The following is a 70,943-nucleotide window of genomic DNA, read 5'->3' as shown; positions in this document are numbered from 1 at the left end:
CATGATTAGTGAAACATTTTGGAAAACCTTGCACAAACGTCGTCAGCAGACATTGATTTGGTTGCTTTAGGTGCGAATTATATACATCATTTGGGTGTAACAAAGCTGTATTTGTGCTTGGGAAATAATAGGATAAAAACGTCTATGATAGTAGTACAAAATCAGGAATATGATGTTGTTTTAGGAGCAGAAATGAGCAACAATAGACTTTAAAAATTGTATTTTAAAATTAATGTCTGATCACATCGCTACCACTATCGTCCACTATCCGCCACACTAGAGTTGACAGCTCTTTACACTGGGTTTACATAATTATATGGTAATTTTTATTTTTAATGAAACTTATATTCATGAACTTGCCTTGTTTGACACCCAATAACCGATGTGTATTTTTGTGCTGGGGTTTCGTTAAACATTCATTCATTCATTCAATTTGTGTTGGGGCTAATGTTCAGTGCATATTTCAATCAAATATTTAAAGATAAATTTAGACAAACGGTCAAAATGGCTACATTCTTTGCCTGAGCACTTCTAATTATCTGCGTGCGTAGGATTTGTTTATTTTGTTTTATGTCTGGCTTGGATACATTAAACCAGAGTACTTCATAGGAAGGTGTGTTTAAAACAGACGTGCTAGAACTGTCAGAACACGTGTAAATTCATTGTGTTTTTTTTTTTTTTACTTTCAGCACCACCCAGTGCCAGTGCTGTCATGCCGACTTGTTCTTAGACTCATGAGGATTCAAAGCTGTTTTCTGATGCAGTGACTTTTGAAACGACTATCCGTCTTGATATTCCACTGTGTATGGGCATGCTGTCTACCTCATACTAAATGTATTGTGGCCGGTGATAAAGATAACGGTTTTTTTCTGCTACAAAATCAGTAGCAAATTCCTCTACCCACAGATAATAGCTGATCACCTGAAGACGTGTGGCATCATATATTTAATCAAAACAAAATGTCTGTCTTGACTATCTATTATAACAGAATAACATTATATAAAATTACTTTTTAATTTTGGTTTTTTTAATCCAGTCTCAAAATTGCCTAATGTCAAGAATGTTGTGTTGTTGTTTTTCTTGGTGAAATGTAAAGATTCTACCTGAAATTACATGTCTACAACAATCACATTCACATAATTTAATTCAATACTATTTTATACTTTGACATCATTGCCAACTCTAATAAGGGTGTCCGATAGGATAATAGGTGATGTCAATATTGTTTGCTAATTATTCTCTAGGCAACCGCTGTTTACGCTGATTGTCAGCACATTCTTGAGCTAATAATGCAAACACTACGTGTAATATGGATTGTTCTAATTATTTGTCACAAATACAGCGAAATATGAACCTAACCAATTTAAGAATGTGCCTTAGTGTTGTATATTGGACAGCGGAATAGTATCGTGACGGGCATAAATAACGCAATGGGTTTTTATTCCAAATTTGAATGTTGGGGGGGGGGGGGGGGGGGGGGGGGGGGGGGGGTGAATTTGAAGGGAGAAAAAAATAGCTTGGTGTTTATTGCAACAGCCCAGCATTGTATATGATCTCTTTTATACATGCGTGTTACCTGCACTTTTCTCCCTATAAAAGCAATATCGTTTTTTCTTGTAATTTTGTGATTGTGAAAAACTGTTTTAACTGCAAAGAAAAAAACAAAAGAAAAAAAGCAAGTCGTGTTTGTTTTAAATGCATTTTATTCCATTTGTTTTTCCAATTTGAACAATGTTTTGTTTTTATTTTGCTTTCTCTTACAGCTTTTACCTATATATGTTCTTTCTTCAAATCAGGATCTAGACACGTTTTTAATAACAAAATTAGTTTTAATAATGGTTTTTGACGTTCAATCTGTAGTATACTCGTGCTTTATTTAATATGTTCCAAAGGCATAAGGGTCTTTAAGTTCGATTTCAGTCCTCTGTGCTTTATTAAGTAATTTATATGATAGTGTGCATGCTACGTGTTTTATTTAGGCGGTTTTGCTTCTATATTTTAATATGAATTTTAGATATATAATAACATTGTATATTTTTTCCTATTATTCTTGTTCAATGGTATCTTCAATAAATACGTAATTATTATTATTATTATTATTATTATTATTATTGGAAGTATTAATGTGATATGTAAACTGTATCTATTGTTCTGCAAACCTATCTCCTATAGTTGGCCAGTTTTCACGGACAAGTTTAATGGGCAGGATGTAGTACTGATCTCTCGGACAAATGATTTAACATCAACTATTCAAGCCTGCTAATTAACATGATTGATGTATATGCTGGTTTAAATTTTTGTTTTTTTTGTTTTTTTTATGTTTTTGGGGGGGCACTGACGTACTATTATGTTCTATATCTAATTTTCATTACTGTTTATCTTTGACCAAAATTAATTTTCATATGTACATCTTCCTCATGGACTTGTAAAATGTCCTTCCGTAAAGAACAAATTAATTATAATCCCGATTAATATCAAAATGTATCTATATAAATTATAATTACTATGTGCTCCTTGCATTATTTTTTAATATTATTTAGGCCCATATTTAACTGTAATATCATTGTTATATTTTGTTCATTCATGAATTAATAGACCACAGAACGTGGCACAACTCATGTATACTGTTCGTAAATTTATGAATAAAGTGATTTGATTTGAAACATGCTTAATGATTTCTCTCAATCTCTATATGCTCTGTGTGTATGCGTGCGTGTGTGCTCTTCTGCCAGTAGGATGGGTTTAAGTGGTGGGGTCTCTCTCTCTCTCTCCCTCCCCCCCCCCCCCCACCCCTCTCTCTGTTTGTCTGTCTCTTTGTCTGTCTGTCTATGTGTGTGTCTGTGTTTGTGCGTGTGCGCGTGTAAGTGTGTTAGACAGTCAACTTTACTTTATATCTAACACTCCGTTTTCTGAAACATCACACTATCACACTATCTCGAAGCAAGAAGTGCGTCCAAAACATTTCTCCATGTCATCGTGTAAGCTTTTATATGTTTACCTGAACCGTCAACAAAAATATGCATACGTTATATCAAATTATTGATATGGTACCAAGTATTTACCATTTTTGTTTCGAAGTTTAAACATGTTTTCCAATTTTAAAAAAAATAAGTGACAAATTAAATACAATTATTTCGAAAAACAATAGACAAGGCCGCATATTTACGTTTATTATTTTGTGTTTGATCATTAGATTCCAATTCATTAATTTACATTAAAATATTAAATAATATATTGTATTGTTACAACTTACATTAATTAATTGTTATAACTGGTTAATTAACAATTTAACCCGCTTGAAAGTGATGGCGTCCGGAATTATGTCTCTTGTCAAAAGCAGATGAATAACATTTGTTTTGGGGAAAACAGCTAACAGCTTATAGTGATTAACAGATGAATAACTTACGCTGGGGGTCAAGGTTGTGAATTGTCATGACAGTAAACTGGACAAAGAACAATTATTAACCTCTTTTAGTTTGCTGTAAACGACCAACACAGATAACCTGACGCCACTAAAGTTCTTTTGAAAATAGAATAAAAATTATTTTCGTCGATTATTTCTTACATACTAAACTGACAAGTAAATATTTTGTAATATCTATTTAATGATAGTCTACTTAATTTAGCATTTACTTGTTTGGGCTCTCATTCATGTACAAGATGGTGTTTATATTTTTCTTTCGATATTTATTTTATTAGAAGCTTATTACTGTTGCATTTACAATGTCCAAATTCAACGCCCACGCACGCATTATTACATTTTATTGAGGCAGAAAATATAATTTTTTAGGCTATTGTCTGTTTGCGTCAAAAGGGAACCGATGAATTGGCATGTAACTTTATAATGAACAAAGATAAAATTCATATTAAAGTATATTAATTTATGAAGTTTTAAACCCATGCCATCTCAAATAACATTTGTTTGGGGGAAAACAGTTTAGTGTAAATTAAAAAAAATTTTTTTTTTTTTTTACAAATTACCATCACACAGCATAGGTTAAATCTTCTTTCTGATATAGGTTTTAAAGCACTAGATGGAATATCCAAGGTAATAAGAAAGACAAAACCGTAATACTTAACCAGGGCCCCGTTCCACGAAACTATCTTAGCATTACTATCGCCGTAAATACTTACCATCGCAACCTTAATTTTTGTCTACGATCGACAGCCCCGTTCCACGACGCAACTTGGCTTACTATCGTAAATTACTGAACATTTACAATAGGTACGATGCAGATGTAAGCCACTAACGTAGATGTCAAATGGCAGTTAGATGATGATTTGATCATTTTCTAATAAGGATACTAACTTATTATGTAAAAGTAGATGTAACACATGCCAAATACCTTTTTATGAAACTCGGCGTTCCATGAAACACATTCTAGGCCATACGACATTCACACGAAAATACGGGAGATAACTCTCATGTCTTGTGCATTCGGCAATTTTCGCTTAGCACATAAACTGACAGTCATTTCATGAATGTTCGATACCAATGAATACATCCAAGATGTAACGAAAATTCCGTAACCAATTTATTATTTAACTAATTCGCACTTTGCAAAGAATATATTAACCATTAAAGGGGCACTTACGACTACCGTAAGGTTGCTTTGTGGACCGGCTGTAAAATTTACGGTGCCAATTGTAAAACTCACCTTAAGTCACTACAATTAACCTTAGCTACAAACCGGGCCCACAGCCATATCTCTTCATAATGCAGTATCGAATTAGCATTTCGCAAAATAGTGGACGATTACACGGATCATTATGTGGAATATTGAAGTGACTTATCTTAGACTGGAGATGTAACACGGACAAGAATTGAAAATAATGCTTACTTTGAGCTACTGGTGTAGTTTTAGAAAATAATTAACTAATGTATTGTTAGTATTACCATTGTATTATGCTAATCAAATATTCCTCATGGGGCTAATTTCGGCCTGTATATAGTTTCAAAGTTCCTGTAGTTAGCATATATATATTATTATTATTTTATGTATTGATTTGACAAATATGGATTGACAAAGTTTCTGCGGTGCTCCGAAGACGATAGCTGAGGAATCTACAACCAACCAACCAATAACGGAAAGAAAGAAATGTTTTATTTAACGACGCACTCAACACATTTTAATTACGGTTATATGGCGTCAGGCATATGGTTCAAGACCACACAGATATTGAGAGGAAACCCGCTGTCGCCACTTCATGTGCTACTCTTTCCGATTAGCAGCAAGGGATCTTTTATATGCACCATCCCACAGACAGGATAGCACATACCACGGCCTTTGATATACCAGTCGTGGTGCACTGGCTACCAATAACGGTTACCGTTGATCACTTCATAGTATTTTAACAACTCAAATAAACAACATAGTCATGCTTTGTTACTAGTTGACAATACAATGGATACACTAATAATAATGTCGTTGAATGTATGAGATGACTACAGTTAATACGCGTAGTAGCTTCTCTCTTTTTTTCTTTTTCTTTTTTGCTAATGGTTCGGTTTTCGATAGGTCGAGGATATTCGTTCTACTACAAACGTTTAATTTTCTACATGTATGTATGTATGTATGCCCACAAATGACTGTCAGGTCAGATGTCGGGAATTAACGTGCTTATATCAATTTAATGTTCAAGCACGCTCGTTGCGAGCACGATTTCTGACTAGGGCCAGAAACTGTGCTCACAACGAGAGGGGTGGGAGAGTGTTAGTAAAAAAAATTTAATTTTTTTTTTTAAAAACGTTTATACATTTGATTTTCTACATACCTACACCGAAATTAAATATAAAATGTCTCCTTTTTGTTACATTTAGAACCGGGTTTTTTTTAGTCATAAGGAATGTAGTTTAGCTATAGTCCTTCCCACAGGAGCGCCGTTTTCTTACTATGGCATTTGTACTACAAGTTATTTATTTCAAAGCAAATTATTTAATTGCACAATTTTACTTTTCTCCTTACGTCAAATACAAACCGAAATTATTTACAAAATTCATTGTTCATGGAGGCTGGGACGGACTATAGTTCTAAATGTATGCCCAGTTGTCGTGTCGCGAGTTATACCTTGTCATAAGGCGCGCGTGCCGTTTTGCTACACTCAATGAGTTAAATGGGTAAGTTTGTGGTATTAGTATTACAAACTGTTTAACTGTAAGTGGTAAGTTTTATTATGTAAAATTACCCCAATTTATTTTGGTAAAACAATATTGAAAATAAGACAGTCACCGCTATGCTATTTTATATAAGCAGGAAATAGTATATGCATAAACAACAACAGTTTGTTACATTTTACAGTGAAAATAAGTTGTATACTCACTTTTCCAAAAATATAATGTCAAAAATACCTGATTTCTGTCAGTGTAGACAATACCAAACGTCTGGCCAAACTTAAGTCAGTTAGGAAAAACTTAAGTCTGGTAGGCAGGTGGCTAAAACGTTAAGTCAAAAACGGACCAAACTTAAGTCTTGGTAGGTTTGTAAATATGACTTAAGTTTGTTTATGGAACTCAAGTCAAAATCGTAAAAACTTAAGTATTTTTAGCTGACTGAAGTTTTTTTTCATGACTTATTTCCTTGATAAATACTGGTCCAGGAAGTTCCATATTACAATTTGATATCGCAATGAAAGGCTACTGACCTCTATCCTCCACCTCCGTGTGTGCACTGTCAGTGTATTCTGACGATAAGCCACATGTTGGTGGAGTGTAAGTATCTGACAAAAATTCGAAAACATATATTCGGTTTTAACTTGAACAGTGTGTAGGACATACCTGTTTTCACAGATCTTGTTCACATTTAGAGTAAAAATACTCATATTATTAAGCATAGTTTGCATACTAGTGTGACATGCAAACACATACAGATGTGTCTAAATAGATAATGGAATTAATTGCACAGTGGTTGTAGACAACGAGTCTTCACTTCACATAAAAAGTTCCCATTACATCCCTTACAGCCTCAAAGTTGTTCGACTTTAACTGTATCGTTAAGATGACCCCAATGAACATTATATCCAAAACCTACCACATTGTATCCAAAATCTACCAAAATCTGATACCGGGAAAGGTGCTGGTTAACATAGCTCCAGTATGGCTGCCAACACCAACTTGGAGGCCCTATATTTCCTAAACGGTTTATTTTAGACCCCATAAATATGTATACATACATGTAGATAGAAATATGATACCAACGAATCGAAATAACTTGCTAAAAATATACTATGACTTCATGACTCAAATATGGCGGCATAATGCGTCATCAAAACTCACATATAAGGTGGAAACGTGTAGTTTCCAGCAGATACAACAGTTTCCTCATAAATGTACACACTAATTTCCTAATAATGCTTAATCCTTAATAATCTAATATTACAAAATGGACGGCAGGATGATAACAATTACTGTCAGGTTACGGAATATATTCTCTGAAAGTAAAGTTAATGTCTATAATAATGCCACTAATTTCACAAATATGTGACACACAATATAATATCAGATAGTGCATGTTTTATTTATCGAAACTTCGAAAGCAAATCAAATCATAATCAAACCACAACAAGGCCATCTAGTTATGTGGTATCAGCAAAACATATTTTGGGCAACTGACGATCACCACATGAGCTTGAGCTGAATTGTACTACAGTCACAATCTATTTTACACTGACACCTTATGATAATGAATTCCAAAAGTGAATTACTATACGTGTTGGGACTGCACGGCAAATCATAATCAAACCACAACAAGGCCATCTAGTTATGTGGTATCAGCAAAACATATTTTGGGCAACTGACGATCACTACATGAGCTTGAGCTGAAATGTACTACAGTCACAATCTATTTTACACTGACACCTTATGATAATGAATTCCAAAAGTGAATTACTATACGTGTTGGGACTGCACAGCAAATGCAACGCATATCACAATTAATGTTTTATAAGTCAAAGAAGAATTGTTTCCACGCCGTAAAATGTGGTTTAATCATTAGAAATACTAAATTAGTTATTTATTGAGTAATTGTTATGACTTGAGTATAATTAATCACACCAATCTTAGCATTGACCGTCTTGGCAACGCCATTCAAGTTACATGTAGCCAAAACGTTAATGTTTGCTTTGTTTAACGACACCACTAAAGCACATTGATTTATTAATCATCGGCTATTGGATTTCAAATATTTGGTAATGTTCACATATAATCTTATAGAGGAAACCCGCTACAGTTTTTTTTATTAATAACAAGGGATCTTTTATATGCACTATCCCACAGACAGGATTACACACACCACGGCCTTTGATTTACCACTTGTGTTGCCCTCGCTAGAACGAGAAATATCCCAAAAGGCCCACCGACATAGTTCGATCCTACACTGACCTGACACTGATCTACATCCCGCCCTTACCCGTAACAGTACAACACGGAGCAGGTATCGCATTTAATATACGTCTGCCAGCGAAACACGTAATGACTGCTGATTCCTTCCTGCGCCATACAACAGATGGAAGTAGAAACTCATGCAGACCCACTCGACCATGTTTTAGTTCATCACTCTTAATGACAGTCAAAATAGTCGTTATTTAGTTTCCTGTCTTCCAAAAATTCTGAATGGCCATCGGAATTTCACTTTCCATTGATCATATATGTCGATCAATCTTCAACCGCCATTAAACAACGAGATCATAATGGCTGTAACTAGAGACATATCACAGTGATGTAAAGCTGATATAATGTATATACTATTACCTCTGAATAGTTGGCAATACTAGTTATTGATTACTGAAAAATAAATCTGGGTTCTCGCCAGGACAGGAAGTACGAACAATATGCACCATCGTGAAATCCCCCAGAAGGTTATTAAACGAGTTTAGCACTGGTGTCTCGTGGTCTGCTACACGCGGCATTTCCTGTCCACAGAATCAGTAATACACTGGTTTGAGGGACGCTAATTGCGACTTCGCGATTCGGATGCAGAGTCGATGTCTGGGAAAGGAAATGACAAGTAAATTGAATATTATCCTGGCAATGGTAGCCGTATTTTATTTCACACATTAAATGAATTATCTTTAATCTCTAAATCTACTATTTCACATTAGTGTTCAGTGGCTGTCATTAAATACGTGTATATCTCGAACTTTCTTTCTTAATAAAATTACAGAAAAGTAGTGCATGGCGGATTTTTGTCATGTTTGTATTGATTTATAAGAATCCCTTATATGGGAGATAAAAACAGTATACCCGAGGTGGTAGAAACGTAGATCTGAATCCGATTAGCTCACTCTCAAGACAGTACTGGAATAACATGAATACGTTCCGCAAACTAAACAACAACTATATATTATAGATACTCTTCAACAAAATAGGGGAACCTGAAATATTAATGTTAATATCAACTATTAGACCGAAGATAGGTTTTGACCACAAACATCCTAGTAAAGAACGCACAGGTCTGTTTATCAACACACCGAAACACATTCCATAGTTTGCACATGCATCACGCAGTTGCCCCGTACACGTCCGTGGGGTGTCATTCTCGATTTTGACAATTTCCAGGAAGGTCCATTAGTCACTGTGGAACATTATTTCTGTCAATCTTGTTTCATGCTGTTGATCATACAAGTTGTTATTGTTTGGTTTTCAGTCATTTTTATTGTTTGAATTACATATACAAAAAACGTCAGCTTTCAAATTTCACTTCTGACCCCAATCGTCCTTCAAGATCTTGGTGGTAATAAAACCTACTGTAATACTGAACTACCGGTTGTAATGTTTGCCCAATTAATTCACTATTGTCATATAACCATTCCCCACAGCTAATATACCTTACAATTTTGGCAATTGTAAATTCTTATTAGAGTTCCCCTACTTTTTTGAAGAGTATATATACGTACATATAGTTGTTAATTTAAAGGAATATATATTTATTTATTTTAGGTGGGAATTTGCGCACTTTTCCGTGTACTGCATAACAAAATTGAAATCAAGTAGTTTCAATGAGAGGGTTATCGTTATTATTCTTTTGTTTGTTCTTGTTTGTTTGGGGGATTTTTGTTGGTTGTTTGTTTTTGGGGGGGTTGGGGGGGGGGATTTATTGTTTGAGTGTTGTTGTTTTGTTTGGGGTTTTTGTGGAGGGGGAGTGAGTGAGCTTGTGATATAACCACAGGATTCCTATCATAAGGTATTTAAGTAAGTATGATGCATTTGTTTTCTATTGTGGGTTTTTTTTTTTTTTTGAGGGGGGTGGGGGTTGTTAAAGTCTTTTTTAAAGATTGTTTTTTTTTAAATTTGTTCTCGTTATATTTATCGCAAATCTGTTAAAAATGTACTCCATCGTTTGGAAATTTTCACGCAATTTCACTTTTCTTAAACATTTTGGATACAAATTCGCATCTTAAAGGAACTTTGTCTGTATAGTTAATTTGCCTCGTCATAAGAAGGCTTGGATTATCAAGATGGTCTTATGGTAAAACACTATTAGTAACAAATATTTCAGCACCCATGTCATCAATTTGTCGGGCTAATCTGATATTTTGGGGGCAAGGAATGCAATTATATCATTCAAAATATCACTATATGCATTTTTACCAAAAAAGAGAGAAGAAATTACGGCGACGAGTGATTCAAGAAAAAAGCTACAGCGCCTAGTTTTAGGTTTACCAGCTTCTTTCTTCTACATAGTATTTTAGAAGACATATTACAAGGCAATCAAAATATTCATGAGAACTTCAATGTAGCTTAAATCGATTACGAACTGCAAAATGAAGGGGTATATATCATTCAAAGAAAGTTTGTTTTATTTAACGACGCCACTAGAGCACATTGATTTTTAATCTTATGATCGGCTATTGGACGTCAAACATATGGTCATTCTGACACTGTTGTTTTTAGAGGAAACCCTCTGACGCCACATAGGCTACTCTTTTACGATAGGCAGCAAGGGATCTTTTATTTGCACTTCCTACAGGCAGGATAGCACAAACCATGGCCTTTGATGAACCAGTTATGGATCACTGGTCGGTGCAAGTGGTTTACACCTACTCATTGAGCCTTGCGGAGCACTCACTCTGGGTTTGGAATGGGATCCAAACCCACTACCTACCAACCTGTAGTCCGATGGCTTAACCACTGCACCACCGAGGCCGGTCATATATATCATTCAAGACACTTTCCATCGAGTGTATATTCTTAATTATTTATACAATTACATACATTTTTATTTTTCCGTTTTTATTTGATATTTTAATGAAAGCTTTTAATTGTCGAAGCAACCTTTTGAATACACTTGTAACTTACTTTTATGTTATGTCTATTGAAGACATTTACCATAGTTTGACACCCAATAGCCGATGCATTTGTCGTGCTGGGATGTCGTTAAACATTCTTTCATTCATTCGTTTATTTAAGACTTTGTAATATATATGGTAGCGTGGAATATTAATTTAAGGAATACATGTCCAGCATTTGTTTTCATGGTATTTCATGGTATGTGTGTGAGTTGAACCAGATGATTTGGGGGGTTGTTGGTTTAGGGTTTTTATGTCGGTTTTTTTTTCAAATGTAATCCCGCGGTCCCCAGCTTCTATGTATGGAATAGTTTCCCCATAATTTCTAGTGTGCTAGTTCTAGAAAGACCTCGTAGCCGGACAATAAGGATGATATTATTTGCTGGTGGATGATGGTTGATGGCTGATTTGAATAAGAGCTTATATACATTGGGTAGTCGTTGAACTTTGTATATGGCTTGTATGCTCCAAATGATAGGTTGAGGGTGACACCTAGGACACAGATTTTGCAGATATTAGGTTGGCTTGTATGTTTATGTTTAGCCCAAAGTTTTCAAAGATGTTTATGAGCTATTTTTGTACACTTACTGTGAGATGTTTGAGGACTGCCAGACCGATATCTCTGTAAAGACCGATCGACGTCGGTGTTTAACTTTGTATTTTATGAAGGCTGTGTAGTGCCACTAGTTGACACATTGTATCATCGTATACGCCCATTGTGACGTAGAAAGCATTCGGATTATTGGTTTTCAACATGTTTTACCTTCGTTGTGGAGGAAGAATGACTTCCTGACATGTATAATGGTTTTGTGTTTAGTGGTATTGGTATATTGTTCAGCCCATTTTGTTAATGGATAAGGAGGGCTACTGATATGATGGGGTAGAAATCCACAATGTCGAATACCTGGAAAGATAGGTTTGCGTTGTTCGATAGTGTCAAGAACAATTCCAGAACAGAAGAGATGTTTTTCAACCTGTTTACTTGGATCTGGAGTCTTAGAGTTTTGTTATCCGGTCTACCATTACTCTGCTTACTTTTACTATCTCGCTTTTTGCAGGGTTCATTAGCCTACATGTTGATTTTGTGCTGAAATTGTCTGTGCGGTCGTTTAGTGTTTTAAAGGCTTGTTTGACTGCCTGCCATAGTGTCTATTCTGTCAAGCTTCCCTGCGAAGTTATGGAATTCAGAGTAAATTTCCTTGATAACTGCTGTATCTGCATGCGTGAAACCCTGAGTTGTGGCTGTTTAAGGATATAACCTTGGTACTATCCATGTGCGAGCCACTTTTATGGTGCTGAGCACTATTATGTCCTTATTCACATTGAGAGAGAGAGAGAGAGAGAGAGAGAGAGAGAGAGAGAGAGAGAGAGAGAGAGAGAGAGAGAGAGAGAGAGAGAGAGAGAGAGAGAGAGAGAGAGAGAGAGAGGGGGGCAGACAGACATACAGACAGAGAGAGCGAGAGACAAACAGACAGACAGACACACACACACACAGAGAGAGAGAGAGAGAGAGAGAGAGAGAGAGAGAGAGAGAGAGAGAGAGAGAGAGAGAGAGAGAGAGAGAGAGAGAGAGAGAGAGACAGACAGACAGAGAGAGACAGAGAGAGAGAGAGACAGAGACAGAGAGAGATTCTATTTCATATTGTTGTTGGTGGTTTTTTTAATACGATTTTCATGTCAAAAAATGATGTGTTAAATGTATATAAGCACTGAATAAACATGGGGTTTTTTACATATCACTAGTTGGCATACAACTCGTATTAAAAAAACACCTAAAGGTCCACAGAGCCGGAGTGCTATATAGCGCTTATATCAAAACCAGAATATAACATAATTTGTGGGTGTATAATATGGACCGTCCTGTGGTGCGCCGATAACAGTCGGGAAGTTGCTTAACAATCTAGCAATTTAGCAAAATGCTTAACCTTTGTTTGTAAACCTGTTCTATTATCTGGAATCGAACCCCGCCGATGGGCCTCTTAAAACTATTTCGCGTTCCCAGCCAGTATACTACGATTGGTATATCAAATATACCGTGGTGTGTGCTATCCTTTCTATGGAGTGGTGCATATAAAATACCCCTTGTTACTAATGGAAAAAAATGTACCGGGTTTTCTCTCTTAGGATATATGTCAAAATTATCAAATATTTGACATCTAATAGCCGATGATTAATAAATCAATATGCTCAAGTGAATTTTTTAAACAAAACGAACTTTAAATATTTTAGTATCAGTAGGCCATATGCATCAACTAACCGCCGTGGGTTTTCTCGGGGTTTTTTTTTAATTCCAGCGGCTAATTTGAAGAAAGGAGGTAATGTGGTGATACATAACAATTGAATATCAGCATGTTGTTCATACATTAATGTCCTATTTTGCCGTAATCATAAAGACTAAGAACCAAAATACATATATATTCTGTTTTAAAGGGACATACCCTAGTTTTTAAACACTAAGGCATATTTTTCACCTAAGCTCTAGTTTCAACCTGTAAAACATTTGGCTAATTTACAAATCTGTAACAAATTTGGATACAATAGAATGAAACAAGAATCTGTGACGTTGAAATATTCTCACAAATAGAGAAAAACGCAACTCATAACAGTTACGTTTCAGAAGCACATGCGGGTTTTTTTAAAAATATGAAACAAATATATTTTGTGGTATTAGAAACACCAGGATGACCAGAAACACTTCGGTTGTACGGAAATTAATAATCTAAACAATAAAATATAAGTAATGTTTGATTTCAGTGATCATAAACGACTTTAATAGTGAAAAATATGCTGTAGTGTTTAAAAACTAGGGTATGTCCCTTCAATGTTTTTGAGCAGTGTTAGGGGTGTGATAGTTGTTTCCTTCTATGTAAACAAGGGAGAGTGCTTATGTAAACGCGTATACATTTCACTATTACTGATTATCTCCCTTTATTCAAATTGTTTCCACACATAATTCTAAAAATTACTTATGATGATTTTTTGTGCACCTGAAGCCAATAACAAACAACATATTTGGCAACAGAAATATTTTGGAATCATTTAAATTCCACCCAGAATTAATTTTGAAAATTTTAAAACATTTGCACGTCTTTTCAACACATCTCAGAGTACAATATCTAGGCTTTGGCACCGTTATCAGCAAACTGGAGTGTCACGTGACCGCCCCAGATCCGGTCGTCCCAGAGTTACCACACCGGCGCAAGACAGATACGTAGATACGACATTTACGTGACAGATTCCTAACTGCTTCATCATCAACTTCTGCCATACCTGGGATGCGAAGAATTTCGGATCAGACCATAAGAAACCGTTTACGTGAAGCCAATATCCGAGCTAGAAGACCAGCTAGACGGATAATTTTAACCGCGCAACATAGGAGTCTACGGCTTACATGGTGCAGACGTTGTCTGATATGGCGTCGACAGCAGTGGCGAAGAGTGGCTTTCAGCGACGAGTCGCGTTTTTTGCTTCAACGCGCCGACGGCAGAGCTAGAGTTTACCGACGACGTAACGAGCGTTATGCCAATAATTGTGTGCGGCAGGTGGACAGATATGGAGGGGGGAGTGTTATGGTATGGGCGGCCATCACTTACACTGGCAGAACAGACCTTGTACATGTCCCAGGTCATCTAACAGCCCAATGTTACTGCAACGAAATTCTCCAGCGTCACGCCATACTTTTCATCAACGCAGAAAATGTCATCTTCCAGCACGACAATGCACGACAATGCACGACCACATAGCGCACGTATAACAACAGACTTCCTGAATCAACACAATGTCGGAGTGGTGGCATGGCCTTCAAGATCACCTGATCTTAACTCCATCGAGCACCTGTGGGATCAACTAGATCGACGTTTACGGCAACGTAACCCTGCGCCACAAACGCTACCCCAGCTGCTCCAGGCTTTGCAACAAACATGGGCTACAATTCCCCAGCCTGTGATTCAAGCATTATTTGATATTAGTGTCCATGACCGTGACCATGATACGGTGGCCTAATCCTGTTGATTTGATAGACGATTTCATTCCAAGTGATGATCTGATCATGTTTAACAAGTTTCAATTTTACTGCTCTGGTATTGAGCAAAGATATGATGCTATAAATTTGCAATCCAATCCTAACATATACCAGTTATGCGTTTCTGTATATATATATATAAATTCTCTCTCTCTTTCTCTCTCTCTCTCTCTCTCTCTCTCTCTCTCTCTCTCTCTCTCTCTCTCTCTCTCTCTCTCTCTCTCTCTCTCTCTCTCTCAAACTCTATATATATATATAAATTCTCTCCTCTCTCTCTCTCTCTCTCTCTCTCTCTCTCTCTCTCTCTCTCTCTCTCTCTCTCTCTCTCTCTCTCTCTCTCTCTCTCTCTCTCTCTCTCTCTATATATATATATATATATATATATATATATATATATATATCTCAAACTCTCTCTCTATATATATATATATAAACTCTCTCTCTCTGTCTCTCTCTGTCTGTCTATGTCTGTCTGTCTGTCTCTCTCTCTCTCTCTCTCTCTCTCTCTCTCTCTCTCTCTCTCTCTCTCTCTATATATATATATATATATATATATATATATATATATATATATATATATATATATATATATATGTATGTATATATATATCATAATACAGTAGTGAGTGGTAGGTAACCTAGATATATATTTTGACTTCTCTAGTATTACTGAATTATCACTATCAAATTATGAAAAAACAGTGTGACGGAAAAGAAATATACAGGAAACCACTAAATCACGTCACATGGTATGTGTTTGTTGTTTGTGTGTATGTGTGTATGTATATGTGTGTGTGTGTGTGTATATATATATATATATATATATATATATTGGGGGTTTTTGGGGGAGGGTGGGGGGGGGGTTGGGGGTTCCAACAATATACCATTGTGACAGTGCTCCAACTTTAAGCGATTTCGTTTCGAGCGATAATATTAAACTTAATTTACCAATAAGCCTAATAATATGCATTTTTTCTTTAGATGTTTTAAGAGAGAAAAATACTATATAACTCCATTTCGTTCTGTTGATGCAAATTGAAATATATTTAGTTAAATAGTTTGTTATACTATCAAGTCATTTATGTTGTTTTACAAGTCTAGTTGATTAACGCGAAGCGCCGTGTCGTAAATTACTGCTTTTGTTTACATTGTGCATACAGGAGTTGGTCGGAGCCGACGTCACTTCGCCCCAAGCTATAGTACCGGACGCCACGAAAACCCAAACAAAATGGCTGCCCCCAGTTAGCAGGAATAATCACGGGTTTTTTATTAACTCTAAAATTACGCGTTTTTCATTTCTTACAGTGTCAGTATGTGTTGGTGGTCCGGGTATGCATCTTTGCAACGCATAAGGCTTGGAGTTTAGTCTCCCTTTAACATTGTCTTGTGCTACCCTACGTCTGCCATATATACATAAGACATACACTATATTATGTATATGGAGACTTTCATACATTTTATATATTTGGTTTCAGAACCGTGTGTTTGTTAACGAGTGTAGTGTAGTTATACTGTGTACCAGTATGTGTTTAATTTCGCAAGTGTGGCTAAATTGATTTGACACTAGTACTGTGTACTATATGCATGGTTGGGAAACGAGAAGGTATCAACACAATGTTGAGCACATCAAAAGTCTGCTGTTGTTTCCAATGTAGACCTCCTGACTTGAATATGGCCTCTTGAATGCGAGGTAAATGTCAGAAATGTTTTGTTACAGAAACTAAAAATTCGAGGTATGCTACCTGTGGCCGAAAGTGGGTGAATTTAACTGATTTATCGCTGAATTGCTTTGATTCTGATGGCACACTGCTAAGCTTCATGTGTGGCCTTCTGTAATTAAATTTGATACTTGACCAACAATTTACAGTGAAGTACAGTTTAAATATTGATATGATAATAGCCCCCTGGATGTTCAATTTCCATAGTCTTTTTAAGAGTCGTGTCGAATGTTATACGTTATAATCGAATTTCGCTGTACAATATGTCTGTTTAAGACATTCTGACTAAAGCTGAGGTCCTCGGATTTTAGGTCTGGTTAGGTGCAGTTTATCATATATGGTTTCTACTTCAGAGTCAAAACAAATAGACGTAAGCATGCATGTCCTGGTGATAAATATGACAAAGCGTACTCGGAATGTCCCAACAAATGGCCGGGTGCCTCAACCAGACATATGTGGAGATCTATATTCAGAGCCATCTCATATTATGTTATATCCTAAGATTTGTCATAGTTGCATACACTTTAAATTGAATTATAGATTTAAAGGTGTCAGTACACAATTCGATACTGAATGTAAAATGTTGGTTTATCAGAGCAATATTTAATACTGAATGTTGAATATTGAACTAACTTTCGCTTCCCACACTTGCTGTCAATTGAGCTATCTCGGTATCACCCAAGCCCAGGCTACATGACACTTGCTATGCTTGACGGGCAGTAATTCCCGATTGGGCGAAACTCGGTGTATTTGGCCTTACCGGTGCACTCACTCTGTGTGGGAGTTAGTACTGGGATGAAAACTCCACCACTAGCTCAGGCTGGACACGAACCCTATACCTACCAACCTACTGTCGAATGGCTTAACTACTACACAGATACCATGTTAACCCAGTACTTCCCAGCCTTTCATCACCAATAGCCGATGATGAATAATTCAGTGTGCTCTAGTGTTGTCGTTAAACCAAATAAAACTTTCATGGGTTTTTTATTATACCACCAACAATGTGCTCTAGTGGTGTCGTTAAACAAAACAAACGTTTTACACCACCAATCCAATTTATCCATAATCAAACCGGTATCCACCAGGCGTCACGTTACATACCGTAACGATAGTGTCAGCATGAGATCGTATTCGTTCGAGTCTCTGTGTTCTGACGCAGGTGTGGTTTTTCAGCTCGACTGAGGATGAATGGTCAGGTTTCGTTTTTATCACTCATGGAGGACTATGTAAAAGATGACAAGTGAAACTGGATATACCTGTTGGCGACGTGTCTGTGCATTCTTCTTTGTAACATGTATTCTGTTTGGTGAGTAATGTTTCTTATACACCCGTTTGTGAGAACACCATGCGTTATTTTTGGTTACACATGGTTGTTAACACATGCACGTGTGTCGACAATTTCAAGACATACGACTGGCTAATCCTAGGTGATGACCAGGTTACCAGTGGCATACATCCAATGAAAAACTACCCGATGAAAATCGATTAGACTGTGGCGTATAGTTAACCTGACATACAAGTGCAACGGCTGTAAATAACTTTTTAGTCGAATAAAAGATGTTACAATTTGCTTAAAACCTGGTTTTTGAGGATATGTAAGAAATAGAATAATACATTCGTGTCCGCTAGATACCATTATATCACAATTCGTTGTCTAAAAACGTATCAAACTAGCTTTTGCTCGTTAGATACATTTTAAAACAACTCGTGAGATAAATGGTATCTAAACCAGTTATCAAATTGTGTCTGAAACCAGATGACTGCAGTTTACTGATGCGAATCACAAACAAAACGTTGGTTTTAATAACCGCGGGTGTTTTCGTTATATGTGAATATTTTCATCTCGTCCGTTTCACAATACCCCGAGAAATTCGTCCATTTACTAAATGATCTTCATGGCATGGATAAAAAAAACTTTGCATGTAAAATTGATGCTCAGATTTAATCAAACTTACTGTGCAAATTGTACAATAGAAAATTATGTATCTTTTGCTATACTTGTTTAGCCCAAAACTACGGTGTACTGAAAATCGAGATCGATCGTAGCGATGTGACAAATATTCAGTCTAGTTCAAATTATTCCATTTGATTACCACTAAATAAGGATAACTTATTCTGTTATCGTTAGTAATAGAATCTGAACATTAAACAATGGTAATTGACAATAAAGCTTTGATTTATTTTAACAATTAAAACAAAAAACATCTTGATTCTACGTATGATTGCAAGATTTCTGTTTTATGTCTTTTCGGAACAATTGACTATACTGTAAAACATATAATAAAACGTTTCTGAAGTACACTAGTCAATCTTTAGTCACAGACAAAATGTTTCAGAGATGGGTAAGACATCAAAGTGTTGACGAAACTATTTAAAAATAATTGTCAAATTTGTTCACACAATGTGGAAAATACATCGGTTGAACACCATTATATCACTTATCCACACACACACGCGCGCGCGCGCGCATGCACACTTCGCCAGACTACACCACATCACACCACAAAGAGACACTTGCACACATAAAGGTAACACGTTTTTGAACGACACCAATAGAGCACATCGAATTATCCTTTATTAATCGTCAGCTATTGGATGTCAAATATTTGGTAATTCTGGCATATAATATCAGAGGAAAAACCCGCTACATGTTTTAATTACTAACAAGGGGTCGTTTATATGCACCATCCCAAAGGCAGAATAGCATATATTACGGCGTTTGATGTATCAGTCCGACCGACCGCGTATCAGGCGTACGCATATGCACACATAAATTGATATTAGTTCAGCCTATGTCTGATATTTATTGTGTACAAAGCTGATGGGGTTTTTTTAAAATACTTTTTTCTTTACAGTAGACGCATACTAATGCTAGTCACATACTAATGCGCTGAACCCAAATGGGATTTTGCCTTGGCAGCACAGCCGTACTCTTCGAAGGTTCCTGAAAGGTTTCGAAGTCAAAATTTGTTTTGCATAATGTACAATACTGGCCCCTAGAAGAGATTGTAACATTCGAAAAACCACACATGTGTATGCAAGGACATATCAGGTGCACCCCCCGCATGTGTATGAAAACCTGTCCTTACTGGCCCAGTCCATTCACGTATTTTCCCAGCGTGAATGTATTGATACACAATCCCTTCCAAGTGTCCACTAGCAGAAGATTGTGTGTGTTTTGCGACCTAAACACTGCTGAGTACAATCTAGCTAACTGGATTATCTGCACAATTTAAAATAATTATCTTGGGAACCAAATGGATGCGAGACTTGCATGTTGCTTCAATGAATACAATTAACGGAACATTCCTGAGTTTGCTGCATTGTAAGATGTTTCCGACTAACAAAGTATTTCTACGATTAATTACATACATGTATTACATATATTTTCTTGTTTAGAATATCAGTGTCTGTATATTCAATGTGTTTCTGGTCGTCTTAATATTTGTAAGAAGCCCAAACTGGATTTTGTCTTCAAATAATTTCGTACGTACGAAACAAATTATATTTTTGGAAACAAAATGGAATTTAACTAGTACAAATATTAGAACGATCAGAAATACGTTTAATATACAGCCACTAATATTTTATGCAGAAAAATATATTTGATATGTAATTACAATCGTTAAAAAATCTTTGTTAGTCGATAACATCTTAAAAAGTGCAGCAAACTCAGGAATGTCCCTTTAACGATACCCGTTCGTAACGAAACCACACAAGTGTATTATTGAAATGTGTTATATGATGGGGGAGGGGGAGGGGGAGTGATACTGTAAAATAAGGACTTTAATGTGACTGCATGGAAAGAGATTAGGCTGAGCGCTGGGGATATGTATAATATGTTGACTAAATTAAGAAACTTTCAAACATTATCTGAATCTTGCTCTTAAATGTATCTGCTGAAAGATCCGGTCTGAAAAATAGCACCGTTTCGACAAACTATGTTGTTGAAAAAAACAGTTATATTTTTCATCTAACCTTTCTTAAAATTTCAAAAACTCTTAAAGGGACATTCCCGAGTTTGCTGCATTGTAAGATGTTTCTGACTAATAAAATGTTTCTACGATTAAACTTAAATATTAAATATATTTTCTTGTTTAGAATATCAGCGTCTGTATACTCAGTGTGTTTGTGGTCGTCTTAATATTTGTAAGAAGCCAAAACTGGATTTTGTCTTCAAATAATTTCGTACGTACGAAACAAATTATATTTTTGGAAACAAAATGAAATTTAAGTAGTACAAATATTAGAACGATCAGAAACACGTTTAATATACAGCCACTAATATTTTATGCAGAAAAATATATTTGATATGTAATTACAATCGTTAAAAAATCTTTGTTAGTCGATAACATCTTAAAAAGTGCAGCAAACTCAGGAATGTCCCTTTAACGATACCCGTTGGTAACGAAACCACACAAGTGTATTATTGAAATGTGTTATATGATGGGGGAGGGGGAGAGATACTGTAACATAAGGACTTTAATGTGACTGCATGGAAAGAGATTAGGCTGAGCGCTGGGGATATGTCTAATATGTTGACTAAACCAATAAACTTTCAAGCATTATCGGAATCTTGCTCTTAAATGTATCTGCTGAAAGATCCGGTCTGAACAATAGCACTGTTTCGACAAACTGTGTTGTTGAAAAAAACAGTTATATTTTTCATCTAACCTTTTATAACATTTCAAAAACTCTCAACATGGTAATTCAATCTTGTTGTTAGTAATGTGACAACAGAAACTCACTGCAATATTGAACGAGGACCAATCATCTTCATAGACCAATGTAACATAGCAATTGTATTACCAGTTTTTAAACTTTTGTCTTTAAGAAAGAAAGAAAGAAATGTTTTATTTAACGACGCACTCAACACATTTTATTTACGGTTATATGGCATCAGACATATGGTTAAGGACCACACAGATTTTGAGAGGAAACCCGCTGTCGACACATAGGCTACTCTTTTACGACAGGCAGCAAGGGGTATTTTATTTGCGCTTCCCACAGACAGGATAGCACAAACCATGGCCTTTGTTGAACCAGCTATGGATCACTGGTCGGTGCAAGTGGTTTACACCTACCCATTGAGCCTTGCGGAGCACTCACTCAGGGTTTGGAGTCGGTATCTGGATTAAAAGTCCCATGTCTCGACTGGGATCCGAACCCAGTACCTACCAGCCTGTAGACCGATGGCCTAACCACTACGCCACCGAGGCCGGTCTTGTCTTTAAGAAGGCATATATGTATACAGACTGCACGATATATTGTTTAATTGACAGTTACGTGGTGTCTACAATGTTGTTGTTGAGTCACCTGGTTTACCAGAGAACACAAGGTAGTTGTCTCTGACACATAGCCTACCCCATTTATTAAAGGGACTTTGTCCTCAAAACGAAGGTATTTTTTCGAGAAGACTGACGATAATGTGTGTATTTCTGCTTGCTAGTAATACACTTAGACAATATGGAATTTTAAAAGTGCATAACAGGAGCGGTTTCTTTCATGATTATCACATTTGAATATTTGTTGTCACATCTCTGCACAAGATCAAATGAAGATACGAGTCAGTCACGATGGTGTCTATAGAAGGAGATCTGGTCTTGACCATGATACAGTGTTTCCAATGCGCTTGTAGGAGAACTGCGGGTTTACCTGGCGCGAGAGTACATGCTCCAAAAGCCTGCGTGTAGCTTCCGTAAAGAATGGCACGTACAAGTGGACGTGCATAAAATAATATTTAAAGCAAGTAAATAAAGTAAATAAGTATTTGGCCAAAAAAACTGTACAATGTTTGATTTGTTTAACGACACCACTAGAGAACATTGATTCATTAATCATCGGCTATTGGATGCCAAACATTTGATAATTTTTACATATAGTCATCAGAGGAAACCCGCTACATTTTTTTTCTAATGCAGCAAGGGATCTTTTATATGCACTTTCCCACAGACAGGATAGCACATACCACCGCCTTTGATATATCAGTCGTGGTGCACTGGCAGGAATGAGTCATAGTCCAATGGGTCCACCGACGGGGATCGATCCCAAACCGACCGCGCATCAAGCGAGCGCTTTACCACTGGGCTACGCCGTTCTGAAAATAATAAGCGCATTGAAACATGTACACGTGCCAAATGTGGTGCGGTGTTGTTGTTTCATGGTGTTTTGGTGGGGGTTTTGTTATTTTTTCAAAATGTGAACATTGTTTGAATATCTACTAAACTATTAAAAATACGCTCCACTGAGCTTGTTTCTACTTAATGTGACATCACCATGAACCGGCTTTGGTGGCGCAGTGGCTAATCCACCAGATTTAAGGTTGGTAGATGCTGGGTTCGAATCCCATTACAGACTCTAATCCACTAACACTGACTGCTCGCTTACTACTAACTGGTAACCTGTGTCGTGGGTAGACCGCCTAATATCTGAGGTGTGTGTCTTGCACAGCGTGCTTGAACCTCAGCTAGATATAAACACGAAGTTCAAGAATGAACAACGAGCCTGAGGTGGTTAACTGATACTTTTAGAATTAGTGTGGTAACGACATATTGTTTTCAATACATATACTATTATTATAGTACTATAACAAATCCAAAATAATTTATTAATTCTCCTTTCCTAATTTCCGTCTAATATCAACAGAATAGCAGCTTAGAAGTGCACAAATTGCATATAGCAGGATACAATAGGGCTTTTTTGCTATAACAAATTAAAGTAATACGGTTTTATGTTACAAATTGACAGCTATTTGTCGTTTTAAGAATTATAATGGTCTGTATCTTTGTATAAAACACAATAAGAATGATAGGCGCGTCTGAAATGAATCTCTAAGGACTTGTTTACGATTAATATTATATATCGGGTTTTAGTAGAGCTACAGAGACGGGACATAGCCCAGTGGTAATGCGCTCGCTCGATGCGTGGTTTGTCTGGGATCGATCGATCCCCCGTCGGTGGGCTATTTGGGCTATTTCTTGTCCCAGTCAGTGCATCACAACTGGAATATCAAAGACCGTAGTATATGCTATCCTTTTTGTGGGACGGTGCATATAAAAGATCCTTTTCTGCTAATCGAAAAAGAGTAGCCCATGAAATTAAAATTAGCTCTACTGGTCTACCAGCATTGCGTGGACTCCCATGTCCAGGTGACATTTCATCTATAAATACCAATATAAATATTGACCACTTACACTTCGCCTTTTATAGCGTTATTCGGGAGCATACAAATTTTAAAAATATCGGGCAAGACTATTTATGCAATACGCGAACTTGTTGGTATATTTCAACATTACAAACAGGGGGAAAAGTGCAGTAATAAACTATGGATTGTATACTAGTATAAACAGATTTTATGGCTATACCATTTTTTTCGTTTTGAAACGAATTTTATATTGAAATTAGTTTCCGGCATACTTCGTAATTCACACGAATCATTTCTTATACCCTCGGCATAATCCCGAATGTGTTCAAATTCTTTTTAAATCACTGGCATCATTTTTCAAGTAAGGTTTTGATTGGTCGAATAAAAGGTCAACTGGACATGAGCTCCAACTGGGTGCTGTTAGATCCACAGGTCATAGTAATTAACCAGTGAAGCTAATTGTAATTAGATTGGTGTCGACTGCGGATTTCCTCTTTCAGTGTATGTGTGGTTCTTAACTATATGTCTGACGCCATATAACCGTAAATAAAATATGTTGAGTGCGTCGTTAAATAACACATTTCTTTCTTAGTACAGCTACATACAGCTGCATACGGTTCCAAGTCCAGTTGGAGATCCAGAGAAGGGAGGTGCGGTGCTCGCCACCACTCACCACTCCCGAAATACGACGTGCCTCGGCAATCTAATGGTGAACGCATCAATAACAAATATAACTAATTTCCTTTTTTATAAGATGTATTATAGCTTGATACTTTGGATAGGCCTATTTTAGAGAAAATGCTAATATATATATAATACGTAAATATACTTTGGAATATTGTGGGTGCCTTTTCATTCAAATAACACCCTCTCCCTGGAAAACAACCTGCACCTACATTTGAATATTGCTTGGAAAATATACACTTATTTCATCATTCATCATGTTTTCTATTGAGGTGATTGAATCTGTCCAAACTGCAATTCTTTTTATTGTCAAGCGGTAATGGAGGACACTAATGGTCTTCCAGTGAGTTACTGTCATTAAAACATTAATGAATTTTGTCTTGCTGTCGGTCCAAGATTAGGATTGTCACAACTCGACTTACCATTGATTAATATCTTATTCAAGAAAAATGTTTCTATTTTCTGCTCTCTGTCTGCATCTGTATCTGTCTCTTTTCGTGCTGGGGTGTCGTTAAACATCTATTCTATTCTCTCTCTCTCTCTCTCTCTCTCTCTCTCTCTCTCTCTCTCTCTCTCTCTCTCTCTCTCTCTCTCTCTCTCTCTCTCTCTCTCTCTCTCTCTCTCTCTCTCTCTCAGTTTTGCACTGCGAGATACTATACTGAGAGGTATAAATAACGCAATGAGTATTTACCTAAATATTTTCTTATAGAATTGTTAAATCATATATATTGAGTATGTGGACAAATGACATATTGGTAACAACTGTAAGTGAAAGAGGATTTTGTTCAAATCAGAAAACAATCGAATAAAATGAGTTTTCAGTAAAAAGCATAACTTGGGTGTTTATTGCAATAACACAGCATTGCATATGAAAATCTTTTTGAATGTGCATTGCCTGCTCTCGTCTCCCTATAAAAGCAACAATATTTTGTGTCTTCTGTCTTTTTTTTATATTGTACGGTAAGTAATGTTAAAAAGTTGCTGTTTTATTGCCGAAAAACCAAGCTTTTTGTTTAAAACTACATTTTATTTTTAAAAATTTCCAATTTGAATAACATCTTCTTTCATTTACAGTTGTTACCAATATGTCACTTGTTTGCAACCTTAATATAGATAAAATAACATTTCTATAAGACCAAATTCAGCGAAATACCTATTGCGTTATTTATGCCTATGAGTATACTTTGCAGCAAATAATATGGCTTTGAAACATAACTTAGTCTGAAACAACTTATGTCCATCTTCCGAATGCATAGGTCAGTGATTTAATGTCATATGTACTTTCGAGTTTCAGTTTCAGTTAGAACTGAGTGGATCCATTCAACTGATTGGATTGTTTTCTCGTTCCAACCAATGAGCCACAACTGGTCAAATGCCGTGACATGTGCTTTCCTGTAGGAAAGTGCATACAAAAGAGGCCTTGCTGGTAATGGAAAAAATTGGCGTGTTTCCTCTCATGATTACTAGTCAGAATTACCAAATGTTTGACATCCAATAGCCGATGATTAATTAATCAATACACTCTAATGGTGTCGTTAAACAAAAACAAACAAACTCATTTATATATACATGTATATATATATATTCGTTCGTTCACACGGATTAACTTCATGGTTCACTTTTCTTTTAAACTAGTCAGATAGATTTTTAAATCTAAAATTGTTAAAATCCTTTACCAATATTTTTTTTTAAATAAATAGTTCAGATAGTTTTGTTTTTTTTGTTTGTTTTTTTGTTTAACGACACCAATAGAGCACATGGATTTATTAATCACCGGCTATTGGATGTCAAACATTTGGGTAATTTTGACATATAGTCTTAGCGAGGGAACCCGCTACATTTTTCCATTAGTAGCAAGGCATCTTTTATATGCACTATGCCGCAGATAGGCTAGCTCATACCACGGCCGTTGATATACCAGTCATGGTGCACTGGCTGGAACGAGAAATAGCTCAATGGGCCCATCAACGGGGATCGATCCCAGCCCTAGCACTTGAGATAGTGTTCACGTATGAAAGTGTAGATGTCATTGAATACTCAGAGAATACTTAACAAGCTGTGTGGAGTTATTATATCTTCCCTAGCGAATGAATGTTATAAACCTGATACTTTGATTAATGTTACTTCTGATATAAAAATAGGTATTTTGACGAATCAAGTGTGTAGTTACATTTGTAAGTGGTTGGTCACTAAGATGTTTCCAATTGCAAATATATGGGGGGGTTTTTCACTCAGTACTTTCATGTTATATTTGTGCTGGTGGGATTTTTATCTGTTTCGTTTTTTTCTTTTCTTTTTTTCTTGTGCAGTATTGAATCTGTACTTATATGAAATAAAATTTTCGTTTTAGCATTATCAGGTTTTCTTTCATCGACTTATTTCTTTTCTTCATTATTGGCTTGTTCCTCGAAGAAGCTGAAACAAATCTGCTAATTCAACTGCTGCATAGATAGATTGCGTATCGCTGTATGTGCCAACAGTTCAATAATTTACGATCCTGAGTTGCTCGTGGTGCAAGCTGGTGATTGTAGGCTGTAACATGTTTACAATTCAATCTTCGCCTTATTGATGTTCGAGAGCACAAATGGTGTAACAAGCTCTCGCTAGACTGAAACCAGTTTGAAAAGGTGTTCAAATCATGCAGGAACATTGTTATGTCTTCCTTGTTCTATTAAGTGGGGCGGGACGTAGCCAAGTTGTAAAATGCACGCCTGATGCGAGATCGGTCTATGATCAATCCCCGTCGGTGGAAAAAATTGGGCTATTTCTCGTTCCAGCCAGTGCTCCTCGACTGGTCTATCAAAGGCCGTGGTATGTGCTATCCTGTCTGCAGCATGGTATAAAATATCCCTTGCTACTGATGGAAAAAATATATAGCGGGTATCCTCTCTATGACTGTCAAAATGACAATATGTTTGACATCCAATAGCCGATGATTAATAAATCAATGTACTCTAGTGGTGTCGTTAAACAAAACAAATTTCAACTTTGTTCTAATAAGTGTTCCACGACTTTTATATCAAATAGTATATGTATTGTTATCTCTATGGCAAAGTGCATACAATCTTAAAACAGACATAGTTTTGCTCTTGGCTTGTAGTTTCCCCACCACCTTCTGGTCATTGATACACAATTAGTATATTGTTTGTTGTAAAATATATATTAAAGATAGACTGATGCACGGTAAGTTTATGAGCATACTTTCATTTTGTCTCCCGGGTCGCAGTGACAGCTGGACTGAATGTGTATTACCTAGCAGAGTAACCGCATATCTTATTACAGTATGTGTTTATGCAACATGGATCTTTAAGTGTGATATTACCAAATAAATGCATTGTTATTTCAAAATGCAGTATAGTAGATGCATGTGACATAGTTTTCTATTTGTACCTTTAAGCTTTGATAAATAATTACAACTAAAACTTTCTCGTACATAATCCTTAAATAATTAAATCTAGAATGTCGAAATGGTAAAGTGCTGTCATTCAGCGTAAATAGCGAATCTCTTATCAATCCTGGCTAATAGAAAACATGTCACTTAGTCTCCAAAATCGTCGGCAGTTCGTCGTAATCAAAGAATTATGTGTGGAAAAAATATAAGTGAATGAATGAATGAATGAATGTTTAACGACACCCCAGCACGAAAAGTACATCGGTTAGTGTGTGTCAAACTATGGTAATGCAAACAAATATAGTGATGATCAACATCAATATAAAAATTCAAGATTTAAACAAAAACACAGTGTAAAGAACTATGCAAAAATACAAATATCACAGATAGATACTGACTTTTACTCAAAACTTAAATTTTGTGCTGTATTGGCCATTCTCAAGGAGAATATTACACCCCTGCACCACGGTGAGGTTACAGCACGCGCAGGGGAAATATAAGCGATTAAATATGACGTCTCGTGTTAACCTGTTCTAAACATTTTTAAAATAAGATTAAATATTTTTGGGGGTAGTAAATTATATTATTTGGCTGTATTTGTATGGTCATTGTGTACACGGTAATAATATTTCCGTTTCGAAATAACAGTTAATTAATACTTTGGGCAGGAAACTTTCATTAAGACCGTCTATATATAGGATTTTTATGCAAGGTTCTTTGTAAGTTGAAATCAGTATTGAGTATAACGAAATGAAAACAACTGATGCCCGTTTTCTTACAAGAAGATATTTCAAAGTACTAATCTCTTCATTAAGCTGAATATATGTGTTATGCTTGAGTATTAATATTCTCTTTATCCCTGTTTCATTCTTAAACGTGTTAACGTTATAACCAATGAAACATTATTTGGTGTTAAGCAACCCTTATAGCACAGTGAAATGAAGCTGAGAAATATCTACGCTCAACAGACGCCAAAGATTCGGCCAACACAGCGTGAACAAGCACGTGATTGGTGACTCTTCTCGGAGTCTGGTAATGAAGTCTTGCCCTGTGCGGGATGCAGATAAATAAATCAACCAATCAGCTTTCGGTTACCAGTGATTTCCTTCTGAGTCTAAAATTCACGTCACGTTTCGAATTATTCCCTTGATTACGTAAATACTCCGTCATCAGTGATAGCTAACTGTGTACACTAGAGGCGTCTGTTTGTAACGCCTAGAAAATCCAGTCTGAAACTGGCTGTAATGGTTTCCCTATCGTAGAATTACGTCCATAATATTCTCCTATAGTGTTGTACTGTCAACAAGAATAATTGTAGCAGCCTACCACAGCAGTTCTCAAACAAACTACTGATAAAACGGTTAGATGAACAGTAAGTATAAATCAACAAACGTGCTTTGTCACTCTGTATTAGGCCCCTACTGGTCCAACTGGAGGAGACTGTAGGTTTCATCTACGTCCTTCTGTCTGTAAAGTAAACTTTGTTTTATTTAACGACGCCGCTAGAGCACGTTGATTTTTTATCTTATCATCGGCTATTGGACGTCAAACATATGGTCATTCTGACACTGTTTTTAGAGGAAACCCGCTGTCGCCACATAGGCTACTCGTTTTACGACAGGCAGTAAGGGATCTTTTATTTGCGCTTCCCACAGGTAGGATAGCACAAACCATGGCCTTTGTTGAACCAGTTATGGATCACTAGTCGGTGCAAGTGGTTTACACCTACCCATTGAGCCACTCACTCAGGATTTGGAGTCGGTATCTTGATTAAAAATCCCATGCCTCGACTGGGATCCGAACCCAGTACCTACCAGCCTGTAGACCGATGGCCTGCCACGACGCCACCGAGGCCGGTTTCTGTCTGTATGTCTGTCAGTCTGTCTATCTGTCCCACATATGGTTTTCCGGATGTTGTTTTTCACAATGCCTTGAGATATTGAGCTGGCATTTGTATATAGCTTTATAATGTACTGTTACAGATCAGGTTTGACTTCCATGGCGATTTACGCATTTGTGACAGAGTTATGGCCCTTGAACGTATGAGATAAGAAAAATGTGTTTTCCTAATGATTTAGATTTTTCACAATATTTTGAGACATTGAACTGAAATATCACTTTAGTCATATTATATGGTATGCATTGCCTACAGACTTCATGTCAAACGATATATTGTTTTTAACGTTTCCGATTTGATCTCGCATCCATGTCTCGGTGTAATGTAATGTTGACAATCGTTGTGTGATTATTAAACTGGTCGTGTTATTGATGCCGAATATTTCTCATGAAGATACCATGTCATTTGAAACTTTTAGCTCAGTCGGTTGAGTGCTCGCTTCAGGTGCTTGCGTCGCAGGATCGAACCACCTCGATGGGTCCATTCAACTGATTGAGTTTTTTCTCGTTCCATCCAATGCACCACAACTGAACAAAGGCCGGGGTATGTGCTTTCCTGCCTGTGGGAAAATGCATATAAAAGATCCTTTACTGCATTAAGAAACATATAGCGGGTTTCTTCTGATGACTACGAGTCAGAAATACCAAATGATCGCATCCAATAGCCGATGATTAATTAATCAATGTGCTCTAGCGGTGTCGTTATACAAAACAAATTTTAAAACTTTTAATTAACAAGGTTGTTGATGGTTTAGTACTGCGGATGGTTACCAAATTAGCCCTATTTGACCTATCACATTGTGAAAACAGAGATAAAGTCGGTGCTATTCCAAGGATGTCTTTCGCTAATAAAGTTGCATCTAGCTCATGAAACCGTGGTTCGCGAAGTATACCGTCTAATATAGCGTTATCCCTGGCATCACGATTCTCAGTGGATCGTGGAACTGGAAATTACATGAACACGACCCCTTGCTGCTCTATTGTAACGGAAACTAGTGCCACAAACGTTTAAGATTAAATATTTATTATTAAATACAGAGCGAAAAGGGAAGCTTTATGGTGAAAGGTTTTACTGATGAATAGAATGTTGAAAGTTTTAAAGGAAACTCGTTCTTTATAAAACAAAATTAGAAACTCATTTATCTGTAATTTGTATACCCTGTTTTAATTTTACCCATGGACATTTTTGTCAGCTTAGTATATTCACCGACTTATACGTAATTTTACATTTTTAAAATAATAAAACACACAATTTACTGCGCCGGTTTGCATGGCGTTTGATCAGACCGTGACGTCGACCAGATGACTAGTCGGTACGTAATCAAAAGTGAATACACAACCAATCGTTGTTAACGTATGGGCCCCTAAGATAACCTTAAGTGCATAAGGTAGCTATGTACTTAAGGTGATCACAGTGCTAAGATCGTTTCGTAAAACGGGGCGCAGAACAGTATGCCAAACACCATTCCCAGTGACCGCTATCTTTGTTTTTACCTGGATGTCGTTAAACGTCTATTCATTCATTCATTCATTTATTCAATTCATTCATTCATTCAATTCATTCATTCAGTTTCTGACCTTCTGCTACCATAATTATTTTTCTGGTATAGCAATATTTCATAAAGAAACTGTGCGACGGAATGGAATTAATATTCCGATTAATGGTTAACCCAACTGTTGGGTAGTCTAAAAGAACTGTAGCACTGTGAAAGAGCTGCTGCAGAACTTAATTAATTTCTTATTATCTTTCGATGATAATACTAATCTCCATCGAAACACGAACAGATCAATACACCGGTGAACCTCGCCATGGTTACAGTCGCTAATGTGTCTTAATAATTACTCACATTAACACACGAGTCATGATTTTTTTTTTTTTTTTTTTTTTTTTTTTTTTTGTGACAATTATATGAAAGGACTTTGTCTTCTTACATTATTGCGTGATATTCATGAACAAAACTGAATCATCTGTTTGAAATAGTAGTTTATTCACACCTAGTCACGTGATATTTGTTTCTGAGTGCATTCATCCGGCAATCCACCACGCAAATGCAGTTTTCAATTCTAATTTAAAGACGAGTAAATACTTACAACTGTTCTTAGTAAGTGGAAGTGCTCTGAATGTTCTCCCACCCAAACATTAATATTGTACCACGATGAACCAGAGGAACGGTACAGTGTTTTGCGGGGGCCTACCTAACGGGCGTGTGGGGTGTAAGAGGACTGGTGGGCAATGGGACTTATAGGTAGTCCAAAACAAAATCAATTTCAAGGTTCACCGAACTTTTGACAGAGAAGTTAACACCACTAGTCCTGTGTTGGTTGTACAAAAAGGTAGTTTTATCTGAGCAAAAAAATGTATGCAATTTTATTTCATCTAGTACCACTGTTAAGTAGCCTTTTCCTTGAAAAATGTATGGGGTATCTGTAAAATCAAAATTACTCAATTTTTGTGCGGAACTAAGGTAGTCATAGACACTACCCGTTATCTCTGAAATGAGCAGCTTGACCCCCTATTTTTCTGATTCACTTTAAGGGTGAGCGGTGGAAATATTTATATCCGTGGTGTTACACATGTTACTATTGTCGTCTATGAGATTTGGTTTGGTAATATACACCCTAAAAGTATACCCGTGATACAAGGAAGGAAAGAAGGAAATGTTTTATTTAACGACACACTCAACACATTTTATTTACGGTTATATGGCGTTAGACGTATGGTTAAGGACCACACAGATATTGAGAGAGGAAAACCGCTGTCGCCACTTCATGGGCTACTCTTTTTTATTAGCAGCAATGGATCTTTTATATGCACCATCCCACAGACAGGGGAATACATACCACGGCCTTTGATATACCAGTCGTGGTGCACTGTCTGGAACGAGAAATAGCTCAATGGGTCCACTGACGGGGATCAATCCCAGACCGACAGCGCATCGAGCGAGCGCTTTAACACTGGGCTACTTCCCCCCCCCCCCCCCCCCCCCCCCCCCCCACCTTGTTACAAGTGCTCTTGGGTATGAGCAGACGTTGTCCATACACGAAGTACTGATAAAGTACTAACACAAATGAGTGTCAAGATCAGATGTTGTCGATACACGAATTACATCAATACGGGATGCCGTTTCTGACAATCAAAAGGGTAAATTTTGTTTTGCTTAACGATACCACTAGTGCACACTGATTTATTAAATATCTGCTATTTGATGTCAAACATTTGGTAATGCTTACATATAGTCTTAGAGAGGAAACCTGCTAAACTGGTCAGTTAGTAGCAAGGCACATTTTATATGCACCATATCATAGATAGGATAGCTCATACCACGGCCTTTGATATACCAGTCGTGGTGAACTGACTGGATGGCTTACCGACGGGTATCGAGACTAGACCGACCGCGCATCAGACGAGCGCTATACCACAGGGCTACGTCCTGCTCCGTTTCGGACAATGACGTCAGGAAGTAATATTGCCACAGTCTGGGATAATGTGCGTTCTGATAAACCATTGTTGGTGTTCGCGGCTGTACTTGAAATCACCAGAGGATAATGATATCATGGCAGTAAACGACACTATCGTTTGTAAGCGCGTGATGCAGGCCAGTCTGAGATATTTATGCAGTGGTTGTGCTCCGCGCCAATACATATAAATATCCATTCTTACTGGCACTTTAAACGAATGGTAACACTTATTAGCTGTTCACTTTTGTAATTAGAATGATGCTAATATAAAAGTGCAGATTTGCCGCGGAATCTATTGCTGGGTCAAAAATATATCCCGGATGGATATGCCTGAATCTTAATTCCATTTATTTATTTTTTAATCGTCTTGTGGTTAATAATTGGACAGGTTGAATATAAGAGTAGATTATCTTTGAAACATTTCCAATTGCAATTAAGTGTTTCATTGTAAGACAATACTCTGCATCAGTTGGCGTATATTAATGACTGCATGTCGTCTGTGGCTAAATGCAAACATATTAAGTATATTTGAGATGATTAACCGTGTTTTATTGAAACATCCATCTAATGATTAGGGCTGGTACACTGTAGACCGATATATTTTAGTTTTATTATTCCACAGAACCAGTCAATGATTAAATATATTAAAGACTAATCATTGCCTGTACAATACACGGTGCTTTTCGTTGGAACTGTACAGTCTTTTGCTTAGAAAATCTATTTGTGTACATTCGGCGTGCTTTTGATTGTCTAATTGTTTAAATTACCTTAAGACAGTGCACTTTGTGACTCTTTGGCATGCGCCAGAATTTGAATTTTTGTTTTTTTAACTAGCTTTTTTGTAAATACATTCCATCATTAGGAGGGATCAGAACTTAGCCCAGTGGTGAAGCGCTCGCCTGATGTGCGGTCGAATTTGGATAGATCCCCGTTTGTGGGCCTGTCGGGCTATTTTAGCTTTAGCCAATGCGCTACAAATGGTATAACAAAAGCCGTGATATGTACTATCCTGTGGGCTGTTGCATACACAAGATCCCTTGCTGCTAATCGGTAATAGTAGCACATTGCGTGGTGGTAGTGGGTTACCTCCCTCATTATCCGAGTGATCCTTAACCATATAATCGTGATCAAAATGTGTTCAGTGTGCATCGTTAATTAAAAACATTTATTTATTGTCTTCATCGAGGAGAACAAGTCTACTGTTTAAAATCAATTATGAATGTATTGACTGAAATCTTTGTAATACATTTCAGAATTTTTTTTAATTTCGAAATGATTTCCACAACTACACGAGTAATCAACATTACGTCCAACTCGGTATAAGTCTTCTTTCAATTAACTACATCTTAAATCATTAAGATTTGAATATATTAGGTTTAGAAATGTCTGATTAGTTTATAGTTGATTGCGAATAAACTTTACACGAGCAGAGTTGAAACAAAAAAATATTATCTCAAACAAAACTAAATTTATTTAGAAATATGGTATAATGCTGTAAGGGGATCGTGTAATTAAGTAATTTTACTACACACATATATACATTTCGTTTCGATATTTTACTTAAATTTGCGGTCATCGGAAAACTATATTAAAACAAATGCAGATGTAAATTGAATAATACATGACACACGCTTGATAACTCTTTACTAAAACAATATGTAGGGGCATTACTAATCTAACATTCCTTTTACCACCTTACATGAGACAGGATAGAGAGGCATTTGGGGTCAAGGCCAAATTCACACGCTAAGTGCCTTCTCTTTCAATATAAATGTTCTTCGTTGATGAACATAGAAACCGTAACAGGTTTCTTAAGCCTCTTTATATCCACTAATGACATTTACTTGAGCCACCCATCTAAGTAAAGACCTACCAAGTCTTCCGCGTTTCGCGGGAGATTCGCGCATTTTGGGATTCTTTCTCTCGCAGCAACTTGACCTCAGCATATGCATTCTCATTAAAAAACATGTTTCCAAAATCTCAGATTTCCCGAACAGGATTTGATCTTCAGCAATCTTATAATAAACATCTTGCAAGGAAGTGAAAGTCTGTATTTACTGGTCGGGTTCATTGTTGTTTCATTTTGGTATCGATGAGTATCGATATGTTAGCATGGTAGATATGCACGTTTAGAAGGAATGTTTTCATGGTAGACATGTACGTTTAGAAGAAATGTTAACATGGTAGACATGGATGTTTGGAATTAATGTTAACATGGTAAACATGTTTGTTTAGAAGGAATGTATCATGGTAGACACGTGCGTTTAGAAGGGTTGTTAACATGGTAGAGTTGTACGTTTAGAAGGGTTGTTAACATGGTAGAGATGTACGTTTGCAAGGAATGCTAACATGGTAGATATGTTCGTTTGGAAGGGATGTTAATATACCGCTGGGCTACGTCCCTCCCATTGGTCGAGAGAAAGACACTGAGCGGCGATGGGTCTTTTTTTATGACGTCTCCTATATAACTGATTTCTTTATGATCAGTTATCCACTATTGCTGTTTCAACTTCTATCAGTTATGTGTAAGATATTAATGTCCGTCATTTTGTTTATATGAATGTATCTGTTTTAATATTTTGGGAAAAGGTCCTATTATAATCTTAGGCCCGTCGACCAATTCTACCGCCAAAAATAAAAGTATTTCATACAGACAGAACAGTGCTACGCTGATCTTTTATGTAGCAAACGTGTGAGACATTCCGCATCATAACTTTAAAATGATGACGAAAGTAAGGTCTTATTTTGAGTTTTCGTCACTTTGTTGAAAACTACAAGTTTGACTCTGAAATGTATCCATAATGGAAGAGATCGAGGGAAAACCCAACCAACAACATAGATGTGTTGTTAAGTTGTTAGCTAATGGGTTCGTACCTCTTTTTCTTTTCTTTTTTATAACCCAGAGTGAATGTATCGCTGGGCTCAATAGGGAGGTGTGAGGCCACATAACCAAAGTTTCGTCCACGTCACAGCAGCAATTATTGATGTGCCTACCGAGTGTATAGCCCCACATTGGGGATGATTAAAATATGTGAATGAAGATGTAAATGATGACACGTGTTTATTGAACTGTTCAGCCCATAAAAATAGGTAAAAGCTTTATTCAGTTGTAAATATGTATATGCTTATGATAAGTGGAGCTGTTTACTGTTTTCATATATATATATATATATATATATATATATATATATATATACCGGGTATATATATATATATTATCGCTTAAGTAGTTGAACCCTGTTTAACTAGATGCATTTATAAGACTCCTCTATCTTTAATTGGTGCTCTAAGAGAACAAATATGTCATTAATCGAAATCGATAAGCTTGAAGAAATGGTAAAAATAAAATAACACAAGACATCCATTAGATTCTTTGACCTTCTACGTTTCATGTAGCCTCGGGCGTTTCAAAACACTATTTGCCCCACTTGCCTGACGTATGTCCGTGATTAAGTATTAGGAAATGACGTTAACGACAAATCTAAACTATGAAAACATAATCAGTGTTCATCGTAGCGCCTGGGGTATTTTGGGTAATGAACATCAAAGAGATATAAACGATAGCTCCGTACTTTTAGCATGAATCTGAATGGTTTTCATATAGGTGATTTTTTCCTATTCTGCAGTTTTAAATAGCACTCCAACGAATGCAAATGCAAATGTTGACATCTGTGGCATTTGTGGCATATAATTCTATGATATTTGTTAAATGCTTTAAGTAAATGTATCTTTGAATAGACTTGAAGCCTTAGGCCGCGAAAGCCATACTACCATGTTTTTAAAGTTAGTTTTTATTTTGTTGTTACATTTGTGTATGCAATTTAAGCCACACTCGGACTTACCCAAATAAGGGACACCCACGTCCAACGCCTTGAGAATCCAATATTCTATTGGTTTCTAATTCATTTTGTTTCAGTGGTTTTAATTTGGTTCCATTTTGTTATCGCATCTCCCCCGTGAATCTTATATATTGCATCAAAAGTAGATATTTCGTCTATCTTGGGATCCTATTTTGGTTATAACTGGATTTATTTAGCACCTCACCCTCTCTTTTAGCACCTAAACCACTTAGTGCAGTTGCCATATATTAAGTAGACCACCTTGTCTAAACCGTAACGTGATTGGCCGTTTCGTTAATAACCCAAGAACCAAGCCTTGAATTTATGTGTCAGATCACGGCTAAGAAAAGACTTTGAAATGTTCATTTATTTATTAGACTAATTCTAGTCAGACCGTATGTTAGGCTGCAGCACTAAGCGAATTAAGGTATCGTTAGACAGAATCGATAAACTTGGAGAGACAGCGAACACAGAGTTAATTCTGTTATTTCTCTGACCTTTTTATTATTTTACTGCTGCCACTTATATTTTTCTTTCCAATTTATTTTCGCAATCGGAAAGACTAAACTAAACAAATCATAAAAGTAAATGACGAGGGATTGAAGACGGTATTTTGAAACAAATAGAGCTGACAGCGAAACGATGTGCTCGCGGTTTAAAAAACATATTTAGTCCAAAGTGACGTCAGCACCAAATTTAAACTGCTGGAGATAAAGTCCAACAGATATCATGAAGACAATATCTTTTTCTTGATATGAACGTTTTAGTGGGAAGTGACGTCATTACAAAATTTAAAAATCACCGATTGAAGGAACCAAGGAAAATATGAGGGTTTCTAAATTATTGTTATAACTTTCTATACATGTTATTTGGTAGGAAGAGTCGTCGTCAGTACTAAATCTAAACAACACCAATGAAGACATGTAGACTTAAGAATATTTTGAAGGAAACGAAGACGATATAAAAGCATTTTCGTCGAATGGATATGTCTTATATAATATGTTATAGTTTTGGCGTACAACCTCGTGGAATTCTGTCTGCAGACAAACGGTATATACTCGTAAAATACCCCATGTTGCTCACTGATTAAATAAATATTGGATCCATATTTATTTTTCTTGCTTGGAGCAATACTGCGCGTATTGTGTGAATGGCAAATTAATGAGAAACTTAGAATGCGTAACATATGGCAGTAATTACATACTAGCACTTCTTTCGTCGCAGCCAGTCAATATGTTTAAGAAAGATTTCATCTGCTCCCTACGTGTATGGTAATAAAGATATGGTCAATATATGGATGTAGCCAACGCTATAATAACCGGAGAATGTCCACAGGACCATACAACTGATACAATCAATACCAGTTATGAAGATCGGCGACCTCTAACTGCTGGGGAATTCTAACCTGACTAACAATACCTTCGATAGAGGGGTATGACCGGGCCAATAGATATGACAAGTGGTGTTACACACCCAAGGAGAGAGAGAGACAGAGAGACAGAGAGAGAGAGAGAGAGAGAGAGAGAGAGAGAGAGAGAGAGAGAGAGAGAGAGAGAGAGAGAGAGAGAGAATTAATTACCTATAATGTTAAGTTTAAGTGAATATAAAATTAATTTGTACCAAATAAATGACATGTGTTGTCAAATTAACTATGACTACTATTTTGTCTCACTATTTGAGCCTTGATTATAAACTTACTTTAGTTAATACAATCTTGTATATTTAAGGGGTTCAGCATTCATTAATTTAAAGCTTTCCATCGTAGTATAATGGATAAGTGTACGATTCTCTTAAGACTATTGTGGGTTCAAATCTCTATGTCACAAAAACATTTGGGGCGGGACGTAGCCCAGTGGTAAAGCGTTCGCTTGATGCGGTCGGTCTGGGATCGATCCTCGTCGGTGGACCCATTGGGCTATTTCTCGCTCCAGCCATTGGGATGGTGCATATAAAGATCCCTTGCTGCTAATCGAAAAGAGCAGCTCATGAAGTGGCGACAGCGGGTTTCCTCTCTTAATATCTGTGTGGTCCTTAACCATATGTCCGACGCCATATAACCGTAAATAAAATGTGTTGAGTGTGACATTAAATAAAACATGTCTTTTTTTTTTTTTTTTTTTTTTTTTTTTTTGCTTAATTTAAATTCCTCTTGTATGGTTATTTGTAATGATTAAATACTTTAAATATATGTTTCTTAATACATGAAAGTTATCAGAATTTACTAAAAAGTAGATTTCTGTCTTAATCTTGTTTTCTTTTCTTTTTCGTTTTTGGTTTGTTGAGTACATAATACATATTGTAGTAGGAAATTATTACATTGGTAATACTGTGTAACTGTATATATTAGTAGAGTATAATGGCTATATTTAGTTGACATGTTTAACAAACCCCTTAATTAAACTGTTCAAGGTCACGAAATATTGTACTGTAAAAATGAAATATTCTGGAATGTGTCATGCACTGATTAGTAAGTGTTAAATGAATAGAATATTCTAGGCATTTTGATTGGTTATAGACCTTTATATAGTTTTATTGTACTGTATATAAAACAAAACGTTGTTTGCTCAGTAAATTTGGTGTCATTATAAATTTTACTAAGTCAAATAAATGTTAGCAATTTCTTAAATGCACTTAAATAAAATAGATCTCGTGACTTTCAAAGTGAAATCAAACAATGAATGAATCATTTGTTAGTATAATTACAGTAGATTTTTAATACAAAATGAAATAACTTTCACATCATAGACTGTAGCTTGTATTTTAATGTACAGAGTGGCAGTGCCAAACATCTAAACGTTTTTTGTTAGTATATACCTAGAAGCAGACTGCAGATGATTTATCTAAGTTTGTGAAAACATTTTTTGTGACGTCTCAAGCTGTATTTGTTGTTGAAGATTCCACGTGTATCCTCACACTGGCAACATCTATACTCAGGATAGAAGATTAGAGATATTAAAAAGTCCTAGAAGTAGTGCACTTTCTGTAGAGATAATTAATATGACTTTTAAGATCTGATTATGTGTTGGTTTAACGTTTAAACGCCATTTCTACCATAGCAGTATGCTTACATTTAATGTTATTGTGTGTATTAACAGACTGGACTGGAGCTCTGACGTGTTGGCACTGCATAGCGGGGGACTGCGATATTAACCCGTCAGATAACTACAAAGCTATCAAGAAACCGTGCCTTCCACAACAACACTGTCAAGTAAGTATTCTGGTGCTCGTCTCAAAGATGTTTATATATATGTAGCTCATTGCCTTGATAGAGAGAGGCACTACCAAGTATGTAAGTTTTCCGGTTCTCATTGTCAATCTTGGGTGTAGTCCATTCATCATGGTATTGTGGTGCGGACGGGCTGTGACAGGCAGGAACCAAACGCAAACAAACTTCGTGTTCTGCGGAGTGGCCGTCATACGAGTCACCGTACAAATTAACTAAAATCAGCCGCAAGGAATCATGCTAACCATTAATCCACCCAGTTTATTTTATTGTACGAGTATTTTACTTTTACGTTGTCACAACCCTCACATCGTGGGTCGAGTAGCCTGATAATCACAGAATTCGTCCTGGTTGTTCTACAGATGGACTTGAATCATTCAGCTATAAACTTGGATGAACCCTATGCCACGATGTCGTGGGGCGGGACGTAGCCTAGTGGTGAAGGACCAATTCTCGCCGGTGGGTCCATTGGGCTAGTTCTCGCTCCAGCCAGTTCACCACGACTGGTATATCTAAGGACTTGGTATCTGCAATCCTATCTGTTGGACGGAGGGGCGGGACGTAGCCCGGTGGTAAAGCGTTCGCTTGATGGGCGATCGGTTTGGGATCGGTCCCCGTCAGTGGGCCTATTTGGCTATGTTTCGCTCCATACAGTGCACCATGACTGGTATTTCAAAGGCCGTGGTATGTGATATCCTGTCTGTGGGATGGTGCATATAAAATATCCATTGCTACTAATAGAAAACTGTAGCGGGTTTCCTGTCTAAGACAAAATGTCAAAATTACCAAATGTTTGACGTCGCTTAGCCTATGATTAATACATCAATGTGCTCTAGTGGTGTCGTTAAAGAAAACAAACTTTAACTGTTGGATGGTGCTTATAAATTATTCCTTGTTACTAATGGAAAAATGTAGCGGGTTTCCTCTTACCAAATGTTTGACATCCAATAGCCTATGGTTAATAAATCAATGTACTCTAAAGGTGTCGTAAAACACCATCACTACACCATCTGATATGAAAAATACATATTCACTAGCGATTCACATCTTCTACGAACGTATTTGTATTCACAATGCATACATATGACAGCTGCCCTAGTAGGCTATCGGTGTTAGATACCCCGTGGTCCAGTTTGATTCGGTAAGGGACGTTACTGGCGCACGCGGTGCAAATAGAATATGGAATGGATATTTTTCAACACACCCACCGCACCGCACCGCAAACAACCTTCTCGTCCTCTGCTATTTACGGCCCTGTTCGTTCAAAATTCTATAAATAACAGGGCATACTGTTTATACATGTACATATATGTATACTATTGCCTGTCAAATATTTACATCATCAATGAATGCTGCTGGCGACGGTATTTACATTTACGTAGATTCGCTATCTTCAAGATTGCCCCTCCGAGATTCCTTCTCTATTAGTTTCCGCAAATTAATTAGGCCCTAGGGCAAAACGTTCAGTAGTGAACTCGTGTCGTAGCTATCTTAGCTTCCACTCGTGTTACGACACAAAATTGGCAATAAAATGCGGTTTCTTTGTTCTGGTCACTGGTGGATTTGTCAATCAGTGTCTAAAACGTCGGTGTCTATCACGAGAGAACATCTACTTAACTGACTGCAGGCACAGTCGATTCCCATGCATTCTTGGACTACTTGGCGATATATATATCTATCTATATATATATATATATATATATATATATATATATATATATATATATATATAACAACACATATGATTGCCTTTGACATACCACTCGTGGGTCACTGGTTGGTACGGAAAACCCTAATCATTGAATGGGTCAACCGAATTGGGTTTGGTCCCACGACCCAGGCACCCCAGACAACAGCTTTTCCGTCCAATTTTTACACCCATACTATTATACGCGACCAAGTTAAAGGTAAAGTTTCTTTTGTTTAACTACAACACTATAGCACATTGATTTATTAATCATCGGCCACTGGGTGTCAAACATTGGTGATTTTGTTAGTGAGGAAAATCCCTGCACTTTTCTACTGGTCAGGTCAGGTTATATGGATTTACGTGCACATTCAGAGCAAGCTGTTATAGCGCACGCCTTTTCTACTGGTACCAAATATGTTTTTATAAGCACCACCCCACAGACAGGATAGCGGGTTTGATATACTGGCTGGAACGAGAAATAGCGCAGTGTGCCCACCGACTGTGACAGATCTTAGACCGAACTATCCGAGAAAAAGCAATAGTGTAGAGACAGAAATATTAACTATTGATGACTACTGATATTGATATGCAACACGTGTGTTTATCAATGACTGATTGAAATGTGTTTTATTCTCTGTTTATTTACATATAAACATATTCTACAGTTACTGATATTCTTTTTGAATGAGATAATTACCCTCTTCCGCTGAAGACCATAGTGTGAAACGTTTTCACCCGTGGCAGATCGAATTAAATACATCCGATGAGCTGCTGCATGATGATCATCCGGGCTGCAAATCCACACCGACCAATCAAATGAACACTAGCAATCTGACCGCATCGTGATATATTTATAAGCAAACCGTTCATGTGCAAGAGCGAATACCGTCAAAAGATGTAGTTAGCAAAAAACTTTTTTTTAAACCTGGTTCTAATAACATATAACAAATAAAATACTACACTCGAGCCCGTTTGGTATTTATATTTCTTTCGTTAATTACGTTTGCACAATAACTACCCATTTCACTGTAATTGAATTTTCTTAAAACGTTTAACATAGCTCTCACGTAAGATACAGTTATCCATATTTAACAATTTATCCTGTATTCAGTAATACACATGTCTGTGAACGGTGGTATTACTGCCTAATTTACAATATATATTATCATGTTTGAGGCACTCCATTTTATACGTAATATTTCTGTCCCGCGAACGTTTTGTCGCATCTTAATTCTTATCCATTGTGATCCATTATATTTACAATGTTTTGGATACAAAGATACTTTACGCAGTAAACTGAACTATCACTGTTCACATTTTTGACTGGAGATCAGTATGTTTTCCGAAAAACATACTTTTGCCTGTAGATACACGCCACGGGAAGAAAGTCACAATTTTTAATAACAGTTTAATAGAAACAGGCAACCTGTAATGGATTTTCTTACACACCCGTTGGTGAGAAGGAAATGTTTTATTTAACGAAGCATTCAAAACATTTTATTTACGGTTATATGGCGTCGGACATATGGTTAAGGACCATACACACTTCATGGGCAAACAGCAAGTGATATTTTACATGCACCATCCCACAGACAGGATAGTACATACCACGACCTTTGTTACACCAGTTATGGAGCACTGCCTAGAACGAGAAATAGCCCAATGGGCCCACCGATGGGAATCGATCCTAGATCGATCGCTCATCAAGCGAGCGCTGATCACCTTAGTGTATAACTATCTTACGCATTTAAAGTTATCTTACCGCAAAGATCGCTTCGTGGAACGGTTAAACGTTTGTTTGTTCTGTTTAACGACACCATTAGAGCACGTCGGTTGTTGGATGTCAGACATTCGGTAGTTTTGACATAAAGTCTTGGAGAGGAAACCTGCGACATATTTTCATTAGTAGCAAGGCATCTTTTATATGCACCATCCCACAAACAGTACAGCACATACCACGGCCTTTGATATACAAATCGTGTCGTGGAACGGAGCCCAGAACTGCAAGCTGATGCCTCACTTCACTGTTGGTTATTTGTGTTTTTCCTGTGACTTTTTGTCAGTGACTTCTTTCCTGTGACGATTTTTCTCCCGATTTGGCTTTCATCTTACTTTTTTGTTTATTTTAATTCAGTATTGAGCTAAAAACATTTTTTTTTAAAGTACAATCTGCATCGTTAATCATAATTATTATTATTGAGTATACCACATTGCATAAAATGATTTCAATCGGTAATTTTAAAAATTAACTTTAAATGATTACGTCTCGCTGAGAACAACCAGTTGCTAGGTTCTAACAGACGGCGAGATGGCACTGATGACTTTCTTTGGTCCATCTTCTTCTTCTTCTTCTGAAGATGTATCCAGAGGGCTAACATGAGGAACATGTTTTCTTATTTTCGTATTCAGGTTCAAGCACGATTTCATGGACACGCAACTCTAGCTAGCTCGAGTCACCTCCAGCCCTCCCCTTATTAATACTGATATATGAATATCAATAAGTGGAGGGCTGAAGGTGATTCGAGCTATTTCATTGCCAGCCTGAGTGAGGGTTTTGTCCAGGACAAAGTTTAAATGGGCTAATTGTGTTTAGACAACAAATCTGTTCTTGGCTTGTGCTGTCTTGTCCAAAGATACGAGCTTGAATGAGGTCATTCTCATTGTATACACCAAAAGCGGTATCTGGCTTAGTCGGAACATTTCCTGTCCGAGGTGCTTGGATCGTAGGATCGAATCCTCTCGGCAGATCAATTCGTATTTTTTTCTGTCCCATTCAGTGGTATATCAAAGACGGTGGTATGTTCTGCAATGCGTGTTGGGAAGTGCATATAAAAAAAATCCCTTGTCGATAATGACCGGGTGTATTAACTATATACCACCAAATCAAATCTCATAAATGTCAACGATAATACACATGGCTACAATGCTTCAGACAGTGTTTGAATCAACATACACAGCATGGATATGCATACTATCACCCGTTATCCTTAAAGCAAGGTAAACAGTTTCAGACAATAGGAAGCGTCTTCCGCACCAAACTTATATCATCGTATTGTTAGTAGGATCCCTCGCAAGTTTCAAGCACAATATATAACTAGTACATTTATAAAAGCTCAAATTAAATTACAGGAAATCATTGACCAAATGAAACAATATGACATGGCAACAACCACTGTCATCATCCGTCACCAATGATAGAACTGGTAGTGTTAACTGTGGTATTAAAAGTTAGGTGCACTCTGAACCTTGATCCGGTTATTTGCTAATTGGTATACTGCTTCTTAATGGATAAACATATTCGAGGATTTCCTCTGAAGGCTACGACCGGCTCCCACCCAGAGCGAGTTTTAACTACTTAATGTAGGTGTAACTCCACTACACCCTCTTCTCTCTCACTAAACATTAACACTTAACAACTAACCCACTGCCCTGGACAGACAGCCAAGATAGCTAAGGCGTGTGCCCAGGACAGCGTACTTGAAGCTTATCGGATATAAGCACGAAAATAAGTTGAAATGAAATGAATGAATGAAGACTACGTGTGAGATTTACTAAATGTTTCATACCAAAAGGCGATGAGTAAATAACCACTATGTTCTAACAGTGTAATCAAACAAACAATCTTCATATGCCAGGGGCCTAATTCACTAAACTCTCGCAACTTTGCGATCTCGCAGTGCAATGCTAAAAGTCTTACAAAGAGGATGCTTTGTTGTCTAACAGAGCCTAAGATACCTTTGTGAATTAGGTCCCAGAAATATAGCTTTGGTTGGAACATGGTAAACATATAATATCTTGTAAGTGGGATTGATCTAGCAACCCACCGCACATCAGACGGGTACTTTATCACTGAAATACACATCGCTCTACTTGTCATTGCGTTGTAGATGTGTACGACTTAAAAGCAATATTTTCACAATTTATCAACAATTACTTAAAGAAGCTGGCAATCTGGATAAAGCTAGTTTAGATTTGTCGTGCAATAAGCCGCAGTTAGTCACCGCGGCTGCCAGCTCTGTGGGTAATAGCCGGGAGCGCTGTAATTTGAGTTGAATGATAAGATCTTAACAGTAAGAAATACCTCATCTCGGTTAATATCGCGTGTCCATCGGAGGTGAAATGTTCATGTTTATTATAGGCGCAGACACTATAGGTCTTATCGGCAATGTAAATAGTATTGGGCATTACTGGGGTGGTGGGGTGGGGGGGTCTGTTAAATTACATATTACTTAGAGTGTCTTGCCTTGGTTATACATTATGTCAGTTTAGTTTGTCGTCATATTAGTGTTTGTAGTAGATCCAACTATACCATGCGCCAAGCAGAAAATATACGTCCCTCTGAAACGAGAATATATTATTTCAAAGTAACAATTAATAGGAACGTATTCCAGATTTTTGTGTGAGTTTCTTCTTTTATTTAACACCAATAGAGTAGATTCATTTATTAATCATCGGCTATCGGATGTCAAACCAATAGCCCATTTGGCTATTTCTCGTTCCGGTCAGAGCATCTCGACTTGTATATCAAAGTTCGTGGCAAGTGATATCCTGTCTTTGGGGTGGTGCATATAAAATATACCTTTCAACTAATAAAAAACTGTAGTGAGTTTCCTCTCTAAGACTATATGCCAAAATTACCAGTTGTTTGACATCCAACAGGCGTTAATCCATAAATCAGTGTGCTCTTGTGGGGTTTTAAACAAAACATACTTTTTTCTTCTACTTCTTTTTTGTTTTTTGTTCAGATCGCGATAAAAATCCTGCGGGCCTGTGCCTCTTTCCATCACATACATACTTGAGGACGAAAATGTACGCTTTGTGCCCTACTTAAATAAGATACAACTATAGCTTGTGCGCCCTCCAATAGAAATTGTGCCCCCACCCCCGACCCTCCCACCACAAACACATACCCACAGATATAAAGTCATCATTTGTTGGTGTATTTTAAGTAGGGGATCTGGAATATCCTCGTAACTATCCATGCCTGTAAAATACTGGAACTCAGCCCTAGCGGGGCCTCGTCTCCATTATGTTTCAGGAATGGAGAGTTACTCGGACATTCCCTTTATGTAACTGACTTTAAAAAGGAGCTCTGAGAATTAGACAACAGTCACTGCATAGCTAGTTTTTTAATTAATCGTTTAAACGTTCTAAAATGTTGCACGAGGTTTTGCTTCTATTCTTTCAGAAGGTGTATTTCGAGATGTACAGTAACTTTGACATGAAGAAGTACACGTCAACAGTGCGGAGCTGTGCGGAGGAGTGTATACCACAGGACGATTTCCAGAACTGTACCCAGGATATTTTCTTGACCCGCGGCTGTAGGAAGAAAACATGCTGCGCCAACAAGGACCTCTGTAACTCATCGTCTATAGTCCAACAGCCTTTTGTTCTGATTACTGTGTTCCTATACACATCGGTGCTCGTTACCCGGAATCTTTGATGGTGGTGACAAGTATACACAGTGTGAGGGTAGTGATAATTGTACACACCGTGAGGGTGCTGGCATTGGGATACCTGATGTGATATCACGCATAATTATCGTGGATTTCGTATCAAACAGAAGACGATAATTATGAAATTAGAAGTATAAATTAATTATTTCATTTTAAAATTATGTCTGTGTACAAAAGAGATCTGTCGGCTTACTAGAACTACGTCTAGCCTAAAATAAGTAAAGGAAAGTTTTAAAATTCAGGCACGTGTGCTGGGGTGGATGGGTCAGTTTAGGGTTTCGAAACCCCGTACCGAAATTTTAGATTTTCTTCAAATATATTTTCCGAGGGAGTATGACTCGACCTCCCATAGAAAGTTCACTCGTCACAGTTAATATTCTTCTTTTGGAACCCTTCCCCTCATGCCCCTGGGGGATATCAGAACTTCCAAATTCACAAAATGGTTTCCCCATGAGCCAAGGTAGCGTCCCACAAATTTTGGTTGGAATTGTTTTTTCCTCTTTTGGGCTCCACCTATCTGGCCCCGGAGGAGGATCAGAAATACCAAAATTCACAAATTGTTTTCTCCGTGTGTCAGGGAAGCTTCCCACAAAATATGATTGGTATTTATCAGGTAATTTTGTAGAAGTAAAAAATTACAGTATAAATGCATTTCTTTATATAACTATAGTAAAGTTTGCCCCGCCCTGTGAACAAACGGGGGATCCCACATCAATGGCATTTACAAATTATATAAAGCATCTGCTGACCTTTACATACATGAACACTATTCGGTTATAGCATTTCGGGCAGTCGAGAAGAATATTTGTTTTAATGACGTTAACTGTCCCCTTTATGACCCTGCCGCTCAGGCCCATTGGAGTGGAGGAGGGGGTTGAATGACCAACTTCACAATTCTGTAGAAGAAATTGAATGTATGAAAAGTTAGTGCACGACGACGGACGATAAAAGACCGCAGTAGGTCACTTGACCCTTCTGCTCATGTGACACAAAGCGGCCACTTTTTCTTATTCCTTGCTCGCTAACCTTGTTAGGCACGGCCGTTGTTAAAGAGACATTCCTGACTTTGCTGCATTGTAATAAGTTTCCGACTAATACAATATTTCTACGATTAAACTTACATATTAAATATATTTTCTTGTTTAGAATATCAGTGTCTGTATATTCAATATGTTTCTGGTCGTCTTAATACTTGAAAGAAGCCCAAACTGGATTTTGTCTTCTAATAATTTCGTACGTACATACTACGAAAAAATTATATATTAGGAAATAAAATGAATTTTAACCTAGTACAAATATTAGAACGATCAGAAACATGTTTAATATACAGCCACCCATATTTTATGCAGAAAAAATATATTTGATATGTAATTAAAATCGTTAAAAAGTCTCTGTTAGTCGATAACATCTTAACAATTGTAGCAAACTCAGGAATGTCCCTTTAATTCCACAATTAAGCTGCATCCTAACCGGACGCGTGCGACGCGAGCGATCCTTTTTAGAAACCATTGATTTCAATTGCTGCATCCTAACCGCACGCGTACGGCGCGACGTATTGATGTAGTCGAGCGCGCGACATAATACCGATAGGAATTGTTTCTATTTTTTGTCGCGCGACACGAGCGACAAACATATATTAACTAATCAAACAGCTTTTACTTGGCGGTTTCAACTGGTGATAACAATTTTAAAAAGAAGTCTGTCGTTATGGTCGCGTCTTGTTAGGATATAAATAGTGTCATGTGACTCGCGACGCTCGCGTCGCACGCGGCCGGTTAGGATACAGCTTTAGACACAGATCCATTTATAGTTAGAGCAGTCTCAGCTTCTCTTACAATAGTCCTGGCAGACCCCAGATTCTAACCGAAACTTCACCACACGCCCTTTACGTGTAATCATTTTCCTTTTCAGATATAGCTTATTATTTTTAATCAGTTTGTAGAAATTAACAAGTAATATTAAAAAGAATAAAAACTCTAAATTGTTTTATCCAATTATTTTTTTTACTATTTTTTTAATACATTTTAAATGTGGGATGCTAGATGCGGTTTCTTGACTGCGTACATGTGTGTGTGTGTGTGTGTGTGTGTGTGTGTTTACATTTGCATTAAAGGGACTCTAGTTTTTAAACACTCCAGCATATGTTTCTCTCTTAGAGCTGTTTATGATCACTGAAATCAAACATTATTTATATTTTATTCTTTAGATTGTCCATTTCGTAGAACAGAAGTGTTTCTGGTCATGCTGGTGTTTGTAGTACCAAAAATTTCATTTTTCATATTTTTGAAAACGCAAGTGCGTCTGAGAAGCAGCAGTTTATTAATTTGAGTTCTAGTCTATTTTTAAGGATAGTTCCTGTTTTAATTTCACATATTCTTCTTTCACTCTATCGTAACTTTATCCAAATGAGTTACAGGTTTGTAAATTAACTAAACATAGTGTCCATTTTGTACCGGTTAAAACTAGGGTCTGCGCCTTTTAAAGGGAAGCGATGAACTGACATATAACTGTATACTAAATAATGATACAACTCATATAGAAACATATTATCAAAAGTTTTAAACCCATACCAATGCTCATAACATTTTTACAAAACATTTGTATCTCTTTTAATACATGACTGAAGACAAAGTGACGGAACAGCCAACGTAGTTAGTTGCATCTGAATTGTTACTATTATTGTAACCGATAATACAGTACACATAGACTAAAGGTAGAACTACGCGTGCAGTTATTTCACTTTGGCTCATCCATCAGTCGTCTTCATTTCTGTCATTATAAATGGAGATTAACCCTATAGAATTTGATGGTAATTTTTGAAAACCTTTTGTCGGATGGGTCAAAAACGTAATATTCATTGTAAAGTTAGATACCAATTCATCGGTTCCATTTAATAATAATAATAATAATAATAATAATAATAATAATGCATGAATCTGAGACACTGGAGTAGAATCTTCATTCACTGATACTCGGTCCTTTTTTATAATGAAAAACATTTTATTCTATTTTTAAGGGGTTTTGTTCATAATTGATTTATGCTTTAACAGAACCTCGTTTCAAAGTGTTCCACTTTCGATGACTGTAAATGTAAATGAACTCTCTAGGTGTCTTAGAAATCGTTTAACGTTCACCGGTGTGTCTTTCATCGTTTTCATATTAAATTATTTCTGTAATGAATTCGGCTACTATCACTGTACTTTAGGGTTTAGAAAACAGATTTTACTTTTACGGTCGTCAAATATACGTGTCCAAGGATCGTGCACTCGCCATTCATTCTACACACCGATAAGTAAGGACCTGCAGATTGTACAGGTTCAGACAGGTTAATTGCAACGAAAAAGCTCGAATATTTATGGTAAAGAGTCTTATTATTTTTGCCCTGTTTCTCGACACGATTTCGCACCTCCGTCCATTCCATTTATTACTTTATATTGTTCATGGTGTTTGATTCAGTCTTATATTATATTATGTTTCAGTTTCGTTACATATATAGGGGTGTCGTGATACACCTACCTCACCATACGATACGTAACATGATACATAGCCCACGATACGACACGTATCGCCGTATCGTGATACCTGATTCACGATGTCTTCACCGTAAGACAAGAAGTTGAAGCTTATGTGAAGTGATTTTAAAATATTAAATAATTCTGATAAAAGTAAAATACTGATTAAACAGTTTTAATGCAGAAACACCACACCATAGATATATTGGTACAAACAGGCACATAATCTCTGTCCTTTGTCTTGGTTTTTAATTTAATTTTAATTTAATTTATTTTGTTTATTTTTTTTTTTATTTTTTTTTTTTAATTTAAGGAAGTAACTTGTCAATAAGTACATACCAGTACAAACTGGTGTTCACAGTTGGCAATATCGGAATCGATACATGGTCAAATACGAATCAATAAACAAGGAATGCAATCGTGTATCGTCTCATCAGCTGTATCGGTGTATCTTGACACCCCTAACAATTTGACAAAACCCAACGGCTCATAATGTTCCGATAACTTGGTCCAACGACGGCACACCTGGTAATTAAACAAGGTATATGATTCGTCGGTGTTATAATGAAGTGGACGACCCAGATGCAGTAAAAGTTAAAGATGTTTTTTTAACAACACCACTAGAGCACATTGATTTATTTATCATCGGCTATTGTATGTCAAATATTTGGTCATTCTGACACATAGTCTTCGAGAGCAAACCAGCTACATTTCCCCACTAGTAACATGGGATTGTCATATGCACCATCCCACAGACAGGATAGCATATACCCGTCGTGGTGCTCTGGCTGGAACGAGATAAAGCTCAAAGAGTCCACTGAGAGGGATTGATCCTAGATCGACCGCCTATTGTGCGAGCGCTTTACCTCTGGGCTACACCCCGCTCTCAGATACAGTAAGAATACACACACCAACTGTGAAATGCCATGCAAATCAGTGCATTATTGGTGTTTTAGTATAATCAATAATTCTGATTAGGTTCAGAAGAAACATCATCTACAATACATATTCGATGCTATTGGGTATTATCAAATGTAAAAGAGAGCAGGCTTAAAGGGACTGACCCTAGTTTTTAAACACTAAGGCATATTATTCATTATTAGAGCCATTTATGATCACTGAAATCAAACATTACTTATATTTGATTGTTTAGGTTATCCATTTCCATACATCCGAAGTGTTTCTGGTCATCCTGGTGTTTCTAATATCACAAAATGCAGTTTTCATATTTTTCAAAAAATGCACATGCGTTTGAGAATTAACGGTTATGGAGTCGCGTTTTAGTCTATTTTCAAGGGTATTTCAACGTCATAGACTCTTGTTTCACTCTGTTGTATCCAAACTTGTTACAGGTTTGTAAATTAACCAAACTTAGTGTCCACTTTTACGGGTTGAAACTAGGATCTAGATGAAAAATATGCCGTAGTGTTTAAAACCTAGAGGCTGTCCCTTTAATGGGTAATACTGTTTGATTTTCACGTGATAGTCTAACTTCAATAAAGAGCGGAACTATGTGTTAAGGCTTGCATATACAATTATTGCATTCTAGAAGGCAAGTGGATATGTTTAGATTACATTATGGAATTGAACTGTTTATGTTGAACTGTGTATATTAAGTCTGCACTGCATTAAAAGTCTAATCTGAACATTATGATGTTATTATCATTTTAAGTACTATTAGTTTTAGTAAACGTATTATATTTATTATTATGAGTAGTAGTAGTAGTAGTAGTAGTAGTAGTAGTTGTTGCTGTTGTTGTTATTGTTGTTGTTGTTGTTGTAGTAGTAGTTTATTTCAATTCGCATTAGTAGTAGTAGTAGTAATAGTAGTAGTAGTAGTAGTGGTAATAGTAGTGGTAGTAGTAGTGGTAATAGTAGTAGTAATAGTATTAGTGGTAGTAGTAGCAGTAGTAATGGTAATAGTAGTAGTAGTGGTGGTGGTAATAGTAGTGGTAGTTGTAGTAGTGGTATTGGTAGTGGTAATAGTAGTAGTGGTAGTAGTAGTGGTAGCAGTAGCAGTAGTAGCAGTAGTAGCGGTAGTGGCGGTAGTAGTGGTAGTAGTAGTAGTAGCAGTAGTAGCAGTACCAGTAGCAGCAGTAGCAGCAGTAGCATAGTAGCAGTAGTAGTAGTAGCAGCAGCAGCAGGAGCAGTAGCAGTAGCAGTAGCAGTAGCAGTAGCAGTAGCAGTAGGAGTAGTAGCAGCAGTAGCAGTAGGAGTAGCAGTAGCAGTAGCAGTAGCAGTAGGAGTAGCAGCAGCAGCAGCAGCAGCAGCAGCAGCAGCAGTAGGAGTAGCAGTAGGAGTAGCAGTAGCAGTAGCAGTAGCAGCAGCAGCAGCAGCAGCAGGAGCAGCAGCAGCAGCAGCAGGAGTAGCAGTAGCAGCAGCAGCAGCAGCAGCAGCAGCAGCAGCAGTAGCAGTAGCAGTAGCAGCAGCAGCAGCAGTAGCAGTAGCAGTAGCAGCAGCAGTAGCAGTAGCAGTAGCAGTAGGAGTAGTAGCAGCAGGAGGAGGAGCAGTAGCGGTAGCGGTAGCGGTAGAGGTAGCGGTAGCAGCAGCCGTAGTCGTAGTGGTAGCGGTAGCAGTAGCCGTAGCCGTAGCAGTAGCAGTAGTAGTAGTAGTAGCAGTAGTGGTAGTAGTAAGACGAGGATGAGGAGTGTAGTTGTAGTATTGTTGGTGGTGATGATAGTGTGTGGGGGGTTTTTGTAATACAGTACACATTTTATCAATACATTGGCCAATAATATGCGGAAATGTAGGCCTAACACTAATGTCTAGATGAAAGCCGATCAATGTTCATTAATCCAAGACCGTAAACCGAGCTACACGTTGTAAGACTTCAGGGTTAATTTATCTCCTGTCTATTATATGCCTGTCTATATTTATTAGAGCGACAAATTGACCATGATTGAACATGTCCATCTATGCAGTCTCCAGTTTGTAGTGGTTGATTAATTCACATGATGGAATATCAACTAACTGGGTAAAATACTATTATCAGGAGCGGATGGGAGGGGTATCTTAGTGCACGATTTTCAGCTAAACAGTTATAGGTCATAGGATCCATCGTCTTAGTTGAACTCGTTTAACGTTTTCCCGTCCTTACGAGTTCTATGTGATTGGTATACAACTTATAAAGGATATTATTGGCGGCGGATATGACGGGTACCATATTGCACGATTTCCAGCTAATGCTAGGTTCAGCCTGTCAACCGAAACGATGAAGTTGGCCACCTCGACGATTGTGGTGTAATTTTCCCTTTCCCGACTCACGACGAGTGTACTGAGATTAACAACTGATAGGTTATACGATGAGAATCGAGTTGTACGAGCGCTCAGACTAACAACTGGTAGGTTATACGATGAGAATCGAGTTGTACGAGCGCTCAGACTAACAACTGATAGGTTATACGATGAGAATCGAGTTGTACGAGCGCCCAGACTAACAACTGATAGGTTATACGATGAGAATCGAGTTGTATGAGCGCCCAGACTAACAACCGATAGGTTATACGATGAGAATCGAGTTGTACGAGCGCTCAGACTAACAACTGATAGGTTATACGATGAGAATCGAGTTGTACGAGCGCCCAGACTAACAACTGATAGGTTATACGATGTTATACGATGAGAATCGAGTTGTAAGAGCGCTCAGACTAACAACTGAACAGTGTTAGAAGTTGTTAACAGTGTTAAAAGTTGGCCAACTCTCTGCTGAATATTGGTAGTTTGAACCTTGCATTAGTTGAACTCGTTTTAAATGGTCCACTCCTTCCGAGTGCTACATGTGATTGGTACATAACATACAATGGATATTATCAGGAGCGGATGGGAGGGGTATCAAAGTCCAGTTGAACAGATACAGGCCATATGATCCATAGCCTCAGTTGCACTCTTTTAAAATGATCCAATCCTTGCGAGTTATCAGGGGCGGATGGGAGAGATATCGTAGTGCACAATTTCCAGCTGAACAGATACAGGTTATAGGACCCATAACCTCAGTTGGACTCGTTTGAAATGTTCCAGTCTTTGCAAGTGCTATGTGATTGGTACATAACACATAATGGATGTTATTAGGGGCGGACGGGAGGGGTATCCTAGTGCACAATTTCCACCTGGACAGTTACAGGCCAAAGGACCCACAGCCTCAGTTGAAATCGTTTAAAGTGTTCAAGTCCTTGCGAATGCTGTGTCATTGGTATATAGCATTCCTCGTGTGGGTGAACAATGAATGAATTGGTGAATTAATCTTTGTTTACAGACACCCCAGCACAAAACATGTATCGACTGCTAGGCGGCAAACTGAGGTAAATGTGTAAATGAAGTGATAATTCACATGAATTTAAAAATTCAAGGATTAAATTAAAAAACAGTGTGAATACTTAAGCAAAAAAAAAAAAAAAATACCCATATTACAGATATGTTTACACACCACCACTAATTACTCCCTGCAGTTCAGTCGAATGTCCATGTGAGAAGATAGTTCTAGGGAGTTATCTCCCTTAACACAATAAACCTGTCACTGTTACTTTATTTACGTGCCTATAACCAAAAGAGGTTCAGGCACGTCCATCCCATGTCCAGTCTCCGGTAAGGCCAGTGGCTTAGCATCGAATAGAAGATATTTAATTAATAGGGACAATTTTGACTTTATACTAAAATGGAATGATTTAATTCAGAAGGCGTGTCCAAAAATTATGAATATGACAACTAATTCCTAATATTACAAATAAAAAAAGAAAGAAATGTTTTATTTAACGACGCACTCAACACATTTTAAATGTTACAAATAAACACCAATTTTCCAAATAAAGAAAATTTAATCTAAATATTTAATTTTATATTTTTAGCCCCAGGAGAATTAAGTGGAGAGAGTTTGGCCTTGAACCATAACATCTTTTTTGAGAAAAAATACAATAAATCAATACAGGTCGTCCATGAATATTTTCTTTCAGTTAGCCTCCTTTACCGTCTTGTGTTGCTGTTATTCAAGTGGCACTATACCACTTTTACACTTTGTCATCATTTTGTATTAAATATAACACGTAACGTAAAACCGATGAATTGCTTAAATACCACAGAGTTCAACCTATTTGTAATCATCAAAGAAAGATTCCAACAGACCTATAAGTTGGGGTTTTTATTTTAACAAATTAAAAAAAAAAACCTATTTCCTAAACCGGACTACATTAGGCTGTTACAACAAGTGACGTGTGGTGCTTTAAAAGTGTGTGGACATGACTCTGTTTGGATGAATTTTCCTTTGTCAAACTAATTGTTCTATGGCATGCTTATCTTGACATAACGGAATTTTAAATATTAAGAGTTGCCTCTTAACGTAGGCATATGGAGATTTATTGAATAGCTCTGATAACTGTGATTAATGGTTGTAATTACCGATTCGCAGGGGTTAAATTGGTTGCCTTTAACACAACAGTTCATGAATACAACTGTATTCACTGCGAGAATAGATCGCGTGTTTAAATGAGGCATTCCGGAGATTGATCTTTGTCGTGTATTATTTAAACACTGCATTTATCCTAAGAGTTGTTTGGATGGTCGGCCAGTATCCGGTTCTGAAAAGTTCAGTTCGGCTCGAGGGTAGAATATCTGTCTTGAACAAACGTTCAAGGATCGATGTGCAGGTTCCCGCCCAAAACGTCAGAATGCTTTGACGCGGACGTCCCATTTAGAAAAGTTAAAGTTTGTTTTGTTTAACGACACCACTGGAGCACATTAATTTATTTATCATTCAATATTGGATGTCAAACATTTGGTAAAACGGTTACATTTTTCCATTAGTAGCAAGGAATCTTTTATATGCGCCATCCCATAGACCGGATACCAGTCGTCGTGCGCTGGCTGGAACGAGAAACAGCCTAGTGAGCCCATCGACGGGGATTGATCCCAAACCGACCACACATCAAGCGAACGTTTTACCACTGGGCTACGTCCCGTTGCTCCATTTGGAAAAGGGGCATTTAAGTTCTTCTCCGCCATCAAGTTGTCTTACACTTGATTTTTTTACAACACTGTATTATATTTCCGTTTAAAATGTTCTTTGCAGTTTATAAATGTATCATGCGATATGTGTGTGTGTATACTTTTTTTGCATATATGTTGTAATTACAACCAAATTGTATGTGCGTGTAGTATATGTGTTTAATAACTATTTGAATATAAGACTGCTGCACCGTGTCTCCGTGACAGCGTGATTGGACCTTAAGAAAGATCAAACACAGTAATTGTCACATCTAAAGTCGAAGAGTACATACTTTTCGCACCCTTGTTTTTGGTTCATACATAATCAAATATAACATATATCTAACGGTAAATTTGTGATATTATATGTTTGACGATTGGTACATTTTATTTGTTTCATTAAAACATAAACTTTATATTTTATCCGAAGTTATGAATAATAAAAACATACAGACATGTAAGGTGTGTTGTCTGATCTTATAACTATTTTAAACAGGGGTCAACGTAAGTAGACCAGTTTTTTATAGTTTAATGTGGCGAAGCATTGTAATAATATAGCTAACGTTTACGTTTTAAAAACGCAGGGAAACATACAAATATCGTAGGTAGGTACAAATATGTTTACACACAAACACTAATTACTCCATGCCGATCAATCGAATGTCCATGTCAGAAGATGTTCTTTGAAACATACGACAATAAAGAAAGGGTTGTGTCATTACTAGATTTCACGTGTTGGGATACGGTACAAAGAAAACAACAAAATGTACCGTATCCCAACACGTGAATACTGTTACCCATCCGAAAGATCCTAACCTACCTTTTCTGCATATCTGCGCTATTGACTCAGTTGACAATGAAACACTTCTACTTAAAAAAGAGACATTCTGGATGTGTAATTTGGGAACAATTATCAAGGGACTTAATTCCAGTAAGGATTTCAATTCCTCTCGCACTTATGAAAAGTAATTTGGACTGAAACAGAATACATGCATAAACTGTTTGTTTTAAAGTGATTTTTATTATCATTACAGTTTTACCCCCACCCCCCCCCCCCCACCCCCATCTCTTTCATTCATTTAATTAGCTTTATTTTTATTTATTTTATTTATTTATATCATTTATTTTGTTCTGATTTATTCACTCATTTATTCATTTATATTTGTTAATTAATTCACTCATATTAAGTATTCACCCACCAACCCCACCCCCTTTTGTATCACTATTATTTTACCTTTGTTAGTTTTACAAGACCTTTAATCTCTTACCAGCAGTTTACTCTGCAGTTTTTACCGAGTTGTACTCACTCCTACATTCTCAGCTTCATAGCTTGTTTTTAGAGTGGTTGTTTACCTCGCATTAGGTTTATTTCATTTATTCTATTCATGTTTTCATGCAGGATGGTTTGATTTCTTTTAGCTTAGTTTTAGCTTAGTTTTAAAGTAAGTTTCTTTTTATGTTTTAAGATTATTTTATTAAATTTTAATTGTAATAAATATATTATTATTAGCTGAGCTAGCTCAGTAATTATTTTTATCTAAAGTTACGTTATATTTAGGCCTAATATTAGTAACATGTTTTATTTTATGTTACACATATACTCAAGTAACTGTTCGTCTTTATTACTTGTAAATTATCCGGGTAATTCCTGTTTTGTATTCAGATTTTTTTGCTATTGATTTATCCATTTATGCATTCATTCGTTCATTATTATTTTGTTCATTATTTTGTTTTATTTACCCGTAATTATTATTTTAATCCCCCTACCCAAACTTCGTTTTACCTCAACCATAGTGTTACTATACTTTTAATCTTTGACCAGTAGTTTGTTCTGCAACTTTTATCTTAATTTTAGTTACAGCTTTAACTCTGTTTTTGCTAGTGGTTTTATGTGCGTATTTTTATTTTTGTCAACAGATTTCCTTGATGAAGCCTGAACAGGCGAAAATTTGAATTAAAGAGGGATATATGACTTTTAAAGGAGGCTTCTGACTTTTTCTTTTTATAATATATATATATATATATATATATATATATATATATATATATATATATATATATATATATATATATATATATATATATATATACACACACACACACATGTATAATATATATCTATATATTTATCTATCTATCTATCTATCTATCTATCTATCAAAACAATATTTTAGGAAATAAAATTAAATGTAACCTAGTACAAATATTAGAACGATCAGAAACACGCTTAATATAGAGCCACTAATATTTTATGCAGAGAAATATATTTGATAAAAAGTTTCTGTTAGTCGATAACATCTTAAAAATTGCAGCAAACTCAGGAATGTCCCTTTAAATTGTCTAAGATAGGTCGTGAAAATCGACACACTAGCAGAAACCCACAAAGAGGTCGTGAGCAACGATTCAATCCAAAATTGAGCTGAAATTGCATTTGCGTGCTTTTATATCACGAAGAATTCCAGCACGCCCATGTCGGGCTTAGCCTCTAACATCGCCAATGACTAAGTCCGGGTGGGTAAGTTTGAGGTGGGAGGAATGTGGAATAAATATTTAGAAGTTAGGTGAAAGTTCTCAAGCCAAAATGACAGCTGGTACATTCTATTCATGTCTAGAACAGAAAAAAAGTTAAGTCAAGAAAATAAATAAATTTGAATGCTCAGCCAAAAAGGTTTAAAGATGATTTGAGCAATTTTGACGGGCTGTCAAAATAAAGTGCATCAGACTATTTATATATAAAAAAAACAATAAACATACGTTTTTGAACAGATGCCGACATTTTTAAAGTCCGACTAAGCCCTTATCTGGATGTAAACGTTTGTGTAAGGTTAGCCCTAAGGTGCTGATGGGCTCCGAACCGGCAAAGTTGAGGATGAGGCGCTTCCAAATCTGTTGGTAAACTTGAGTTGTTGGAATGTTCTCCAGAACACAATATTACTGCGCAAACAGATGTTTTTTGGCATCACTGAATACACCGAGTTCACTTGGTCTGCAGTACATAATGACAGCAAAGTGTTCAAGCATTTCCATAAACGTGTCACTAACAACATATCTTTTCAACATCTCTTCAAATGCTTCTGTCACCTCAGGGTAAACATTCCAAGTTGATCATGCAGTTTTCTTTCCGATATCTGCAAATGAAGACATGGTGTCGCAACTTGTAAGGGCGTGGAACATTGGAAGGTTTGCAGATTTCCTTGGGTCAATATCAGTTGGGAGAACTCGTCTACCCATATCACTACATCTCTTTTGTCAGGCTGTATCTGCAAGGCTATCTGGTTAGACGTCCCAAACAATGTCAATTCGTGTAGTATTCTCAAAATGTTCTGATACGTAGGAGACAAATACCTGTTCTACATATGCAAAGAAAGTATTTGCTGTTCCAGGATTCAGCATCTGGACCACGGCGGCACCATAGAGAAAGTTTGTATCTGATGCTGTTGTCTCTGCTTCGAAGCAAGGCATTAGACCTACCTTTGTGCCAAGGCGCAGTGTACGTCTTAGTGACAGAGATGGTGAACAAGCATGATTTTCATGAAAGAAAAACTGGTCAACATCACTGTCTCTTGTCTGACAAACCAAATATGACCATGAGAATAATTTGCTATCACCCTTCACTGACTGTAGCTGAAGCTTTCCCTTCAAAAGAGTTTTGGTAGCGTATTCGTTGACAGTGTATCTGTGACAGGATTCACACAATTGATAGCCGTTCATCAACAAACTTGCTGTACTGATCCTGACCAAGGGTTTCGACTTTCCTGACAGTTTCAGCAATTGACTCATCCATATATTTTGTATTTAAGACAGAAAGTCATTACTTTCCTCCAGAAGGGTTACCCATCTCTTGTATTACAACTGTGAGTGACTGGACATTTTTATGAAAATAAATGGCAGCTGTTCATGGTGAACATCATCATCAACAGTATTTTTTTCTTCAAATTCTTCATTAACCGTGATACGTCAGGGCCAGCCACAGTCCAGCGCCTCAGTGCGGCGGGATTGTCAATCAGTCCAACTGCACCTCCGGATCATTTGACTGCACCATTACTCTGCTAATAGCATTGGTCGATGACACGTCTCCTGTAATTGCCAGTTTGGCACGTGTGATGCCAGGTGATTCATGAGACAGATGGTGCATGATAAATATATTTGTACCATGCAATGAATCATGAGCAGTAGAATAGGTTGTATTATGGTCTATGTTATCAACAGCACTAGTAGTAAAGCGTCCATGATGCATTTTGGGTGAACACACAATCTTGTCTGATTCGAATTTTGCACAATGCCCTTTGCCAAGTTGGTAGTTATTTGAAGGAGCCTATCATATGATATACACAATCCTAGACCAAAGAATGTGTTAGTCAGAGTTCTCTTTCGTGTGACACGATGCATTTTAAGAGCTATGTATATTAGAAGAGAACTTTCTCTGTCTCGCCGATGGTATGACGAGTTTGCTGTATTGTAAGATGTTTCCGACTAATAAAATATTTCTGCGATTAAACTTACATATTAAATATATTTTCTTGTTTAGAATATCAGTGTCTGTATATTCAATGTGTTTCTGGTCGTCGTAATAATTGTAAGACGCCCAAACGTACGAATAAACAATATTTAGGAAATAAAATGAAATTTAACCTAGTACAAATATTAAAACGTTCAGAAACACGTTTAGTATACAGCCACTAATACTTATGTAGAAAAATATATTTGATATGTAATTACAATCGTTAAAAATTCTCTGTTAGTCAATAACATCTTAAACATTGCATCAAACTCAGGAATGTCCCTTTAATGTCGTGCAACTAAACATTAATAATATAATTCCATTTTATAATTACTCTTTTGTACTAGGTGTCTGGATTGGATAAAATGCTATCACGCGATCTAAAAAAAAAAAACGTTCATTATTCCATGAACACGAAAACTGCATTTTTTTCGGTAAACAAATAAAAATAGAATGTTATTACTGGAACTACTTGTTATCAGTCACGTCAAGAAGAGAATCCCCTAGGATTCCATCGTTTCTATTTGTATCCCAATATGAATGAATGAATGAATGAATGTTTAACGACATTATCCCAATATCGTCTGCATTGTAAGTAACAGTGACAAACGACAATAACAATGTCGGATGACAGACACGAACATTTTGGTGGAGACTTTACATTAAGCCACCGCAATTCAGGCTTTAAACGACTCCGGTTTTGAACTGAGATACATAATCTATATGACAGGCCACAAAAGCGAAGCTCTTATTAATGTTATAGCAGAGAATGCTCAATAAATCAAAAGAGAGACATGAGCGCAGCTCTGTCACATTTGACAAAAACACCAAATCGACAACTTACATGCGCGAAAACACATATGCCTTCGTGCACGCACCTGTCCTTTCGGAGAATAATATCACACAATCACAAACTTCCTCTGAAATCCACATACACAGTAACACTGAAACCACTTTATCCCTTTCAAGTCAGTCTTCACATTCACTTTTCACTAATTCAACTTTTGATAACTGCAATTTTAATAGAGTAATTGATAAATCTTCTAAATAATTTGACGCTCTCCCTCAAGTTAATTAATTTGCTTTAAAACAAATCTTCCATTTAAATATATAGATCGTTCAATTCTTAATTAATTATTGTTTGATATTTTTGAGAAAAAAAAAACTGTTTGCGTTATCAGTTGATGTTCAGTTATTTTAAATTTTATAACATTTTATCCACATTTGATTCTGATAATTAAAATTTATAAAACCTTATGTAAATTAGTATAATGAATCGGAGATTTGACGAAAAAAAAACGAATGTAACTTTCAAAGGGAATTCCCTAATTTGTGTATTGATACAGTTGTAAATCATTGTGGAATAAAGTTCGGTTGGGGTTTTTAATATAGTTTTATATAATGGCAATATTAATGCATTTGGAATTATAAGAACTGAACGTTATATTTTTGACACGCTACGCCATTCATACAGTGTGTAAAATGGTTTTGGTGTTTATCATCGCATGAACGTCAAAAATATAACGTTCAGTTCTTAAATACAACTAAAACAATTATGTTTATCATATTTTTATTAATAGTAACAAATACTGTAATAAAGATTAATTTATTAAATGTTGTTAAATAACGAATTAAATATGATATAAAAACATTGGCAGTTATCATATAATATCAAAGTTACTAATTTTACCCGTAGTATTTCAATACATGTAAACTGATGGTCCACACAAAAGTTACCACATTTGACATTATAAATTACATAGAGCGAAATTAAATATAAATCAATCGTTGCAAATGGGAGTTACTTACATGCACAATAATTAATTTTATACAAAAGCAGGGTTGAAAATTATTCGTCGCCCAGTCACCCTTTATTAGCTAAGGGAGACTAAGAATTTTATAAAGATAGTCCGTGGGGCTACCATCAATTTTAGGCTCTGGCGATTATGGTACCAGTTGAAAAAAGAAACGCATGTGAAAATTAATCAAATGTGACAAAAACAACAAATCTGGCAGCAGACGACATTATAAAACATGCTCTATCTTTTGACAGCGCCAGATTGACCAGACAGCTTCAGCTTCTGTGAATTTTGGTCACATTAAACATATAGTCCCAAACGTATTGTAGACACTGCATTCATGTTTTCAAATCTTTCAAGTCGTTGGCTTATTGGACTGGATTGAATACGCCATAATTATCTAGTAGACCGGGTTCGACAAAACACCGAAATGGACCGACGAAACACCGAAAGGGACCGAAATGGACCGCCGAAACACCGAAAGGGACCGAAAAAGACCCACACTGACCGAAATGGGACAGAAACAGACTGAAATGCAACCGAAACGGATCGAAATGGACCATAAAGGACCGAGATGGGCCAAAATAACACTGAAATGAGACTTTAAAAATCATAACGGAGTTACTAGTAAAGCTTAACTTTTACCCAGAACTGTAATTCCATACTATGCAATTACTGTATTATATACTCTTCAAAAGAAGAAACGCAAAACCACATTGTCGTAACATTTGGAGAATTGATTTAATTATTGAATGGTGAGTCCGATAATTACCAAATGTTGCAGGATTGTTCACAATTCACTCTAGTCCATTGTGAGTAAGTGATAGGACACACCACCAAGGTCAAGGTCATCTGGAGTCAATACCGGGTGTGGCCTCCGCGTGTGTTGACAACTGCCTGGCACCGCCTGCCCATTGAAGCAACCAGAGTACGGATGACGTCCCAGGGGATGGTGGCCCACTCGGCCTGCAAGGCTGCTGCCAGCTCGGGCAGGGTCTGGGGCTGTGGTTGTCGCTGTCGGAGGCGTCGGTCCAACTCGTCCCATAGATGCTCAATTGGGTTCAAATCCGGTGATATCGATGGCCAAGGAAGGACATTAATGTTGTTGTTCTGTAGGAAAGCCGTTGTGAGACGTGCTGTGTGAGGCCTGGCGTTGTCATGTTGGGAACACTGCGTTGGCGTTGGCTATAACTGGAACGATGTGTGGCCGGAGGATCTGGTCAATGTAGCCCTGTGCATTCAGGTTGCCCTGCACGTGGACCAGGTCAGTTCTGCCAGTGTGTGAGATGGCTACCCACACCATGACACTACCCCCGCCGAATCTGTCCACTTCCTGCACGCAGTTTTGCCGCATAACGTTCACCACGACGCCTATACACGCGACATCTTCCATCATGACGTCGGAGCAGAAATCGGGACTCGTCACTGAACCACACCTGTCTCCATCGCAGTTGAGGCCATTGTCGATGAATCTGGCACCACTGCAGTCGGAGTCGACGGTGTTGTGGTGTTAAGATGACACCTCGAACTGGACGTCTGGCACGAATTCCTACCTCACGTAGGCGGTTCCGTACGGTCTGGTCGGATATCCTGCGCAAACCTGGTATTGCTGCGGCTGTGGAGGTGGCAGTAGTCAATCGTTCCCGAAGGTGGCGTACCCGGATGTAGCGGTCCTGCCCGGGGGTATGACCCGTGGTCGACCGGATCTAGGGAGGTCACGTGTTGATCCATGTTGCTGGTAACGGTCCCGCAGTCTGGAGATGGTGCTTGGGGACACATGGAATGCCCTGGCAACGGCCGTTCTGGATTCGCCTGCGTCTAGTCGGCCGATGGCATTGTTTCTCTGCGGTTCACTGAGATGTGGCATGTCCTGGATTGTCAACTGTCGGCCAGATACAGAGGCCAGGCAAGCGAACACCCTGCACTTTTATACTGTCGGTGTTCATGTTGCACGTGCAGACAACGCACGTGCAGTGGTGACATGGTTTGCACGTGGCTGCGTTTTTGCGAATATTCACATTTTGGAACTTTATTGTACAGTAGCTGCGTTTTATCGAATGTAACCGTGGGAATGTGTTTGGGACATGCAATGACCTTATATTCACAAAGCATGAACCGGTAGGAAACATAAAATCGGAGTTATAACCCATTTGTACCCTTTTGCGTTTCTTTTTTTGAAGAGTATAGTACATTAATGTTATGCAAACAATTAACACTGCATATCTTAGATTGCATATTTCAGATGTTTTACAGCTGAAAGTGACACGCACGCACACAATAGACATGCGTTTGGGTATCGGTAGACATATGTTGAAACCCAAAATTCCCAACTGCCCAAGATGTCCCAATTGGTATTGGTAGGAGATGTGTTGAAGCCTAAAATGTCCCAACTGCCCAAGATTTTCCATTTCCATGTATGTAAAACGTGTATTTTTTGTATTTGACAGACGAAACAAAGCAAGGCATTAATACAAAGATTCACGCAGACAAACACATACAATCAATACACAGACAGGAAATACACACCAAAAATATCATTTACAAGTTTTAAAGTAAGCTTAAACCCTTTGTGAACAGGCAATACGATATTGCGTCTACACTATTATCGAACATTCATTGTCGTAAAATTCCTGATATGGAGAACTAACAACAAATTATCACGATCAAGAACTATTATTCACACACAAATATTCTCTTCAAAAAATACCAATTGATAGGAGTCCTTTTGCAACACCTATTGTAATTTCAACCCATATTTTAATCAGCTAACAGTTACAATATGTGGTGCACTTGACGTTTCTAATTCATTATTTTTATTCACAAAACTTACTTAAATTATTACAAATGATATCACTGGACAATATAGCAACAAGCAGAGGATGAAAAAAGCCGGAAACATACACAAACAGAGAAAGAGATAGAGTGTGTGTGAGAGACAGATAGACTGACAGACAGAAACAAATACAGATACATACAGATACACACAAAGTAAATGGGGGAGGGGGTATAATCAAAGTAACAGGCTCACAGAGAGAAAGTGTGATATAGAGGGACAGTGAGAGAGAGAGAGAGAGAGAGACAGAGAGAGAGAGAGAGAGAGAGAGAGAGAGAGAGAGAGAGAGAGAGAGAGAGAGAGAGAGAGAGAGAGACTGAAATACAGAATGATCGATTGAAAGAAAAGGAGACAGACAGAAGATATAGTGGGAGAGAGGCAGATCAACACATACACTAACAAGTCACATACGCACACGCACAAGCACAGACAGGCAATCTCTGGACTAAATTATATACCCCAAACTAATTTTGGTATGTATGTATGGGTTGAAGAATGTATGGATACATGGATCTCTGAATGTCTGTCATTGGTAATTTTCCCGCCCCAACCAATGCCCCACAGACCGTGCTATGTACTGTTTTGTCAGAGGAAAAGGGCATATAAAAATCCCTAGCTCCTTTTTGGTAGGATTAACCATTTCGCCCTCAGCCAATACAACAATAAATACAATGTGCTTGGTATGTCGTTAAGTAAACCTTTTTCTTTCTTCCTTTCTATCCAGCCACACACATATCCATCCATTCATCCAACCAACCATCCATCGATCCATTTATTACTTCAGAACAGATACGTCAAATTTCCTCCCGTCAGACGCCAATATCATTTCATTGCAGTACATTACATTAAAATAATCTTTGAAATATATTTTAAAAATGGACCGCTTTTCTACTGCACACACACACATACACACACACACACACACACACACACACACACACACACACACATACATGTTGGTTTGGTTTGGGTTTTTTGTTGTGGGGTTGTTTTTGTTGTGTGTTTTTTTTTGGGGGGAGCAGGTTATTAACCTGTAGTGTAGGCCTAAATGGGTTTGTATTTTGAAGATGACAATTTGTTTTCATACCGTTTATTGACATGTAAGCTTACTACGGCTAAAGTACAGAACTGAGGTCTGCATTCATAATCATTAAACAAACAAACAATTCAACAGCAATTTTATATTCAAAATGACATCATGCTAAATTAACGTCATTCCTATTACAAAAGACACAACGTCATTTGAATATCAAGTAATGGATGACTGGACATAAAGTTGCGTATACAGTATATAAAAACGTTGTATTAAGCTTGGCATTATATGACAAAGATATTATTACCCTCGTGTGTTTCAATATCGTCAATATCATATATGAGGAATAAAGATAATGTAATATGCTCGCCATACCGAAACACACACTGGTAATAACAGACATACATATACATATACATATACATATACATATACATATACATATACATATACATATACATACATACATACATATATATATATATATATATATATATACACACACACACACACACACACACACACACATACACAGTCGAGCACCGTCGTCTCGAACTTGCTTGAATCGATACATTATTTGAATCGATATGACTGGCCGGCTCCCGCTAAAACGTGTATTAACTGTCATGTTTTTGTATCGGTTGAGTCGATACGATTGAGTCGATATTTTAGTTTGTGTAGATATAATTTTGTGTCCTATAATCCAGAAATTGTCACGGAAAAAGTCGAGGTGTCCTATCGTCCTCTTCATAGCAATGACCAGAGCTGTCGATTGCAGAATTAAGACGTTTTAGGACCGCAGCTTTTTAGTTTTTTATTTGTTCTTCCACAAACACATCGGTGTAGCTGTATTCGGTTATTAAAACGTTCTTCATAATTCCGATTATGTAAACATTAATTTTAATTCCACATTTGTAGAACATATAACAGATGATTAACTTTATTCAGCACGTACAGCGAGTACGATTGATTGGTTGAGTGATTTATTAATTTATTTTTCATTGCGTAAAATATGCACTGGCTAAAATAATAATAATAATAATAATAATAATAATAATAATAATAATAATAATAATAATAATAATAATAATAATAATACATACATACATACATACATACAACGGCCCAAAGTGTCGCAATTTAATTTGGCTTTGTACAATGTCAGTACTGAATCCGGAGTATTTAAACAATTTATTGGAAGATTGGTTTATGTGTGTGTATTTACATATAACACATTTTGCTGATTACTGCTTTTCTGTTGCCTGTAACCTGGCGTCTTTGTCGTAGTTCATTTCCCATCTCATCAATATAACATACTACATACTTACTATTAATCATTGCATATACAGTAAAGTACTCTTACAACTAACATGCTTAGAACGAACTACTGCATAGAACGAATGAATTAATGTTTAACGACACCCCAGCACGAACAATACATCGGCTATTGGATTTCAAACTATGGTAAAGTCAAAACATAGTGATGGTTAACATCAATATAAAAATTCAACAGTTAAATAAAAACACAGTGTAAAGAACGGTGTAAAAATATAAAAATATACAGATAGATAAAACTAAAATTTAGAATAAAAGGCGTAGAAACTATAATATAAGTTCCGGATGGAATTGAAAGGATTCCATCATATTTCTTTGTCCACATATATCTTTTTGAGTTTCTTTGAGATGCTTATACTACACCAAAATGTGGCGCACCGTCATAAGTCACTGACATTGCTCACACTGAGATGGAGAATCTTTCTTCAAGATAAATGAATGGGACAAGTAAGTATGACCGATGCGAGCACGACACAAGACTATCTCATACTCCCTGCACTGCCTATAGGAGGACTACCTCTCTCCCAAGACTGGTTTGATAGCATGAAGCTTGTTCGCATCCACACCATCTCAATCACGTTGCCAAGTCGAAAAGATAAATTGGTTGATACTATGTTTAAAATCAGTATAAAGTACACTAACCCTGTCATGAGGCAAATCCAAAGCAGACTTGGCAGCAGAATCTGCCTTTTCATTAACCTTAATGACAACATGGCTGGGCACCTGTGGTGGAATTGTGCGTGCAAGTTGTGTGCCCGTGTGTCGTGCAACTACTCTGGATCTACGTATTGGGTAAGCGACGAGGAGTGCGTAATGCATGCTCGAACGAACGCGTGACCATGAATCGTTTACCACATAAATAATAGTTAAAAAGAACAAGACAACAAGATGTCACTTTAAAGACGGGTTGTTATTGCATTGAAAACCACAGAATTTTATATATGAAATATTATGCAGATATCAACCAAAGTTATGAACTACGAATACTATTAACACTAAACTATGAAAAAATATAAAAACATATAGTTAACCAGTGATGTCAGTTACAAGTATTACAGTTAAAAATCTATATTTATTTAAAAAGCCAAAAGACTAGACAGTCGCCCATTATCCATTGAATGTCCTCAGTGACCGACTAACAACATCAGGAGACTAGACAATCGCCCATTATCTCAAGATGCTCCCAATGAACAGTTAGTTAAGAGTTATTAATTATCTATCTCGGATTTAATAAACAAGAAAGGGTAATTATTGAGTTGGATCCCAAAACTTTAATGTAATTTAAATTGGATAACCTCTTAATTTAGAAAGATCGCAAAGGAAGCTAAAGACAATCGTCCATTTACCTCTCAATGCTGTCCAAAATGTAAGAACAATATTCAATAAAATGTGATGACTATAACTTAAGCTCGATCAGCTGATTGCTATCAAAATTTGGATCTAAATGTTTACAACTGACGTAACAGTTCTATTTATACCCAACATTGACGTCACTGGTCTTTTTTTAATCTCTAGTATGACGTCAAATATAATCTCAAGATAAACACAATACGGTTTAACAATAAACAACGGATATATAAATCAACAAATAGCTGAGCGTGTATTCCTAATATCAATGTTAATTATAATTCATAACATTAATTAAAACAGGTTAAGCAATAACACCACGGTTCCGGTCTATTAACCAACAGTGCTTTACAGGAAACCGGAAATAGTTTGTCTCGTGCATTTCCGCTCGCACAGCAGACGACATTATCGAGAAATACTTAAGTTTGTTTATGAAATAAATCCAATATTAATATTCAGTTAAGTATTTACTGAACTATAATGACATACCATTTAATCTCGGACATTGGTCCGTCCATCTACACGTTAATTACTTCAAATCATGGAAGAAATAAAAAAAAGGTGAACGTCAAGTTTAGACGTAGCTGTCCACGGTAAACATTGAAATTTAATTTTAAAGGATCATGCTCATTGAAACAATTAATTTCACAACAGCACCCAACAAAATACAATATCTGTATTGTCAATGGATAAAAAGGGACACTTTGTTAACACCATCCCGATTAAGGGATGGTCCAGCTTCATACTTCGTAAAGCTTGGAGACACGAAAGTGAGTAGGTAAACATAATAAATTTGGATGCAA

At 36.9% G+C, this 70,943-nt stretch overlaps 1 protein-coding gene across 1 annotated transcript; it reads left to right on the top strand.

Annotated features, from left to right (window-relative positions):
* The first annotated feature begins 18,198 nt into the window (after positions 1-18,198).
* LOC121380360 lies at positions 18,199-48,942 on the top strand. The gene is made up of 3 exons (XM_041509143.1): positions 18,199-18,331; positions 40,534-40,646; positions 47,540-48,942. Exons 1-3 carry the CDS (start codon positions 18,259-18,261, stop codon positions 47,792-47,794), a joined length of 441 nt encoding a protein of 146 aa, XP_041365077.1. The 5' UTR covers positions 18,199-18,258; the 3' UTR covers positions 47,795-48,942.
* The last annotated feature ends 22,001 nt before the right edge of the window (positions 48,943-70,943 follow it).

Source organism: Gigantopelta aegis, chromosome 9, assembly GCF_016097555.1.
Source record: "Gigantopelta aegis isolate Gae_Host chromosome 9, Gae_host_genome, whole genome shotgun sequence".
In the NCBI taxonomy this organism is placed as follows: domain Eukaryota; kingdom Metazoa; phylum Mollusca; class Gastropoda; order Neomphalida; family Peltospiridae; genus Gigantopelta; species Gigantopelta aegis.
Note: the sequence above shows the minus strand (reverse complement) of the source record. Positions and strands in the feature narration are given on the sequence as shown.

What these genes read in the sequence shown, in the direction of transcription:
- LOC121380360 (XM_041509143.1), top strand. Translation starts at nt 18,259, where the DNA reads ATGACAAGTGAAACTGGATATACCTGTTGGCGACGTGTCTGTGCATTC. An exon ending in TGTAACATGTATTCTGTTTG is followed by an intron (nt 18,332 to 40,533) that starts GTGAGTAATGTT and finishes GTGTATTAACAG; the next exon opens with ACTGGACTGGAGCTCTGACG. An exon ending in TTCCACAACAACACTGTCAA is followed by an intron (nt 40,647 to 47,539) that starts GTAAGTATTCTG and finishes CTATTCTTTCAG; the next exon opens with AAGGTGTATTTCGAGATGTA.